This window comes from Salvelinus fontinalis, chromosome 32 (genome assembly GCF_029448725.1).
Source record: "Salvelinus fontinalis isolate EN_2023a chromosome 32, ASM2944872v1, whole genome shotgun sequence".
NCBI lineage: Eukaryota > Metazoa > Chordata > Actinopteri > Salmoniformes > Salmonidae > Salvelinus > Salvelinus fontinalis.
The window spans coordinates 2,563,036-2,635,124 of record NC_074696.1 but is presented as its reverse complement, the minus strand read 5'-3'; the positions used below and the strand labels follow the sequence as shown (position 1 = coordinate 2,635,124).

At 47.7% G+C, this 72,089-nt stretch overlaps 1 protein-coding gene across 1 annotated transcript; it reads left to right on the top strand.

Annotated features, from left to right (window-relative positions):
* The first annotated feature begins 31,255 nt into the window (after positions 1 to 31,255).
* On the top strand, positions 31,256 to 65,388 carry trib1 (tribbles pseudokinase 1). The gene is made up of 3 exons (XM_055893216.1): positions 31,256 to 31,980; positions 33,155 to 33,447; positions 62,770 to 65,388. Exons 1-3 carry the CDS (start codon positions 31,672 to 31,674, stop codon positions 63,236 to 63,238), a joined length of 1,071 nt encoding a protein of 356 aa, XP_055749191.1. The 5' UTR covers positions 31,256 to 31,671; the 3' UTR covers positions 63,239 to 65,388.
* The last annotated feature ends 6,701 nt before the right edge of the window (positions 65,389 to 72,089 follow it).

Below are 72,089 nucleotides of genomic sequence, written 5' to 3'. Positions count from 1 at the left end.
AGACCTGGTTTATAGTCAGGTATAGACTGTAGTAAACTAGACCTGGTTTATAGTCAGGTATAGACTGTAGTAAACTAGACCTGGTTTATAGTAAGGTATAGACTGTAGTAAACTAGACCTGGTTTATAGTCAGGTATAGACTGTAGTAAACTAGACCTGGTTTATAGTCAGGTATAGACTGTAGTAAACTAGACCTGGTTTATAATCAGGTATAGACTGTAGTAAACTAGACCTGGTTTATAGTCAGGTATAGACTGTATTAAACTAGACCTGTTTTAAAGTCAGGTATAGACTGTAGTAAACTAGACCTGGTTTATAGTCAGGTATAGACTGTAGTAAACTAGACCTGGTTTATAGTCAGGTATAGACTGTAGTAAACTAGACCTGGTTTCTAGTCAGGTATAGACTGTAGTAAACTAGACCTGGTTTATAGTCAGGTATAGACTATAGGTGCAGTACGGTACGTATATAAATCTCCACACGTCCATGCTATATCGTCCGAGCCCTTTCTCTCAACGCAGTGGCAAGAGAAATGAAAGAGGTTGACTGCCATCAAGTGGACAACTGAAGCAATTACAGCTACACACTGTTCCAATGAATGACCCATAGACGTTGTCTGCCGTATCCAGCCTGACCTGGCTTGTATTTGTCATGGTGCTAAATGGAAGCAAATCTAACGTCATCTACATCAGACCCCTTACCGTTAAATCTCAACAGAAACATACACTGATACTATTCACCCCAATCTGTGTGGACTCATAGACCGTGTTAGTCAGGGGAAGGGTTGCATGCAGAGGCTTTTAAATATTCCACCAGACAATAACAAATCAAATGTATTTTATATAGCCCTTCGTACATCAGTTGATATCTCAAAGTGCTGTACAGAAACCCAGCCTAAAACCCCAAACAGCAATGCAGGTGTAGAACACAACAAACTCTCATCATCCACACAGGTAGACTATTGATTATGTCAATAATTATTACAATATTAATTTTTCTATGACATAGTAAATCCATCAGATCCAGTCAAATGTACATCAACAAACTGTAGGTTTACCACAATATAATTTCAGCTTGAGGTGCAATGCTCACATGTCCAAATAAATGAAAAGTAGAGAATCACCTCATACAGATTCCACCCATGCCATTAACAACACATTCCCTGGCTCAATATATCTTCCCATTATAATGGAACACTCAACAATAGATTGAAGATCAATCCAAGGTTATCAGGTGATGCCTTCAATACACTACAATGGATCTGTTTGTACTGGCTGTCAGAGGGACGACAGGAAATCTAAATGGGATTGTACACCCCCCCCCCCCTGACCCCCCCCCCCCCCCCCCTGACCACCCCCCCCTTAAATACAATGACCGTCTTTTACACAGACAATCTGTTACAGTGGAAATTCCCATGGGATTGATTAAGCACGGTAATGGAGGTTTTTGGACATTCTCCACACAGTCACAGACACACACACAGTCACACACCAACAGTCGTACACACACACACAGTCACACACACACACACATACACACACACACACACACACACACACACACACACACACACACACACACACACACACACACACACACACACACACACACACACACAGTCACACACCAACAGTCGTACACACACACACAGTCACACACACACACACACACACACACACACACACACACACACACACACACACACACACACACACACACACACACACACACACACACACACAGACACACACACACCGTCACAGACACACACACACCGAGTCACAGACACACAGTCACAGACACACACACACACACACACACACACACACACACACACACACACACACACAGCACAGTCACACACACACACACACAGTCACACACACACACAGTCACACACACACACACACACACACACACACACACACACACACACACACACACACACACACACACACACACACACACACAGTCACACACACACACAGTCACACACACACACACACACACACACACACAGTCACACACACACACAGTCACACACACACACACACACACACACACACACACACACACACACACACACACACACACACACACACACACACACACACACACACACACACACACACACACAGTCACACACACACACACACACACACACACACACACACACACACACACACACACACAGTCACACACACACACAGTCACACACACACACACACACACACACACACAGTCACACACACACACAGTCACACACACACACACACACACACACACACACACACACACACACACACACAGTCACACACACACACAGTCACACACACACACACACACACACACAGTCACACACACACACAGTCACACACACACACAACAGCTGTTGACATTCACGCATTCGAAGCAGAGGTGCGAACTTACAATGAATCCCCGTTAACTTCAATGATCACAAAGTCAGCTTTTGTCAATGTTTCAAATGTTTCACCCTCATGTTTATTGGTGTAATTCTCTGTTGCGATGTGTGGCAGATGAAGCTGTCTTCTACCCAGGTAACCATAGAAACCAGGTGCTGTCATCTCTCCTTTGTCTCAGCAACCTTCAACACGTATCATATTACAACTGTTTTTACATATACAGTACATGTCTGTTAGCGTTAGTTTGGCTTTGATCATAGGTGTGATCTGAATGATTTACACTATCATAGTGGCGTCTCAGGATACGCAGCCCACAAGACACTGTATTAGCATGGTCACATACACACACACACACACACACACACACACACACACACACACACACACACACACACATACATACATACATACATACATACATACATACATACATACATACACACATACACACATACACACGTACACACATACATACATACATACATACATACATACATACATACATACATACATACATACATACATAGGCCTTCAGAAAGTTTTCACACCCCAGATTATGTTGTGTTTTACAGCCTGAATTTAAAATAGATTACAATTTGATTTTAACAAGAATTTAAGCTTTCTGCCCATATCAGATATGTCTCTGTCCTGGGAAATGTTCTTGTTACTTACAACCTCATGCTACCTCCAAGCCATAAGACTGCTGAACAGTTAAAACTTCTTCTGGCTGCAAGCCCGAGGCCGCCCACAATATGACAACAGCCACTTCAAGTGCAGGGCGCGAAATTCTAAATATATTTTTTAGAAATATTTAACCTGTTTGGGATGCAAGCCCGACCTCGGACCGAAAATGACACCCCTGCAGGGCGCGAAATTCAAAATCTATTTTTTAAAAATATTTAACTTTTACACATTAACAAGTCCAATACAGCATTTGAAAGATAAACATCTTGTGAATCCAGCCAACATGTCCGATTTTTAAAATGTTTTACAGCGAAAACAGCACGTATATTTATGTTAGCTCACCACCAAATACAAAAAAGGACAGACATTTTTCACAGCACAGGTAGCATGCACAAAGCCAACCTAACTAACCAAGAACCAACCAAACTAACCAAGAAACAACTTCATCAGATGACAGTCTTATAACATGTTATTCAATAAATCTATGTTTTGTTCAAAAAATGTGCATATTTCAGGTATAAATCATAGTTTACATTGCAGCTACAATCAGAAATTGCACCGAAAGCAGACAGAATAATTACAGACACCAACGCCAAATACCTAATTACTCATCATAAAACATTTCTGAAAAATACATAGTGTACAGCAAATGAAAGACAGGCATCTTGTGATTCCAGCCAATATTTCCGATTTATCAAGTGTTTTACAGCGAAAACACAATATAGCGTTATATTAGCTTACCACAATAGCCAAAAACACAAGCCATTTCCCAGCAGTAAAAGTTAGCGATCGTAACAAACCAGTAAAAGATATATAATTTTTGACTAACCTTGATTTTCTTCATCAGATGACAGTCCTATAACATCAGGTTATACATACACTTATGTTTTGTTCGAAAATGTGCATATTTAGAGCTGAAATCAGTGGTTATACATTGTGCTAACTTAGCTACTTTTTCCCACAACGTCCGGAATTTTTTCTGACACATTTTCTGACACACATATTCTGACCAAATAGCTATTCATAAACATAACTAAAAAATACATGTTGTATAGGAAATGATAGATCCATTAGTTCTTAATGCAATCGCCGTGTTAGAATTCTAAAAATAACTTCATTTCGACATACAGCTTCGGTATAGCTAGAGAGTACCCAAAAGCTGGGCGCCAACGACTAGTTCACATGCACGACAGATATATGAAATAGCATCATAAAATGTTTCCTACTTTTGCTGATCTTTCATCAGAATGTTGTACAAGGGGTCCTTTGTCAAGAACAATCGTTGTTTGGATTTAGAACGGCCTCTTTCCCTCTCGATTTAGCAAGCGCACTTGCCAAGTGGCACGAATCTCTCCATGTCAACAAACGGAAGAGAACGGAACACGGCAAAACTCCCCCAAAAATTTCAATAATCTGATTAAACTATATTGAAAAAACATACTTTACGATGATATGGTCACATGTATCAAATAAAATCAAAGCCGGAGATATTAGTCGTCCGTAACGACAGCTTATCAGAAGGCAAATCCAGGTCCCATGACGCGCTCTCCAGAAAACAGGAAACTAGTGACACGTCATAGAAAGAGCAATTATACGAGCCCAGATCAAGTTACACAGTTCATTTCTTCTCTCACTCCTTGTCGACATCTAGTGGAAGACGTATGAAGTGCATCTAAACGAATAAATCTCAAGGACTTTAATAGGCAGCCCCTAGAAGAGAGCATCGATTTCAGATTTTCCACTTCCTGTGACGAAGTTTGCTGCAAAAGGAGTTCTGTTTTACTCACAGATATAATTCAAATGGTTTTAGAAACTAGAGAGTGTTTTCTATCCAATAGTAATAATAATATGAATATTGTACGAGCAAGAATTGAGTACGAGGCCGTTTGAAATGGGCACCTTTTATCCGGCTACTCAATACTGCCCCTGCAGCCCAAACAGGTTAAATTAATTAAATGAAGAATATCTTTCGGGTGTTTTGGACAGTACACCACAGTTTACCAGAACTTACACAAGGTAGATGAAGAGGGCAGTAACACATTCATATCAAATAAAACTGGCAACTGGCTGGACAACCTGTTTTCAGTGACTCACCATGTGTTTGAGCTATGGGAGATTGATTCACTCTAAAAGAACAAATGATAACAAGCATCTGGTTCAACCTGATCAAGGTGTTTGTCCCAAATGGCACACTATTCCCTAGAGAGTGCACTATATTTACTGTATATAGGCCTCTGGTAAAAAGTAGTGCACTAAATAGGGAATAGGGTTCCATAGGCCTCTGGTAAAAAGTAGTGCACTATATAGGGAATAGGGTGGTATTCGGGACACCAGAAAGGACTTAGTGGAGGTGAATGCATTCTCCTCACTTTCCCTTGATGAGTCCTTGATTGAAACTCTTGGTGGTTTCTGGGGGACTTTTAACCGTTTAGTTGGTTTAATACGGAGATATACTTTGATTGTCAGTTTGATTACTGTACTGGGCTGCTTGCTAAATATTTCTCATCCGGGGCTTTGCTTTTCTAACGTTAGTAAGCTAGCTAACGTTAGCCACCTAGCTAGAATTTGTAACATATCATACGTTTTGCAATTTGTATCATATTGTATGTTTTTGCAAATTCTGAAAATGTTTATGTTTTGCAAATTCTTAACATATAATACAAATTGTAATTCGTAAAATGTATCATACGAAATGGGGTGATGGACATCCACAAATTAAAACATACCACACGAAACGTAACATATCATGCTAAAGGGAGTGTCTCGGAATGCTCTGAGACCAGGATGTTACCCAACACACCACTAATAAGCTGGGCTTTGTGAGAGCAACATTACAAGATTATGTTATAATACTGTAATTGCATCAAATGGTTGTTTTATAACTCTATGGTGTCTGTGTGAACTGAAAGTAGGCCTCTGGGAGATAACACTGACAGGAGATTTACCATGTCTTTTGGTGATACCGCATTCCAGAGCTCCAGGGTTAATGTTTCTGTAGGGCAGCAGTATATTTAGGTTATACAGTATCAGGGCAGCAGTATATTTAGGTTATACAGTATCAGGGCAGCAGCAGTATATTTAGGTTATACAGTATCAGGGCAGCAGCAGCAGTATATCTAGGTTATACAGTATCAGGGCAGCAGTATATTTAGGGTTATACAGTATCAGGGCAGCAGTATATTTAGGTTATACAGTATCAGGGCAGTAGCATTATATTTAGGTTATACAGTATCAGGGCAGTAGCAGTATATTTAGGTTATACAGTATCAGGGCAGTAGCATTATATTTAGGTTATACAGTATCAGGGCAGTAGCAGTATATTTAGGTTATACAGTATCAGGGCAGCAGCAGCAGTATATCTAGGTTATACAGTATCAGGGCAGCAGTATATTTAGGTTATACAGTATCAGGGCAGCAGTATATTTAGGTTATACAGTATCAGGGCAGCAGTATATTTAGGTTATACAGTATCAGGGCAGCAGTATATCTAGGTTATACAGTATCAGGGCAGCAGTATATTTAGGTTATACAGTATCAGGGCAGCAGTATATTTAGGTTATACAGTATCAGGGCAGCAGCAGTATATTTAGGGTTATACAGTATCAGGGCAGCAGTATATTTAGGTTATACAGTATCAGGGCAGCAGTATATTTAGGTTATACAGTATCAGGGCAGCAGTGTATTTAGGTTTATACAGTACCAGGGCAGTAGCAGTATATTTAGGGTTATACAGTATCAGGACAGTAGCAGTTTATTTAGGTTATACAGTATTAGGGCAGCAGTATATTTAGGTTATACAGTATCAGGGCAGCAGCAGCAGTATATCTAGGTTATACAGTATCAGGGCAGCAGTATATTTAGGTTATACAGTATCAGGGCAGCAGTATATTTAGGTTATACAGTATCAGGGCAGCAGCAGTATATTTAGGGTTATACAGTATCAGGACAGTAGCAGTTTATTTAGGTTATACAGTATTAGGGCAGCAGTATATTTAGGTTATACAGTATCAGGGCAGTAGCAGTATATTTAGGCTTTACAGTATCAGGGCAGTAGCAGGATATTTAGGTTATACAGTATCAGGGCAGCAGCAGCAGTATATCTAGGTTATACAGTATCAGGGCAGCAGTATATTTAAGTTATACAGTATCAGGGCAGCAGTATATTTAGGTTATACAGTATCAGGGCAGCAGCAGTATAGTTAGGTTATACAGTATCAGGGCAGCAGGATATTTAGGTTATACAGTATCAGAGCAGCAGTATATTTAGGTTATACAGTATCAGGGCAGCAGTATATTTAGGTTATACAGTATCAGGGCAGCAGTATATTTAGGGTATACAGTATCAGGGCAGCAGCAGTATATTTAGGGTAAACAGTATCAGCAGAGAGTGAGTAACAATCACTCTGAGTCATTAACAGTGTATGAGTCATAGGGAGAGAGGGGTGTTTTCTGTTACCACTCACAAACATATGCACACACTCTCTGCTACACCGCTCACACACACACACTCTCTCTTACACCGCTCACACACACACACTCTCTGCTACACCGCTCACACACACACACTCTCTGCTACACCGCTCACACACACACTCTCTGCTACACCGCTCACACACACACTCTCTCTGCTACACCGCTCACACACACACTCTCTGCTACACCGCTCACACACACACTCTCTGCTACACCGCTCACACACACACTCTCTCTGCTACACCGCTCACACACACACTCTCTGCTACACCGCTCACACACACACTCTCTGCTACACCGCTCACACACACACTCTCTGCTACACCGCTCACACACACACTCTCTGTTACACCGCTCACACACACACTCTCCTGCTACACCGCACACACACACACTCTCCTGCGGGCCTCCATACACACACACTCTCCTATATGCCTCCACACACACACACTCTCCTGCATGCCTCCACACACACACACTCTCCTGCAGGCCTCCACACACACACACTCTCCTGCAGGCCTCCACACACACACACTCTCCTGCAGGCCTCCACACACACACACTCTCCTGCATGCCTCCACACACACACACTCTCCTGCATGCCTCCACACACACACACTCTCCTACATGCCTCCACACACACACTCTCCTGCATTCCTCCACACACACACACTCCTGCGGGCCTCCACCCAGTGTTATTTGTGTTCTGGGAACTCTGAACTCTCTGGATTCCTGTCTGACAAAACAGAAGAATGGGTGTGTCCAAATACCCATGTTTGTTTTGAGGGTGAAGGGTGTGGGTGTGTATGTCTATGTGTATGTGTGTGTGTGTGTGTGTGTGTGTGTGTGTGTGTGTGTGTGTGTGTGTGTGTGTGTGTGTGTGTGTGTGTGTGTGTGTGTGTGTGTTTGTGTGTGTCTGTGCACGCGTCTGTGCATGATAGAGTCTGTGTGTGCGTGGTGTTTTACAGACAGAAATCCAGAGAATCGAAAAGTGTGTGTGTTGCCAATCTGAAAGGGTTGTTCTGTATTCCTGTCACAGTTACAGTAGATTGTTCTGTATTAAATTCCTCCTTGCCCAGTGTAGTTAGCTTTCCGTCATTATTTGCTAAAATAGCAGAGAAAATATCATTTTTAATTGCATCAACATCACCTTTCTCAGATATTCAAATGGAACGAAGTGGTCATAATTAATCTTTCTATGTGATTCGAGTGTCACTGAAGAACAGCTCAAGGACAGAACTACATAAACGTGAAAAAACGGTACGCATAGCCTACAAATCAATACATACACACTACACTATCTAGGTCAAATAGTGTCAGGACAGACGCTGGGAAACGAGAAGCAGGTACGGGGAGTGAATATTTAATAAATAATAGACATGAAACAAAACACGGACAGCGTCTGGACAAGAGAAACATAACGATATTAATGCTGACGCAGAGATCAAACTGAGGAACAGACAGATATAGGGGAGGCAAGCAACAAAGAAAGTGAAGGAGTTCAGGTGAGTCTAATGACACGTGATGATGGCTCCAGAGAGGGGGGAGTGTGACAGCACCCCCCCCGCCCCTTCTCTAGGGGTGCCACCTGGCGTCCCAGCTGGGCGAGCATGACGGGCCGGCCAAGGAATGGGAGCCTGACGAAGCCGGCTGAGGCGTGGGAGCCTGAGAAGCCGGCTGAGACGTGGACGCCTGCCGAGCCAACTGAGGCAAGAAAACCTCTCGAGTCAGCCAAGGCATCCCCGGTTCTTTCGGCAGCAGCACCCAGACCCGACGTTACCAACCAAAACAAAAAACTCTGTGATGCTTCCAACACTGGTGTCAGCATTCTGTAAGGACGTTGGGAGGCGAGAAGCAAGTAAAGGGAGTGAATAATTAATATATAATAGACATGTTGTCCAGGTCCTGAGGCAGCAAAGCATCCTTAAACCATCCCACTACCACCACCATGCTGACCCCAAACCATCACACTGCCACCACCATGCTGACCCAAAACCATCCCACTACCACCACCATGCTGACCCCAAACCATCACACTGCCACCACCATGCTGACCCCAAACCATCACACTACCACCACCATGCTGACCCCAAACCATCACACTACCACCACCATGCTGACCCCAAACCATCACACTACCACCACCACCATGCTGGACCCCAAACCATCACACTACCACCACCATGCTGGACCCCAAACCATCCCACTACCACCACCATGCTGACCCCAAACAATCACACTACCACCACCACCATGCTGACCCCAAACCATCACACTACCACCACCATGCTGACCCCAAACCATCACACTACCACCAACATGCTGACCCCAAACCATCACACTACCACCACCACCATGCTGACCCCAAACCATCACACTACCACCACCATGCTGACCCCAAACCATCACACTACCACCACCATGCTGACCCCAAACCATCACACTACCACCACCATGCTGACCCCTAAACCATCACACTACCACCACCATGCTGACCCCAAACCATCACACTACCACCACCACCATGCTGACCCCAAACCATCACACTACCACCACCATGCTGACCCCAAACCATCACACTACCACCACCATGCTGACCCCAAACCATCACACTACCACCACCATGCTGACCCCAAACCATCACACTACCACCACCATGCTGACCCCAAACCATCACACTACCACCACCATGCTGACCCCAAACCATCACACTACCACCACCATGCTGACCCCCAAACCATCACACTACCACCACCACCACCATGCTGACCCCAAACCATCACACTACCACCACCATGCTGACCCCAAACCATCACACTACCACCACCATGCTGACCCCAAACCATCACACTACCACCACCATGCTGACACCAAACCATCACACTACCACCACCATGCTGACCCCAAACCATCACACTACCACCGCCATGCTGACCCCAAAACATTACACTACCACCACCACCATGCTGACCCCTAAACCATCACACTACCACCACCATGCTGACCCCAAACCATCACACTACCACCACCACCATGCTGACCCCAAACCATCACACTACCACCACCATGCTGACCCCAAACCATCACACTACCACCACCATGCTGACCCCAAACCATCACACTACCACCACCACGCTGACCCCAAACCATCACACTACCACCACCATGCTGACCCCAAACCATCACACTACCACCACCATTCTGACCCCAAACCATCACACTACCACCACCATGCTGACCCCAAACCATCACACTACCACCACCATGCTGACCCCAAACCATCACACTACCACCACCATGCTGACCCCAAACCATCACACTACCACCACCATGCTGACCCCAAACCATCACACTACCACCACCATGTTGACCGCAAACCATCACACCACCACCACCATGCTGACCCCAAACCATCACACTACCACCACCACCATGCTGACCTCAAACCATCACACTACCACCACCATGCTGACCCCAAACCATCACACTACCACCACCATGCTGACCCCAAACCATCACACTACCACCACCATGCTGACCCCAAACCATCACACTACACACCACCATGCTGACCCCAAACCATCACACTACCACCACCATGCTGACCCCAAACCATCACACTACCACCACCATGCTGACCCCAAACCATCACACTACCACCACCATGCTGACCCCTAACCATCACACTACTACCACCATGCTGACCCCAAACCATCACACTACCACCACCACCATGCTGACCTCAAACCATCACACTACCACCACCATGATGACCCCAAACCATCACACTACCACCACCATGCTGACCCCAAACCATCACACTACCACCACCATGCTGACCCCAAACCATCACACCACCATCACCATGCTGACCCCAAACCACCACATTACCACCACCATGCTGACCCCAAACCATCACACTACCACCACCATGCTGACCCCAAACCATCACACTACCACCATGCTGACCCCAAACCATCACACTACCACCACCATGCTGACCTCAAACCCTCACACCACCACCACGCTGACCCCAAACCATCACACTACCACCACCACCATGCTGACCCCAAACCATCACACCACCACCACCATGCTGACCCCTAACCATCACACTACCACCACCATGCTGACCCCAAACCATCACACTACCACCACCATGCTGACCCCTAACCATCACACTACCACCACCATGCTGACCCCAAACCATCACACTACCACCACCATGCTGACCCCAAACCATCACACTACCACCACCATGCTGACCCGAAACCATCACATTACCACCACCACCATGCTGACCCAAAACCATCACACTACCACCACCATGCTGACCCCAAACCATCACACTACCACCACCATGCTGACCCCAAACCATCACACTACCACCACCATGCTGACCCCAAACCATCACACTACCACCACCATGCTGACCCCAAACCATCACACTACCATCACCATGCTGACCCCAAACCATCACACTACCACCACCATGCTGACCCCAAACCATCACACTACCACCACCATGCTGACCCCAAACCCTCACACCACCACCACCATACTGTCCCCAAACCATCACACTACCACCACCATGCTGACCCCAAACCATCACACTACCACCACCATGCTGTCCCCAAACCATCACACTACCACCACCATGCTGACCTCAAACCATCACACTACCACCACCACCATGCTGACCCCAAACCATCACACTACCACCACCATGCTGACCCCAAACCATCCCACTACCACCACCATGCTGACCCCAAACCATCAAACTACCACCACCACGCTGACCCCAAACCATCACACTACCACCACCATGCTGACCCCAAACCATCACACCACCACCACCACCATGCTGACCCCAAACCATCACACTACCACCACCATGCTGACCCCAAACCATCACACTACCACCACCATGCTGACCCCAAACCATCACACTACCACCACCATGCTGACCCCAAACCATCACACTACCACCATGCTGACCCCAAACCATCACACTACCACCACCATGCTGACCCCAAACCCTCACACCACCACCATGCTGACCCCTAACCATCACACTACCACCACCATGCTGACCCCAAACCCTCACACCACCACCATGCTGAACCCAAACCATCACACTACCACCACCATGCTGACCCCAAACCATCACACTACCACCACCATGCTGACCCCAAACCATCACACTACCACCACCATGCTGACCCCAAACCATCACACTACCATCACCATGCTGACCCCAAACCATCACACTACCACCACCATGCTGACCCCAAACCATCACACTACCACCACCATGCTGACCCCAAACCCTCACACCACCACCACCATACTGTCCCCAAACCATCACACTACCACCACCATGCTGACCCCAAACCATCACACTACCACCACCATGCTGTCCCCAAACCATCACACTACCACCACCATGCTGACCTCAAACCATCACACTACCACCACCACCATGCTGACCCCAAACCATCACACTACCACCACCATGCTGACCCCAAACCATCCCACTACCACCACCATGCTGACCCCAAACCATCAAACTACCACCACCACGCTGACCCCAAACCATCACACTACCACCACCATGCTGACCCCAAACCATCACACTACCACCACCACCATGCTGACCCCAAACCATCACACTACCACCACCATGCTGACCCCAAACCATCACACTACCACCACCATGCTGACCCCAAACCCTCACACCACCACCATGCTGAACCCAAACCATCACACTACCACCACCACGCTGACCCCAAACCATCTCACTACCACCACCATGCTGACCCCAAACCATCACACTACCACCACCATGCTGACCCCAAACCATCACACTACCACCACCATGCTGACCCCAAACCCTCACACCACCACCATGCTGAACCCAAACCATCACACTACCACCACCACGCTGACCCCAAACCATCTCACTACCACCACCATGCTGACCCCAAACCATCACACTACCACCACCACGCTGACCCCAAACCATCACACTACCACCACCATGCTGACCCCAAACCATCACACTACCACCACCATGCTGACCCCAAACCATCACACTACCACCACCATGCTGACCCCAAACCATCACATTACCACCACCACCATGCTGACCCCAAACCATCACACTACCACCACCATGCTGACCCCAAACCATCACACTACCACCACCATGCTGACCCCAAACCATCACACTACCACCACCATGCTGACCCCAAACCATCACACTACCATCACCATGCTGACCCCAAACCATCACACTACCACCACCATGCTGACCCCAAACCATCACACTACCACCACCATGCTGACCCCAAACCATCACACTACCACCACCATGCTGACCCCAAACCCTCACACCACCACCATGCTGACCCCTAACCATCACACTACCACCACCATGCTGACCCCAAACCATCACACTACCACCACCATGCTGACCCCAAACCATCACACTACCACCACCATGCTGACTCCAACCATCACACTACCACCACCATGCTGACCCCAAACCATCACACTACCACCACCATGCTGACCCCAAACCATCACACTACCACCACCATGCTGACCCCAAACCATCACACTACCACCACCATGCTGACCCCAAACCATCACACTACCACCACCACCACCATGCTGACCTCAAACCATCACACTACCACCACCATGCTGACCCCAAACCAGCACACTACCACCACCATGCTGACCCCAAACCATCACACTACCACACCAATGCTGACCCCAAACCATCACACTACCACCACCATGCTGACCCCAAACCATCACACTACCATCACCATGCTGACCCCAAACCATCACACTACCACCACCATGCTGACCCCAAACCATCACACTACCACCACCATGCTGGACCCCAAACCATCACACTACCACCACCATGCTGACCCCAAACCATCACACTACCATCACCATGCTGACCCCAAACCATCACATTACCACCACCACCATGCTGACCCAAACCATCACAATTCCACCACCATGCTGACCCCAAACCATCACACTACCACCACCATGCTGACCCCAAACCATCACACCACCACCACCATGCTGACCCCAAACCATCACACTACCACCACCATGCTGACCCCAAACCATCACACTACCACCACCATGCTGACCCCAAACCATCACACCACCACCACCATCCTGACCCCAAACCATCACACTACCACCACCACCATGCTGACCCCAAACCATCACACTACCACCACCATGCTGACCCCATACCATCACACTACCACCACCATGCTGACCCCAAACCATCACACCACCACCACCATCCTGACCCCAAACCATCACACTACCACCACCACCATGCTGACCCCAAACCATCACACTACCACCACCACGCTGACCCCAAACCATCACACTACCACCACCATGCTGACCCCAAACCATCACACTACCACCACCATGCTGACCCCAAACCATCACGCACCACCACCACCATGCTGACCCCAAACCATCACACTACCACCACCATGATGACCCCAAACCATCACACTACCACCACCATGCTGACCCCAAACCATCACACTACCACCACCATGCTGACCCCAAACCATCACACTACCACCACCATGCTGACCCCAAACCATCACACTACCACCACCATGCTGACCCCCAAACCATCACACTACCACCACCACCATGCTGACCCCAAACCATCACACTACCACCACCATGCTGACCCCAAACCATCACACTACCACCACCATGCTGACCCCAAACCATCACACTACCACCACCATGCTGACCCCAAACCATCACACTACCACCACCACGCTGACCCCAAACCATCACATTACCACCACCACCATGCTGACCCCAAACCATCACAATTCCACCACCATGCTGACCCCAAACCATCACACTACCACCACCACGCTGACCCCAAACCATCACACTACCACCATGCTGACCCCCAACCATCACACCACCACCACCATGCTGGACCCCAAACCATCACACTGCCACCACCATGCTGACCTCAAACCATCACACTACCACCACCATGCTGACTCCAACCATCACACTACCACCACCATGCTAAACCCAACCCATCACACTACCACCACCATGCTGACCCCAAACCATCACACTACCACCACCATGCTGACCCCAAACCATCACACTACCACCACCATGCTGTCCCCAAACCATCACACTACCACCACCATGCTGACCCCAAACCATCACACTACCGCCACCATACTGTCCCCAAACCATCACACTACCGCCACCATGCTGACCCCAAACCATCACACTACCACCACCACGCTGACCCCAAACCATCACACTACCACCACCACGCTGACCCCAAACCATCACACTACCACCACCACGCTGACCCCAAACCATCACACTACCACCACCATGCTGACCCCAAACCATCACACTACCACCACCACCATGCTGACCCCAAACCATCACACTACCACCACCATGCTGACCCCAAACCATCACACTACCACCACCATGCTGACCCCAAACCATCACATTACCACCACCACCATGCTGACCCAAACCATCACAATTCCACCACCATGCTGACCCCAAACCATCACACTACCACCACCATGCTGACCCCAAACCATCACACCACCACCACCATGCTGACCCCAAACCATCACACTACCACCACCATGCTGACCCCAAACCATCACACTACCACCACCATGCTGACCCCAAACCATCACACCACCACCACCATCCTGACCCCAAACCATCACACTACCACCACCACCATGCTGACCCCAAACCATTACACTACCACCACCATGCTGACCCCAAACCATCACACTACCACCACCATGCTGACCCCAAACCATCACACCACCACCACCATCCTGACCCCAAACCATCACACTACCACCACCACCATGCTGACCCCAAACCATCACACTACCACCACCACCATGCTGACCCCAAACCATCACACTACCACCACCATGCTGACCCCTAACCATCACACTACCACCACCATGCTGACCCCTAACCATCACAATACCACCACCATGCTGACCCCAAACTATCACACTACCACCACCATGCTGACCCCAAACCATCACACTACCACCACCATGCTGACCCCCAAACCATCACACTACCACCACCACCATGCTGACCCCAAACCATCACACTACCACCACCATGCTGACCCCAAACCATCACACTACCACCACCATGCTGACCCCAAACCATCACACTACCACCACCATGCTGACCCCAAACCATCACACTACCACCACCATGCTGACCCCAAACCATCACACTACCACCACCACGCTGACCCCAAACCATCACATTACCACCACCACCATGCTGACCCCAAACCATCACAATTCCACCACCATGCTGACCCCAAACCATCACACTACCACCACCACGCTGACCCCAAACCATCACACTACCACCATGCTGACCCCCAACCATCACACCACCACCACCATGCTGGACCCCAAACCATCACACTGCCACCACCATGCTGACCTTAAACCATCACACTACCACCACCATGCTGACCCCAAACCATCACATTACCACCACCACCATGCTGACCCCAAACCATCACACTACCACCACCATGCTGACCCCAAACCATCACACTACCACCACCATGCTGACCCCAAACCATCACATTACCACCACCACCATGCTGACCCCAAACCATCACACTACCACCACCATGCTGACCCCAAACCATCACACTACCACCACCATGCTGACCTTAAACCATCACACTACCACCACCATGCTGACCCCAAACCATCACACTACCACCACCATGCTGACCCCAAACCATCACACCACCACCACCATGCTGACCCCAAACCATCACACCACCACCATGCTGACCCCAAACCATCACACTACCACCACCATGCTGACCTTAAACCATCACTCTACCACCACCATGCTGACCCCAAACCATCACACTACCACCACCATGCTGACCCCAAACCATCACACCACCACCACCATGCTGACCCCAAACCATCACACTACCACCACCATGCTGACCCCAAACCATCACACTACCACCACCATGCTGACCCCAAACCATCACACCACCACCACCATCCTGACCCCAAACCATCACACTACCACCACCACCATGCTGACCCCAAACCATCACACTACCTCCACCATGCTGACCCCAAACCATCACACTACCACCACCATGCTGACCCCAAACCATCACATTACCACCACCACCATGCTGACCCCAAACCATCACAATTCCACCACCATGCTGACCCCAAACCATCACATTACCACCACCACCATGCTGACCCCAAACCATCACAATTCCACCACCATGCTGACCCCAAACCATCACACTACTACCACCATGCCTTTATTTAACTAGGCAAGTCAGTTCAGAACAAATTCTTATTTACGAAGACGGCCTACCACAGCCCTCCCCTAACCCGGACAACGCTGGGCCAATTGTACGCCGCCCTATAGGACTCCCAGTCAAGGCCGGTTGTGATACAGCCTGGACTCGAACCAGGGTCTCGGGAACCCGAGTGGCGCAGTTCCAGACCACTGTGTGATCATGGTCTCCGTAGCCCAGAGCTGTAGGACAGTACATGCTGTGTGTATGTTCCCCCAGACTATGAGGGTTAAATTGGAGTTTCAACTCTAAGGGGAATATTATAGACAGTTAATGAAGGAAACACTGATAACCTGGAGCACATACAGTACACACAGACACACACACACACACACACACACACACACACACACACACACACACACACACACACACACACACACACACACACACACACACACACACACACACACACACACACACACACACACACACGAACCACAAACACACGCACACACACACACACGTACCACAAACACTCGTACCACAAACACACACACGTACCACACACACACACACACACACACACACACACACACACACAAATACACACACACACACATACACGTACCACACAAATACACGTACCTCACACACATACCACACACACACGTAACAGACAGACACACGGGCCACACACACACACAAACACATACCACACACACACACACACACACACACACACACACACTCACACACAAACACACGTACCACATACACACACAAACACACGTACCACACAAACACACGTACCACACAAACACACGTACCACACACACATACCACACACACACGTACCACACAAACACATGTACCACACACACATACCACACACACACGTACCACACAGACACACGTACCACACACACACACACACACACACACAAAACACACACACAAACAAACCACACACACGATATGGAACCTACCGGACGAGGATCTGAAACCTACCAGACGAGGAGCTGAAACCTACCAGACGAGGATCTGAAACCTACCAGACGAGGATCTGGAACCTACCGGACGAGGAGCTGAAACCCTACCAGACGAGGAGCTGAAACCTACCGGACGAGGATCTGAAACCTACCAGACGAGGAGCTGGAACCTACCGGACGAGGAGCTGGAACCTACCAGACGAGGAGCTGAAACCTACCGGACGAGGAGCAGAAACCTACCGGACGAGGAGCTGGAACCTACCGGACGAGGTGCTGAAACCTACCAGACGAGGAGCTGAAACCTACCGGACGAGGGGCTGGAACCTACCAGACTAGGAGCTGAAACCTACCAGACGAGGAGCTGAAACCTACCAGACGAGGAGCTGAAACCTACCAGACGAGGAGTTGAAACCTACCAGACGAGGAGTTGAAACCTGCCAGACGAGGAGCTGAAACCTACCGGACGAGGACCTGAAACCTACCAGACGAGGAGCTGAAACCTACCGGACGAGGAGCTGAAACCTACCAGACGAGGAGCTGAAACCTACCAGACGAGGACCTGAAACCTACCGGACGAGGAGCAGAAACCTACCGGACGAGGAGCTGAAACCTACCGGACGAGGATCTGAAACCTACCAGACGAGGAGCTGAAACCTACCGGACGAGGAGCAGAAACCTACCGGACGAGGACCTGAAACCTACCGGACGAGGAGCTGAAACCTACCGGACGAGGAGCAGAAACCTACCGGACGAGGAGCTGAAACCTACCGGACGAGGAGCAGAAACCTACCGGACGAGGAGCAGAAACCTACCGGACGAGGATCTGAAACCTACCGGACGAGGAGCAGAAACCTACCGGACGAGGAGCTGAAATCTACCAGACGAGGAGCAGAAACCTACCGGACGAGGAGCTGAAACCTACCGGACGAGGACCTGAAACCTACCAGACGAGGAGCTGAAACCTACCAGACGAGGACCTGAAACCTACCAGACGAGGACCTGAAACCTACCAGACGAGGAGCTGAAACCTACCGGACGAGGAGCTGAAACCTACCGGACGAGGAGCTGAAACCTACCAGACGAGGAGCTGAAACCTACCGGACGAGGACCTGAAACCTACCAGACGAGGAGCTGTAACCTACCAGACGAGGATCTGAAACCTACCAGACGAGGAGCAGAAACCTAACAGACGAGGAGCTGAAACCTACCAGACGAGGAGCTGAAACCTACCAGACGAGGAGCTGAAACCTACCGGACGAGGAGCAGAAACCTACCAAATATTGCATAGAAACACTGCTGTTTACTGTTAATGTCACCACTATCCAGTCATTGAGTGTTTTGTGTGTCTGTGTTCATTCCTGCCTCCCTGCGTGTGTGTCTGGATATCTGTCAAGCTCCCACAGAGCAACATCAACATGCCCCGCAGTCAGTTGGTATCAGTGAATGACAGATCACGTCCTCTATTATGATGAATGATGCATGTTTCCTGGTGCTTTAATTACAACAGCCTACATGACGACACAACATCTTCACACAGCCTCCAACTTTCAGGTACTTGAGGTACAAACAAACACACTATTGATTGGCTGGATGGCTGGCTGGCTGGCTGGCTGGCTGGCTGACTGGCTGGCTGGCTGGCTGCTCACTCAATCACCATCAACTTCAACATCACGTCGTCGTGGAAATTAGTTTAAGCTCTGAATAATAATAATAATAATAATAGAGGATGAAGACAGATGACTGGCTGCCTGACTAGAAGAAGATAGATGACTGGCTGCCTGACTAGAAGAAGACAGATGACTGGCTGCCTGACTAGAAGAAGACAGATGACTGGCTGCCTGACTAGAAGAAGACAGATGACTGGCTGCCTGACTAGAAGAAGACAGATGACTGGCTGCCTGACTAGAAGAAGACAGATGACTGGCTGCCTGACTAGAAGAAGACAGATGACTGGCTGCCTGACTAGAAGAAGACAGATGACTGGCTGCCTGACTAGATGAAGACAGATGACTGGCTGCCTGACTAGAAGAAGACAGATGACTGGCTACCTGACTAGAAGAAGACAGATGACTGGCTGCCTGACTAGAAGAAGACAGATGACTGGCTGCCTGACTAGAAGAAGACAGATGACTGGCTGCCTGACTAGAAGAAGACAGATGACTGGCTGCCTGACTAGAAGAAGACAGATGACTGGCTGCCTGACTAGAAGAAGACAGATGACTGGCTGCCTGACTAGAAGAAGACAGATGACTGGCTGCCTGACTAGAAGAAGACAGATGACTGGCTGCCTGACTAGAAGAAGACAGATGACTGGCTGCCTGACTAGAAGAAGACAGATGACTGGCTGCCTGACTAGAAGAAGACAGATGACTGGCTGCCTGACTAGATGAAGACAGATGACTGGCTGCCTGACTGGAAGAAGACAGCTGCTGAACACAAACTGAGTGGTCTATAGTCAGACTATTTGGACACTAAGTGCCTAAATTGGAATGTAGTTGCTTTACAATAATAGTATGCTATACATGACATCAGTGCTCAAGGTCTCCGCTTCATTGGTTTTGACTGACAGTGGTTCTGAACTAAAACACAGTGCGAGACAACAAGTTGCCCCCATCCCTCCCGCTAATTGGCAACTTGTGCACATTTTTGTTGTTGTCTGAGTGAGGGAAATTGTCACCTCTACTCACCCTCTCCGGCGCTACTAACCACCGGTCCTGGTACCCATTATTATGCACACTTGGCAACCCTCATTACGCACACCTGGCAACCCATCGTGAGGCACACCTGACAACCCTCATTACGCACACCTGCGCCCCATCGTGAAGCACACCTGACAACCCTCATTACGCACATCTGCGCCCCATCATGAGGCACACCTGAACTCCATCACTACCCTGATTACTCCCCCTTTTTCTGGTACTCCCTAGCATCACTCTTCAGGCAGTATTGGTTCTGTGTTCATGTCCAGACGTTTGTCTTGTTTTGTAACTCTCCATGTTCGTTATTATTAAACTCACCTGCTTCTTGACTTCCTGTGTCTACGTGACAGAAATGTTGTAAAGTAAGAGGATTCAATGTATTTTCAAAGATGAGACATTGAGGATTTTAATAAATACCGCTTTGTCATATAAGCAAGCCAAACACCCATTAGTCCAGATTTGCCATATCATAAAGCTCATGTAGTATAATAATAGTGTCAATGTTCACTATTGTGGTGAATTGGCCATCAGGCAATTATAGCAAATTCGGTCTTCTGTCAGATTAAGTATTTTGTCTTCACCTTTAATCTAATCATTTTCCCGTAATCTCCAAACTGTTCCTTTTGAGGGATAATGTTTGCTTTATAAATGTTTTATGTTCTAAATCTCGAAGAAGATGACAGAATGCTAAGGAAATTATACACGGACAATTTAATAGTTGTATAAAACAACAACAAAAATACATTTGGAGATTTGTATTGCATATTTTAATAAACTAATGTTAGAATTAAAAACCAAGGCCTTTAAACACTCATTGGACAAATAAAATGCCTTTTATGGTGTCTGGCAGAGTTGACATGAATCAGGTTAGTTGCATTTTCAAAACAATATATAAAATAATTAGAAGTTTGTTCCTTAACATGTGTGATAGCTGATTCTTTGGTCTATCAAAATATATAATTAAACTTTTCTTAATATTAACACAAATATTTGCGGGAAAAAAGTTGATCCCTGAGCTCTAAAACAGCAACGTTTTCTCTCAGCCTCACGGCAAAATGTCCACAAAAGGGATTAGCTATAATACTGCACATTTTTAATTAAAAAAATTATAAATGTTTTTTTCCGGGGGAGTGCAAACTGCGCTACGCCACTGGGGTGTGTGTGTGTATGCGTGTTTGTGTTGTGAAAGCTGGCTATGCCAGTGCAATTTCATTACATTAGTCAGGAGCCAGTCAGCCACACACACACAGCACTCTGAACTAAACTGCCAAGCGATGGGAACGTGTGTGTGATCAACAACGCAAGTAGAAAATCATTTACTCTGCTTCTGGAACTCTGCCAGATCAGATTAGACGATTCTATGGTTGTGGAAACAAATCCCCAATGTCTACTCGGCTAAGTTCCAAATGGCACCCTATTCCCTATATAGTGCACTACTTTAGACCAGAGTCTACACTATGGGAAGGACCTCAGAATACTACAACACACACGGGCATTCACAGACACACACACACACACACACACACACACAAAGAGACACACACACCCACACACACACACAGACACACAAAGAGACACACACACCCACACACACACACAGACACACACAGACACACACACCCTGTTGCACACTATACTGTCTACTCCACAGCAGCTGTCCAATAACAGGTCAGTCCTGTTACACTGCATGACAAACACACGCGTCAGTCAGCCAGCTGCACGGTGACTCACCAACAGGGAGACCACTGCACAGAGACTAACTCACCAACAGGGAGACCACTGCACAGAGACTAACTCACCAAAAGGGACACCACTACACAGAGACTAACTCACCAACAGGGAGACCATTGCACAGAGACTAACTCACCAACAGGGAGACCACTGGACAGAGACTAACTCACCAACAGGGAGACCACTGCACAGAGACTAACTCACCAACAGGAAGACCACTGCACAGAGATTAACTCACCAACAGGGAGACCACTGCACAGAGACTAACTCACCAACAGGGAGACCACTGCACAGAGACTAACTCACCAACAGGGAGACCACTGCACAGAGACTAACTCACCAACAGGGAGACCAATGCAGAGACTAACTCACCAACAGGGAGACCACTGCACAGAGACTAACTGACCAACAGGGAGACCACTACACAGAGACTAACTCACCAACAGGGAGACCACTGCAGAGAGACTAACTCACCAACAGGAAGACCACTGCAGAGACTAACTCACCAACAGGGAGACCACTGCACAGAGACTAACTGACCAACAGGGAGACCACTACACAGAGACTAACTCACCAACAGGGAGACCACTGCACAGAGACTAACTCACCAACAGGGAGACCACTACACAGAGACTAACTCACCAACAGGGAGACCACTGCACAGAGACTAACTCACCAACAGGGAGACCACTACACAGAGACTAACTCACCAACAGGGAGACCACTGCACAGAGACTAACTCACCAACAGGGAGACCACTGCACAGAGACTAACTCACCAACAGGGATACCACTAAACAGAGATTAACTCACCAACAGGGAGACCACTGGACAGAGATTAACTCACCAACAGGGAGACCACTGCACAGAGACTAACTCACCAACAGGGAGACCACTACACAGAGACTAACTCACCAACAGGGAGACCACTGCACAGAGATTAACTCACCAACAGGGAGACCACTGGACAGAGACTAACTCACCAACAGGGAGACCACTGCACAGAGACTAACTCACCAACAGGGAGACCACTGGACAGAGACTAACTCACCAACAGGGAGACCACTGCACAGAGACTAACTCACCAACAGGAAGACCACTGCACAGAGATTAACTCACCAACAGGGAGACCACTGCACAGAGACTAACTCACCAACAGGGAGACCACTGCACAGAGACTAACTCACCAACAGGGAGACCAATGCAGAGACTAACTCACCAACAGAGAGACCGCTGCACAGAGACTAACTGACCAACAGGGAGACCGCTACACAGAGACTAACTCACCAACAGGGAGACCACTGCAGAGAGACTTACTCACCAACAGGGAGACCACTGCAGAGACTAACTCACCAACAGGGAGACCACTGCACAGAGACTAACTGACCAACAGGGAGACCACTACACAGAGACTAACTCACCAACAGGGAGACCACTGCACAGAGACTAACTGACCAACAGGGAGACCACTACACAGAGACTAACTCACCAACAGGGAGACCACTGCACAGAGACTAACTGACCAACAGGGAGACCACTACACAGAGACTAACTCACCAACAGGGAGACCAATGCAGAGACTAACTCACCAACAGGGAGACCACTGCACAGAGACTAACTGACCAACAGGGAGACCGCTACACAGAGACTAACTCACCAACAGGGAGACCACTGCACAGAGACTAACTCACCAACAGGGAGACCACTACACAGAGACTAACTCACCAACAGGGAGACCACTGCACAGAGACTAACTCACCAACAGGGAGACCACTACACAGAGACTAACTCACCAACAGGGAGACCACTACACAGAGACTAACTCACCAACAGGGAGACCACTGCACAGAGACTAACTCACCAACAGGGAGACCACTGCACAGAGACTAACTCACCAACAGGGAGACCACTGCACAGAGACTAACTCACCAACAGGGATACCACTAAACAGAGATTAACTCACCAACAGGGAGACCACTAAACAGAGACTAACTCACCAACAGGGAGACCACTGCACAGAGACTAACTCACCAACAGGGAGACCACTGCACAGAGACTAACTCACCAACAGGGAGACCACTGCACAGAGACTAACTCACCAACAGGGAGACCACTGCACAGAGACTAACTCACCAACAGGGAGACCACTGCACAGAGACTAACTCACCAACAGGGAGACCACTAAACAGAGACTAACTCACCAACAGGGAGACCACTGCAGAGTGACTAACTCACCAACAGGGAGACCACTGCACAGAGACTAACTGACCAACAGGGAGACCACTGCACAGAGACTAACTCACCAACAGGGAGACCACTACACAGAGACTAACTCACCAACAGGGAGACCACTAAACAGAGACTAACTGACCAACAGGGAGACCACTGCACAGAGACTAACTCACCAACAGGGAGACCACTGCACAGAGACTAACTCACCAACAGGGAGACCACTAAACAGAGACTAATTGACCAACAGGGAGACCACTGCACAGAGACTAACTCACCAACAGGGAGACCACTAAACAGAGACTAATTGACCAACAGGGAGACCACTGCACAGAGACTAACTCACCAACAGGGAGACCACTGGACAGAGACTAACTCACCAACAGGGAGACCACTGCACAGAGACTAACTCACCAACAGGAAGACCACTGCACAGAGACTAACTCACCAACAGGGAGACCACTACACAGAGACTAACTCACCAACAGGGAGACCACTACACAGAGACTAACTCACCAACAGGGAGACCACTGCACAGAGACTAACTCACCAACAGGGAGACCACTGCACAGAGACTAACTCACCAATAGGGAGACCACTGCACAGTGACTAACTCACCAATAGGGAGACCACTGCACAGAGACTAACTCACCAACAGGGATACCACTAAACAGAGATTAACTCACCAACAGGGAGACCACTAAACAGAGACTAACTCACCAACAGGGAGACCACTGCACAGAGACTAACTCACCAACAGGGAGACCACTGGACAGAGACTAACTCACCAACAGGGAGACCACTGCACAGAGACTAACTCACCAACAGGAAGACCACTGCACAGAGACTAACTCACCAACAGGGAGACCACTGCACAGAGACTAACTCACCAACAGGAAGACCACTGCACAGAGACTAACTCACCAACAGGGAGACCACTGCAGAGACTAACTCACCAACAGGGAGACCACTGCACAGAGACTAACTGACCAACAGGGAGACCACTACACAGAGACTAACTCACCAACAGGGAGACCACTGGACAGAGACTAACTCACCAACAGGGAGACCACTGCACAGAGACTAACTCACCAACAGGGAGACCACTGCACAGAGACTAACTCACCAACAGGGAGACCACTGCACAGAGACTAACTCACCAACAGGGAGACCACTGCACAGAGACTAACTCACCAACAGGGAGACCACTGCAGAGACTAACTCACCAACAGGGAGACCACTACACAGAGACTAACTCACCAACAGGGAGACCACTGGACAGAGACTAACTCACCAACAGAAGTAGTGCCCTATGTTTGACCTAAAGTAGTCCCCTCTGTTTGATCTAAAGTAGTACCCTATGTTTGATCTAAAGTAGTACCCTATGTTTGATCTAAAGTAGTGCCCTATGTTTGACCTAAAGTAGTGCCCTATGTTTGATCTAAAGTAGTGTCCTATGTTTGATCTAAAGTAGTGCCCTATGTTTGACCTAAAGTAGTGCCCTATGTTTGACCTAAAGTAGTGCCCTATGTTTGACCTAAAGTAGTGCCCTATGTTTGACCTAAAGTAGTGCCCTATGTTTGACCTAAAGTAGTGCCCTATGTTTGACCTAAAGTAGTGCCCTATGTTTGACCTAAAGTAGTGCCCTATGTTTGACCTAAGCTAGTCTACTGTTTGACCTAAGCTAGTCTACTGTTTGACCTAAAGTAGTGCCCTATGTTTGACCTAAAGTAGTGCCCTATGTTTGACCTAAGCTAGTCTACTGTTTGACCTAAGCTAGTCTATGTATGACCTAAAGTAGTGCCCTATGTTTGACCAAAGCTAGTCTACTGTTTGACCTAAAGTAGTGCCCTATGTTTGACCTAAAGTAGTACCCTATGTTTGACCTAAGCTAGTCTACTGTTTGACCTAAGCTAGTCTATGTATGACCTAAAGTAGTGCCCTATGTTTGACCTAAGCTAGTCTACTGTTTGACCTAAAGTAGTGTCCTATGTTTGACCTAAAGTAGTGTCCTATGTTTGACCTAAAGTAGTGCCCTATGTTTGACCTAAAGTAGTGCCCTATGTTTGACCTAAAGTAGTGCCCTATGTTTGACCTAAGCTAGTCTACTGTTTGACCTAAGCTAGTCTACTGTTTGACCTAAAGTAGTGCCCTATGTTTGACCTAAAGTAGTGCCCTATGTTTGACCTAAGCTAGTCCACTGTTTGACCTAAAGTAGTGCCCTATGTTTGACCTAAAGTAGTGCCCTATGTTTGACCTAAGCTAGTCCACTGTTTGACTGAAAGTAGTGCACTTTATAGGAAACAGAGTGTCATTTCGGAGACTTTAACTCTCACTTTAACTTTGTAGTCAACAGAAAGAGGGTGCTGACTGTTCCCTTTGCAATCTGACTGGTATGAAAATATTTGACTGTACGTGTATTGCTATAGAATGATTATATTCCTGGTTATTTTGGTTGAGATACATTAAGCTTTGACTTCATGGCAATACCCTGTTAATCTTTCTGTGATCCTGCTATAGTCTAATTCACAAGAAGCACTGGTGGAAAACGTACCCACTTGTTCAACTTGAATAAAAGTAAAGATACTTTCATAGAAAATGACTCAAGTAGAAGTCACCCTGTAAAATACTACTTTAGTAAAAGTCATAAAGTATTTGGTTTTAAATATGACAAGTATCAAAAGTAGCAGAAGGAACCATTTTCTTGTATATTTCAGTTACGGATAGCCAGGGGCACACTACAGCATTCAGACAATATTTATAAACGAATAATGTGAGTTTAGTGAGTCCGCCAGCTCAGAAATCAAATCAGATTGTATTTGTCACATACACATGGTTAGCAGATGTTAATGCGAGTGTAGTGAAATGCGTGTGCTTCTAGTTCCGACAATGCAGTAATAACCAACGAGTAATCTAACCTAACAATTGTAAAGTGTGTAACAAGTGTAACTAGGAGGTAGAGATGACCAGGGATGTTCTCTGTTTAGTAGGGATAACCAGGGATGTTCTCTGTTTAGTGAGTCCTCCAGATTAGAGGCAGTAGGGATGACCAGGGATGTTCTCTGTTTAGTGAGTCTGCCAGCTCAGAGGCAGTAGGGATGACCAGGGATGTTCTCTGTTTAGTGAGTCCTCCAGATCAGAGGCAGTAGGGATGACCAGGGATGTTCTCTGTTTATTGAGTCCTCCAGATCAGAGGCAGTAGGGATGACCAGGGATGTTCTCTGTTTAGTGAGTCCTCCAGATCAGAGGCAGTAGGGATGACCAGGGATGTTCTCTGTTTAGTGAGTCCGCCAGATCAGAGGCAGTAGAGATGACCAGGGATGTTCTCTGTTTAGTGAGTCCTCCAGATCAGAGGCAGTAGGGATGACCAGGGATGTTCTCTGTTTAGTGAGTCCGCCAGCTCAGAGGCAGTAGGGATGACCAGGGATGTTCTCTGTTTAGTGAGTCCGCCAGCTCAGAGGAGGTAGCGGTGACCAGGGATGTTCTCTGTTTAGTGAGTCCTCCAGATCAGAGGCAGTAGGGATGACCAGGGATGTTCTCTGTTTAGTGAGTCCGCCAGCTCAGAGGAGGTAGCGGTGACCAGGGATGTTCTCTGTTTAGTGAGTCCTCCAGATCAGAGGCAGTAGGGATGACCAGGGATGTTCTCTGTTTAGTGAGTCCTCCAGATCAGAGGCAGTAGGGATGACCAGGGATGTTCTCTGTTTAGTGAGTCCTCCAGATCAGAGGCAGTAGGGATGACCAGGGATGTTCTCTGTTTAGTGAGTCCTCCAGCTCAGAGGAGGTAGAGATGACCAGGGATGTTCTCCTCTTCCACCACTCAACCTTTATGGAGGTAGATTCATGAACACAACTAACATGCCCGAAAAGGAAACTAACATGCCCGAAAAGGAAACTAACATGTCCGAAAAGGAAACTAACATGCCCGAAAAGGAAACTAACATGTCCGAAAAGGAAAGTAACATGCCCGAAAAGGAAACTAACATGTCCGAAAAAGAAACTAACATGCCCGAAAAGGAAACTAACATGCCCGAAAAGGAAACTAACATGTCCGAAAAGGAAAGTAACATGCCCGAAAAGGAAACTAACATGCCCGAAAAGGAAACTAACATGCCCAAAAAGGAAACTAACATGCCCGAAAAGGAAACTAACATGCCCGAAAAGGAAACTAACATGCCCGAAAAGGAAACTAACATGCCCGAAAAGGAAACTAACATGTCCGAAAAGGAAAGTAACATGCTCGAAAAGGAAACTAACATGTCCGAAAAGGAAACTAACATGCCCGAAAAGGAAACTAACATGCCCGAAAAGGAAACTAACATGCCCGAAAAGGAAACTAACATGCCCGAAAAGGAAACTAACATGCCCGAAAAGGAAACTAACATGCTCGAAAAGGAAACTAACATGCCCGAAAAGGAAACTAACATGCCCGAAAAGGAATGAACATACCCGAAAAGGAAACTAACATGCTCGAAAAGGAAACTAACATGCCCGAAAAGGAAACTAACATGCCCGAAAAGGAAACTAACATGCCCGAAAAGGAAACTAACATGCCCGAAAAGGAAACCAACATGCCTGAAAAGGAAACTAACATGTCCGAAAAGGAAAGTAACATGCCTGAAAAGGAAACTAACATGTCCGAAAAGGAAAGTAACATGTCCGAAAAGGAAACTAACATGCCCGAAAAGGAAACTAACATGCAGGAAAAGGAAACTAACATGCCCGAAAAGGAAACTAACATGCCCGAAAAGGAAACTAAAATACCCGAAAAGGAAACTAACATGCCCGAAAAGGAAACTAACATGCCCGAAAAGGAAACTAACATGCCCGAAAAGGAAACTAACATGCCCGAAAAGGAAACTAACATGCAGGAAAAGGAAACTAAAATACCCGAAAAGGAAACTAACATGCCCGAAAAGGAAACTAACATGCCCGAAAAGGAAACTAACATGCCCGAAAAGGAAACTAACATGCCCGAAAAGGAAACTAACATGCCCGAAAAGGAAACTAACATGCCCGAAAAGGAAACTAACATGCCCGAAAAGGAAACTAACATGCCCGAAAAGGAAACTAACATGCCCGAAAAGGAAACTAACATTCCCGAAAAGGAAAACACGTTCTGGTGCTACATACTAGCGCTTTAGATCATGCTAGTTCTTCTACTATGGAAAACTCCTACTTCAGTATTAACCCTGTTCATAGTAGGACCATTTGGTTCATATGCACTGTTTATTTGCGGCCTTGTCACATGATATGACTGACATTAAATTATGATTAGGGGTTATATCATCACTGAAATGTAGCCGAGGTTAGTGTGCCGAGTTTATCAGAAGAGCAAGAACTGTCGAAATAAAAAGTTAATCATTGTCCCGGGGTCACTTTTTTTGATGAATCAAACAGTATTGCATTTGCGTCATATGGTTTGTTATTGGCATGTCATAACAATACGTAACCATTCACCTGTTGGTCTGATGCTTTTACCACGGATGGCGGAACCAAACATGGTTATTTTACTTCAAGTGGCTTGTGTGCGTGCATGTGTTGATTGCTACATCGCTGGGGCGGTGCGGTGCTTTTCAAGAGGCTGAACCGGGCGGAGGGCGGCGCAATGATTGACTGAGCAAAGGGCTTTGCAATCAACAGAGCTGTGTAAGATCTCTCTCTCTCTGCTTGAGCTAGACAGTCTCTCACTACTCGATACGGCGCTGAGAATTTCACAGCAAAAAGTATAGCGCTCTCTCGCCGGACTTCTGTCTCCAGTCCAAACGCACCGTTGGGAGACATTTTTTGGACTGACTGGGAATGTCGTCCAAAACCGAAGACAGTGCTTGACACGGAACCTGGATGAAGAAAGGAATTTGTAATATTTGAAGGATCCATCCCTCCAAAAAAAATCGGATCAGCATTCAAATATATATTTAGCCTGAGAAGTTAGATTTGCCAGCTGGATGAAAAGCATTAGGACTGCAGCTGCTCGTGCGCATCACCTAGCAACAATAGAACGCACCATTTACAATTCATCATAACAACTCGCGCTGTATTAGAATGATGAACGTCCAGTGGAGCAACCCGGTCCAATGCATCCGCAGTGGAAAAGTCGGACAGAAACGTGTGGACTCAGAAACAGCAGGTGACGAGCCGGTGTCCAAATGCGCTAGGCTGATCGAGTGTACGGGGGACGTGGGGCTCCTCGGTAGCTCGCCGGGGTCCCCTGTTTCCCCGGTCCTCTTGAGTGGCTCCCCGACCCATCATGGTCCGTCTCGGATAGGCCAGTTTCTGCTCCTACATATGGCTGACGGGGACAGGATACACAGCGCACTCAACATTGACACGGGAGACGCGATGGTGTGCAAGGTAAGCGCAAAGACTATACCCATTCATTGTGCTATACCTTTGAATGAATGACTGTTTCTGATACGTCCTGTGTTGCTCAACAGCACCAACCTCACGTGATGCATATCCTGATCTTCATTAACCCTTTGGTGTCATTATACAATGTTTTAACTGAGACTAATGTGACAGTTGCCTATTTAAATCATCGGAAATCATTAATTTATCCATTATGTTCAGCCAATGATTTGATGAGTGGCCAATGATCCAATACCTCGTGCACCTATTGTGCATTAAGTAATAATAAAGTAATAGCCTAATAATAAGGTAATAGCCTAATAATAAGGTAATATATTAATATTAAGGTAATAGATTAATAAAAAGGTAATATATTAATAATAAGGTAATAACCTAATAATAAGGTAATAACCTAATAATAAGGTAATAGCCTAATAATAAGGTAATAGATTAATAATAAGGTAATAGCCTAATAATAAGGTAATAGCCTAATAATAAGGTAATATATTAATAATAAGGTAATAACCTAATAATAAGGTAATAGCCTAATAATAAGGTAATATATTAATAATAAGGTAATATATTAATAATAAGGTAATAGCCTAATAATAAGGTAATATATTAATAATAAGGTAATATATTAATAATAAGGTAATAGCCTAATAATAGAACGCTATGTAATGTAATGTTATGTAACGGATACCGTCACACATCCCACCCTCTGCCCTGTCTATCAACTCCTCTCATTTGTGTTCAAGTCAGTAGACCAGGCCGTGGATGAAATATGATCAACATCGGAGTGGAAATGTAGAGCTGTCGTTCTCCTGTTCCAGGTGATTAAATAAAGACTTGATCTCAGATGAGATTATAGCCAGGTGTAGTTTAGGAGACCTGCGTCCCCTAATTTTAACACATTAAATAACAGTCTCATTTTATCATTGGTGTAAATCCACTTTCTCCACCCCTTGGGGGCATAACTCTAGTAAATAACCAGAGCCCACACTGATAGCCAACATCTGTCTCTCTTCAGGTGTAAATACTAAACATTTGAAATCAGTTATTTTCAATGGATTGGATTTGTTAGACGATTATAATACGTATTGACTCACACCAACGGGGCCAAACTCTAAGCTGATACATCTGAATCCACCCTGATAGATCCCTGTCTCTGTTCTCACAGGTGTTTGACATGGGTCTGTACCAGGAGAAGCTCCGGGCCTACCGCATCCTGCCAGTCCACAGGAACATCAGCCGTATCCGAGACATTGTCCTGGGGGAGCGCTGGGCATACGTCTTCCTAGAGAAGGACCACGGGGACATGCACACCTTCGTTAAGAGCTGCAAGCGTTTGGACGAGGAGCGGGCGGCACAGCTCTTTCACCAGGTGGCGTCGGCTGTGGCCCATTGTCACCAGCATGGCATCGTATTAGGAGACCTGAAGCTACGCAAGTTTGTCTTCTCCGACAGGAAAAGGTAGAGAGAGCCTTGAGATGACGCGTGTACCGTTTTCACACACTATCCTGTCAACCCAACCCGTACCAAGCTGGGGTCAGATATTGCCTTTCTTTTGACTGCACTGTTTCAGCACTTATGGTGGATATGTATCCAGAACAGCACAACACAGCTCGGGTCAGCTCAGCTCGACTCAGCTCAGCTCAGCTCGGGTCAACACAGCTCGACTCAGCTCAGCTCAGCTCGGGTCAGCTCAGCTCGACTCAGCTCAGCTCAGCTCGGGTCAGCTCAGCTCGACTCAGCTCGGGTCGGCTCAGCTCGACTCAGCTCAGCTCAGCTCGACTCAGCTCTGGTCAGCTCGACTCAGCTCAACTCAGCTCTAGTCAGCTCGACTCAGCTCAGCTCGACTCAGCTCAGCTCAGCTCAGCTCGACTCAGCTCTGGTCAGCTCGGCTCAGCTCGACTCAGCTCAGCTCGGGTCAACACAGCTCGACTCAGCTCAGCTCAGCTCGGGTCAGCTCAGCTCGACTCAGCTCAGCTCAGCTCGGGTCAGCTCAGCTCGACTCAGCTAAGCTCGACTCGACTCAGCTCAGCTCAGCTCGACTCAGCTCAGCTCGGGTCAGCTCAGCTCGACTCAGCTCGACTCAGCTCGGGTCGGCTCAGCTCGACTCAGCTCAGCTCAGCTCGACTCAGCTCTGGTCAACTCGACTCAGCTCTGGTCAGCTCGACTCAGCTCAACTCAGCTCTGGTCAGCTCGACTCAGCTCAGCTCGACTCAGCTCAGCTATGTAACGTGAAAGGACCCTTGATTGATGCCATTGACATTTTCGTAGAGACATGCAGGATACGCAGCAAGACAAGGTGGGTGGAGGAGGAGGAGGGGATAATGATGCAATATAAGGGGTTGTACATGCTTTTGAAAGTCTTATAAATATATTAATCTCTTGTGGACAGATTCCCATGTAAACGGTGAGAATCTGTCAAGACTCATGTAGAATTATGTGACTGTGATCAGCAGTAGTTTCTGGTTTGGCTTTTCTTCATTGATTATTTAGACGAATCAGGATGAGGCGAAAGTGGTGCTTAAACTGGCGCAGTGATATCAAGCCCTGTGCGCAGTAGTTATTGTACTCCTAGGCGAACACTGACGACAGACCGTTCATTAAAATGCCATGTTTCACATTAGTGCATGTACTGTAGACTATACGGACAGTATTTAGGGTTTTATGCTTCGGGACAAGCCCCTTAGCTCCAGTGAAGGGAAAACGTAACGCTACTGCATACAATGACATTCCAGACGATTCTGTGCTTCCAACTTTGTGGCAACAGTTTGGGGAGGGTCCCTTCCTGTTTCAGCATGACAATGCCCCCGTGCACAAAGAGAGCTCCATACAGAAATGGTTTGTTAAGATCGGTGTGGAAGAACTTGGCTGGCCTGCACAGTGCCCAACCCCATCGAAAACATTTTGGATGAATTGGAACGCCGACTGCGAGCCAGACCTAATCGCCCAACCTCAATAATGCTCGTGGCTGAATGGAAGCAAGTCCCCGCAGCAATGTTCCAGAAGACTGGAGGCTGTTATAGCAGCAATGGTCCAACATCTAGTGGAAAGCCTTCCCAGAAGAGTGGAGGCTGTTATAGCAGCAATGTTCCAACATCTAGTGGAAAGCCTTCCCAGAAGAGTGGAGGCTGTTATGGCAGCAATGTTCCAACATCTAGTGGAAAGCCTTCCCAGAAGAGTGGAGGCTGTTATAGCAGCAATGTTCCAACATCTAGTGGAAAACCTTCCCAGAAGAGTGGAGGCTGTTATAGCAGCAATGGTCCAACATCTAGTGGAAAGCCTTCCCAGAAGACTGGAGGCTGTTATAGCAGCAATGGTCCAACATCTAGTGGAAAGCCTTCCCAGAAGAGTGGAGGCTGTAATAGCAGCAATGTTCCAACATCTAGTGGAAAGCCTTCCCAGAAGACTGGAGGCTGTTATAGCAGCAATGTTCCAACATCTAGTGGAAAGCCTTCCCAGAAGTGTGGAGGCTGTTACAGCAGCAATGTTCCAACATCTAGTGGAAAGCCTTCCCAGAAGACTGGAGGCTGTTATAGCAGCAATGTTCCAACATCTAGTGGAAAGCCTTCCCAGAAGTGTGGAGGCTGTTACAGCAGCAATGTTCCAACATCTAGTGGAAAGCCTTCCCAGAAGAGTGGATGCTGAACCGTCACTCCAAAACTAGCGGACCAATGGAGACTTATTGTCTACGCTTCCCTCTAAACCCCGCCCTTCATGGAAAAATAATGACAAAACTCGCAATCGAAAAGACTTGCAGTGAAAGCAAAGAAACAGACATCGAAAGCAAAGATACGAGTAGCGTAACCAAAAAATACGAGTAGCGTAACCAAAAGATACGAGTAGCGTAACCAAAAGATACGAGTAGCGTAACCAAAAGGTACGAGTAGCGTAACCAAAAGGTACGAGTAGCGTAACCAAAAGATACGAGTAGCGTAACCAAAAGGTACGAGTAGCGTAACCAAAAGATACGAGTAGCGTAACCAAAAGATACGAGTAGCGTAACCAAAAGGTACGAGTAGCGTAACCAAAAGATACGAGTAGCGTAACCAAAAGGTACGAGTAGCGTAACCAAAAGATACGAGTAGCGTAACCAAAAGGTAGTACATGCAGGCAAGAGACTAGGCAAAATGTATTCGATAGGATTGGTTGCTGGGAAAGTTTAAGTGGAAACTAGTTTTGGATTCGTTTTCAAACATTTAAAAAAAATCATTTTTCATAGAGTTTTGCTCTCGCTTTAAAATTATTTGCTTACAAGTTTTGGGGTTTTGCTTTTGATGTCTTATTTTTGTTTACAATTCTAGACATTTTGCTTTGAATTGTTTGGTTTTTGATTTCAACATCCATTATATCACCCGTCCTCGAAAATATGTTTACATTCTCAACTTTATAGTTCATGTTCCCATTTAATTTTATATTGAATTCAATACATATGGCGTGAAATTGAGCCCATACAGGTGTCTACATACACTACATGACTAAAAGTTTCTTTCCCCCAGTAGTTTCAATCGAGCAAACTAGTTCATGGCATCCTCAATCAATCAAATGAATAGCTAGCAAATACGTTTGTTTTCCCTCACATCTAAAGATGCCTGATGCAGCTGTCCAGTTGACAGTAAAGTAGATTTATTGATAGAGCTGGCAGTTGATAGTAAAGTAGAATGAATGATGCAGCTGGCCAGCCAGCTGTATACAACGTTCCCTTTGCCATAGCCGGTTGGCAAACATGCAAAACAATTCCCTTTGCCAGTCACATTTTATAAGCGTAACTGTTGCAGTGGCTTAAATGACAGGATGGACACTGCTACGATTTGAAATAACTGTGTTGAAAACATCCTCACTCACATCTTCCATGTTTCCTGCTTCGTGCACGTTCAACCGGATCATGAAGACTGGGAGGCAGGTAGTCCAGCTGGTTTAAGAGCGGTCGGCCAGTAACCGAAAGGACGCTGGTTTGAATCCCAGATCCGACTAGGTGAAAAATCTGCCGATGTGCCCTTGAGCAAAAGGCACTTAACCCCTAATTGCTTCTGTAAGTCACTCTGGATAAGAGTGTCTGCTAAATGACTAGAATGTAAAATGTAAATTAGCGGAAGGGAGGGGTTCTTCTTCTATGGTATATTGTTGATCACACAATTTAATATGCATCCCGCCGCCTACTATGCGGGATGGGAGGGAGGGGTTCTTCTTCTATGGTATATTGTCGATTACACAATGTAATACGCATCCCGCCACCTACTATGCGGGATGGGAGGGGTTCTTCTTCTATGGTATATTGTCGATCACAAAATGTAATATGCATCCCGCCAACCACTATGCGGGATGGGAGGGGTTTGGCCAAGAGTTTCCTCACAGAGTTTCTAAACCCAGAGGTGCAACATGGTGAGACTTCAGGGAACGCTTACGAAACGGACCAAGCAGACCAGGCAGACCCGGCAGACCCGGCAGACCCGGCAGACCCGGCAGACCCGGCAGACCCGGCAGACAAAGCAGACCCGGCAGACCCGGCAGACCAGGCAGACCCGGCAGACCCGGCAGACAAGGCAGACCCGGCAGACCAGGCAGACCAGGCCGGGGTTTGGGGTTTGACAAGTCAATGACACAACCTAGATTTGAGCTAAAGTCTACAGTAGTTGAACATGTTACTACTCCAACCTCGTGAAAGTGACAAACGGACAAGTAATTTTTTTTAAAATATTCGTCGTAAACAACTTTATATCGAAGAAGTGCCTTTGATTTGACGGCCTGCACATGCACAGTTCGGAGCGGGATGATCTTTAGACCCGATGACGTGTTTCTACGTATGAGCTGAGCTAGCCAAAGTCGCCATGACATCACCTACAAGAGTGATCGGGGATTTCTATTGCATAAACAGTTTCAGTCTATCTTTAAACTGTACCGTCTATGATTTCCTTCTGCAAGTGAGGAGACTTCGATTCCTTCCGACACGATTTCACAACACATTCCCCCCCTAGAAGATAAACGGGAAGAGACATCTTTGTGATAATTTATTAACTGCAAGCATTTATTAAGTAAAGTGTTACCCAACTCTGAACCTTAGTCCGATGAGGAAGAAGACTTTGGTTTCACGGTGTAATTCGGGTTATTGGCCAAATAAAATGTTTATTGTTTTTCACGGTCACCTATTCACAGTACTGTTTTCTACTACACTCACAATTCCTTCATGTCAGTCAGAGTTTACTGGTAATATGCTATTACCCCCTCCTCCCCCCTATAGACAGCCTCAATGTCTTACTGAAGAACACCTCCTCCCCTACAGACATCCTCAATGTCTTACTGTAGAACACCTCCTCCCCCTCCTCCCCCCTATAGACAGCCTCAATGTCTTACTGAAGAACACCTCCTCCCCCTCCTCCCCCCTATAGACAGCCTCAATGTCTTACTGAAGAACACCTCCTCCCCCTCCTCCCCTACAGACAGCCTCAATGTCTTACTGTAGAACACCTCCTCCCCCTCCTCCCCCTCCTCCCCCTACAGACAGCCTCAATGTCTTACTGTAGAACACCTCCTCCCCCTCCTCCCCCTACAGACAGCCTCAATGTCTTACTGTAGAACACCTCCTCCCCCTCCTCCCCCTACAGACAGCCTCAATGTCTTACTGTAGAACACCTCCTCCCCCTCCTCCCCCTACAGACAGCCTCAATGTCTTACTGTAGAACACCTCCTCCCCCTCCTCCCCCTCCTCCCCCTACAGACAGCCTCAATGTCTTACTGTAGAACACCTCCTCCCCCTCCTCCCCCTACAGACAGCCTCAATGTCTTACTGTAGAACACCTCCTCCCCCTCCTCCCCCTACAGACAGCCTCAATGTCTTACTGTAGAACACCTCCTCCCCCTCCTCCCCTACAGACAGCCTCAATGTCTTACTGTAGAACACCTCCTCCCCCTCCTCCCCCCCCCCTCCAGCCAGCCTCAATGTCTTACTGTAGAACACCTCCTCCCCCTCCTCCCCTACAATCAATCAATCAATCAATCAATTTTATTTTATATAGCCCTTCGTACATCAGATAATATCTCGAAGTGCTGTACAGAAACCCAGCCTAAAACCCCAAACAGCTAGAATGCAGGTGTAGAAGCACGGTGGCTAGGAAAAACTCCCTAGAAAGGCCAAAACCTAGGAAGAAACCTAGAGAGGAACCAGGCTATGAGGGGTGGCCAGTCCTCTTCTGGCTGTGCCGGGTGGAGATTATAACAGAACTATGCCAAGATGTTCAAAAATGTTCATAAGTGACAAGCATGGTCAAATAATAATCATGAATAATTTTCAGTTGGCTTTTCATAGCTGATCATTAAGAGTTGAAAAACAACAGGTCTGGGACAGGTGGCGGTTCCATAACCGCAGGCAGAACAGCTGAAACTGGAATAGCAGCAAGGCCAGGCGGACTGGGGACAGCAAGGAGTCACCACGGGCGGCAGTCCCGACGCATGGTCCTAGGGCCCAGGTCCTCCGAGAGAAAGAAAGAGAGAAGGAGAAAATTAGAGAGAGCCAAGATTTTCAAAATGTTCATAAATGACAAGCATGGTCAAATAATAATCAGGAATAAATCTCAGTTGGCTTTTCATAGCCGATCATTAAGAGTTGAAAACAGCAGGTCTGGGACAGGTAGGGGTTCCATAACCGCAGGCAGAAGAGTTGAAACTGGAATAGCAGCAAGGCCAGGCGGACTGGGGGCAGCAAGGAGTCACCACGGCCGGTAGTCCCGACGTATGGTCCTAGGGCTCAGGTCCTCCGAGAGAAAGAGAGAAGGAGAAAATTAGAGAGAGCCAAGATTTTCAAAATGTTCATAAGCTTTAATGTCTTACTGTAGAACACCTCCTCCCCCTCCTCCCCTACAGACAGCCTCAATGTCTTACTGTAGAACCCCTCCTCCCCTACAGACAGCCTCAATGTCTTACTGCAGAACACCTCCTTCCCCTCCTCCCCCTCCAGACAGCCTCAATGTCTTACTGTAGAACACCTCCTCCCCCTCCTCCCCCTACGAACAGCCTCAATGTCTTACTGTAGAACACCTCCTCCCCCTCCTTCCCCTACAGACAGCCTCAATGTCTTACTGTAGAACACCTCCTCCCCCTCCTCCCCCTACAGACAGCCTCAATGTCTTACTGTAGAACACCTCCTCCCCCTCCTCCCCCTACAGACAGCCTCAATGTCTTACTGTAGAACACCTCCTCCCCCTCCTCCCCCTACAGACAGCCTCAATGTCTTACTGTAGAACACCTCCTCCCCCTCCTCCCCCTACAGACAGCCTCAATGTCTTACTGTAGAACACCTCCTCCCCCTCCTCCCCCTACAGACAGCCTCAATGTCTTACTGTAGAACACCTCCTCCCCCTCCTCCCCCTACAGACAGCCTCAATGTCTTACTGTAGAACACCTCCTCCCCCTCCTCCCCCTACAGACAGCCTCAATGTCTTACTGTAGAACACCTCCTCCCCCTCCTCCCCCTACAGACAGCCTCAATGTCTTACTGTAGAACACCTCCTCCCCCTACAGACAGCCTCAATGTCTTACTGTAGAACACCTCCTCCCCCTCCTCCCCCTACAGACAGCCTCAATGTCTTACTGTAAAACACCTCCTCCCCCTACAGACAGCCTCAATGTCTTACTGTAGAACACCTCCTCCCCCTCCTCCCCCTCCTCCCCCTACAGACAGCCTCAATGTCTTACTGTAAAACACCTCCTCCCCCTCCTCCCCCTCCTCCCCCTACAGACAGCCTCAATGTCTTACTGTAGAACACCTCCTCCCCCTACAGACAGCCTCAATGTCTTACTGTAGAACACCTCCTCCCCCTCCTCCCCCTACAGACAGCCTCAATGTCTTACTGTAGAAAACCTCCTCCCCCTCCTCCCCTACAGACAGCCTCAATGTCTTACTGTAGAACACCTCCTCCCCCTACAGACAGCCTCAATGTCTTACTGTAGAACACCTCCTCCCCCTACAGACAGCCTCAATGTCTTACTGTAGAACACCTCCTTCCCCTACAGACAGCATCAATGTCTTACTGTAGAACACCTCCTCCCCCTCCTCCCCCTACAGACAGTCTCAATGTCTTACTGTAGAACACCTCTTCCCCCTCCTCCCCCTACAGACAGCCTCGATGTCTTACTGTAGAACACCTCCTCCCCCTCCTCCCCCTACAGACAGCCTCAATGTCTTACTGTAGAACACCTCCTCCCCTACAGTCAGCCTCAATGTCTTACTGTAGAACACCTCCTCCCCCTCCTCCCCTACAGACAGCCTCAATGTCTTACTGTAGAACATCTCCTCCCCCTCCTCCCCCTACAGACAGCCTCAATGTCTTACTGTAGAACACCTCCTCCCCCTCCTCCCCCTACAGACAGCCTCAATGTCTTACTGTAGAACACCTCCTCCCCCTCCTCCCCCTACAGACAGCCTCAATGTCTTACTGTAGAACACCTCCTCCCCCTCCTCCCCCTACAGACAGCCTCAATGTCTTACTGTAGAACACCTCCTCCCCCTCCTCCCCCTACAGACAGCCTCAATGTCTTACTGTAAAACACCTGCTCCCCCTACAGACAGCCTCAATGTCTTACTGTAAAACACCTGCTCCCCCTACAGACAGCCTCAATGTCTTACTGTAGAACACCTCCTCCCCCTCCTCCCCCTCCTCCCCCTACAGACAGCCTCAATGTCTTACTGTAGAACACCTCCTCCCCTCCTCCCCCTATAGACAGCCTCAATGTCTTACTGTAGAACACCTCCCCCCCCTCCTCCCCCTCCTCCCCTACAGACAGCCTCAATGTCTTACTGTAGAACCCCTCCTCCCCTACAGACAGCCTCAATGTCTTACTGTAGAACACCTCCTCCCCTACAGACAGCCTCAATGTCGTACTGCAGAACACCTCCTCCCCCTCCTCCCCCTACGAACAGCCTCAATGTCTTACTGTAGAACACCTCCTCCCCCTCCTCCCCCTACAGACAGCCTCAATGTCTTACTGTAGAACACCTCCTCCCCCTCCTCCCCCTACAGACAGCCTCAATGTCTTACTGTAGAACACCTCCTCCCCCTCCTCCCCCTACAGACAGCCTCAATGTCTTACTGTAGAACACCTCCTCCCCCTCCTCCCCTTACAGACAGCCTCAATGTCTTACTGTAGAACACCTCCTCCCCCTCCACCCCTACAGACAGCCTCAATGTCTTACTGTAGAACACCTCCTCCCCCTCCTCCCCTACAGACAGCCTCAATGTCTTACTGTAGAACACCTCCTCCCCCTCCTCCCCCTACAGACAGCATCAATGTCTTACTGTAGAACACCTCCTCCCCCTCCCCCCCCTCCTCCCCTACAGACAGCCTCAATGTCTTACTGTAGTACACCTCCTCCCCCTCCTCCCCCTACAGACAGCCTCAATGTCTTACTATAGAACACCTCCTCCCACTCCTCCCCCTACAGACAGCCTCAATGTCTTACTGTAGAACACCTCCTCCCCCTCCTCCCCTACAGACAGCCTCAATGTCTTACTGTAGAACACCTCCTCCCCCTCCTCCCTCTACAGACAGCCTCAATGTCTTATCGTAGAACACCTCCTCCCCCTCCTCCCCCTACAGACAGCCTCAATGTCTTACTGTAGAACACCTCCTCCCCCTCCTCCCCTACAGACAGCCTCAATGTCTTACTGTAGAACACCTCCTCCCCCTCTTCCCCCTACAGACAGCCTCAATATCTTACTGTAGAACACCTCCTCCCCCTCCTCCCACTCCTCCCCCTACAGACAGCCTCAATGTCTTACTGTAGAACACCTCCTCCCCCTCCTCCCCCTACAGACAGCCTCAATGTCTTACTGTAGAACACCTCCTCCCCCTCCTCCCCCTACAGACAGTCTCAATGTCTTACTGTAGAACACCTCCTCCCCCTCCTCCCCCTACAGACAACCTCGATGTCTTACTGTAGAACACCTCCTCCCCCTCCTCCCCCTACAGACAGCCTCAATGTCTTACTGTAGAACACCTCCTCCCCCTACAGACAGCCTCAATGTCTTACTGTAGAACACCTCCTCCCCCTCCTCCCCCTACAGACAGCCTCAATGTCTTACTGTAGAACACCTCCTCCCCCTACAGACAGCCTCAATGTCTGACTGTAGAACACCTCCTTCCCCTACAGACAGCATCAATGTCTTACTGTAGAACACCTCCTTCCCCTACAGACAGCCTCAATGTCTTACTGTAGAACACCTCCTCCCCCTCCTCCCCCTACAGACAACCTCAATGTCTTACTGTAGAACACCTCCTCCCCCTCCTCCCCCTCCTCCCCTACAGACAGCCTCAATGTCTTACTGTAGAACACCTCCTCCCCCTCCTCCCCCTACAGACAGCCTCGATGTCTTACTGTAGAACACCTCCTCCCCCCCTCCCCCTACAGACAGCCTCAATGTCTTACTGTAGAACACCTCCTCCCCTACAGACAGCCTCAATGTCTTACTGTAGAACACCTCCTCCCCCTCCTCCCCTACAGACAGCCTCAATGTCTTACTGTAGAACACCTCCTCCCCCTCCTCCCCCTACAGACAGCATCAATGTCTTACTGTAGAACACCTCCTCCCCCTCCCCCCCCTCCTCCCCTACAGACAGCCTCAATGTCTTACTGTAGTACACCTCCTCCCCCTCCTCCCCCTACAGACAGCCTCAATGTCTTACTATAGAACACCTCCTCCCACTCCTCCCCCTACAGACAGCCTCAATGTCTTACTGTAGAACACCTCCTCCCCCTCCTCCCCTACAGACAGCCTCAATGTCTTACTGTAGAACACCTCCTCCCCCTCCTCCCTCTACAGACAGCCTCAATGTCTTATCGTAGAACACCTCCTCCCCCTCCTCCCCCTACAGACAGCCTCAATGTCTTACTGTAGAACACCTCCTCCCCCTCCTCCCCTACAGACAGCCTCAATGTCTTACTGTAGAACACCTCCTCCCCCTCTTCCCCCTACAGACAGCCTCAATATCTTACTGTAGAACACCTCCTCCCCCTCCTCCCACTCCTCCCCCTACAGACAGCCTCAATGTCTTACTGTAGAACACCTCCTCCCCCTCCTCCCCCTACAGACAGCCTCAATGTCTTACTGTAGAACACCTCCTCCCCCTCCTCCCCCTACAGACAGTCTCAATGTCTTACTGTAGAACACCTCCTCCCCCTCCTCCCCCTACAGACAACCTCGATGTCTTACTGTAGAACACCTCCTCCCCCTCCTCCCCCTACAGACAGCCTCAATGTCTTACTGTAGAACACCTCCTCCCCCTACAGACAGCCTCAATGTCTTACTGTAGAACACCTCCTCCCCCTCCTCCCCCTACAGACAGCCTCAATGTCTTACTGTAGAACACCTCCTCCCCCTACAGACAGCCTCAATGTCTGACTGTAGAACACCTCCTTCCCCTACAGACAGCATCAATGTCTTACTGTAGAACACCTCCTTCCCCTACAGACAGCCTCAATGTCTTACTGTAGAACACCTCCTCCCCCTCCTCCCCCTACAGACAACCTCAATGTCTTACTGTAGAACACCTCCTCCCCCTCCTCCCCCTCCTCCCCTACAGACAGCCTCAATGTCTTACTGTAGAACACCTCCTCCCCCTCCTCCCCCTACAGACAGCCTCGATGTCTTACTGTAGAACACCTCCTCCCCCCCTCCCCCTACAGACAGCCTCAATGTCTTACTGTAGAACACCTCCTCCCCTACAGACAGCCTCAATGTCTTACTGTAGAACACCTCCTCCCCCTCCTCCCCCTACAGACAGCCTCAATGTCTTACTGTAGAACACCTCCTCCCCCTCCTCCCCCTACAGACAGCCTCAATGTCTTACTGTAGAACACCTCCTCCCCCTCCTCCCCCTACAGACAGCCTCAATGTCTTACTGTAGAACACCTCCTCCCCCTCCTCCCCCTACAGACAGCCTCAATGTCTTACTGTAGAACACCTCCTCCCCCTCCTCCCCCTACAGACAGCCTCAATGTCTTACTGTAGAACACCTCCTCCCCCTCCTCCCCCTACAGACAGCCTCAATGTCTTACTGTAGAACACCTCCTCCCCCTCCTCCCCCTACAGACAGCCTCAATGTCTTACTGTAGAACACCTCCTCCCCCTCCTCCCCCTACAGACAGCCTCAATGTCTTACTGTAGAACACCTCCTCCCCCTCCTCCCTCTACAGACAGCCTCAATGTCTTATCGTAGAACACCTCCTCCCCCTCCTCCCCCTACAGACAGCCTCAATGTCTTACTGTAGAACACCTCCTCCCCCTCCTCCCCTACAGACAGCCTCAATGTCTTACTGTAGAACACCTCCTCCCCCTCTTCCCCCTACAGACAGCCTCAATATCTTACTGTAGAACACCTCCTCCCCCTCCTCCCACTCCTCCCCCTACAGACAGCCTCAATGTCTTACTGTAGAACACCTCCTCCCCCTCCTCCCTCTACAGACAGCCTCAATGTCTTATCGTAGAACACCTCCTCCCCCTCCTCCCCCTACAGACAGCCTCAATGTCTTACTGTAGAACACCTCCTCCCCCTCCTCCCCCACCTCCCCCTACAGACAGCCTCAATGTCTTACTGTAGAACACCTCCTCCCCTACAGACAGCCTCAATGTCTTACTGTAGAACACCTCCTCCCCCTCCTCCCCCTACAGACAGCCTCAATGTCTTACTGTAGAACACCTCCTCCCCCTCCTCCCCCTACAGACAGCCTCAATGTCTTACTGTAGAACACCTCCTCCCCCTCCTCCCCCTACAGACAGCCTCAATGTCTTACTGTAGAACACCTCCTCCCCCTCCTCCCCCTACAGACAGCCTCAATGTCTTACTGTAGAACACCTCCTCCCCCTCCTCCCCCTACAGACAGCCTCAATGTCTTACTGTAGAACACCTCCTCCCCCTCCTCCCTCTACAGACAGCCTCAATGTCTTACTGTAGAACACCTCCTCCCCCTCCTCCCCCTACAGACAGCCTCAATGTCTTACTGTAGAACACCTCCTCCCCCTCCTCCCCTACAGACAGCCTCAATGTCTTACTGTAGAACACCTCCTCCCCCTCCTCCCCCTACAGACAGCCTCAATGTCTTACTGTAGAACACCTCCTCCCCCTCCTCCCCCTCCTCCCCTACAGACAGCCTCAATGTCTTACTGTAGAACACCTCCTCCCCCTCCTCCCTCTACAGACAGCCTCAATGTCTTATCGTAGAACACCTCCTCCCCCTCCTCCCCCTACAGACAGCCTCAATGTCTTACTGTAGAACACCTCCTCCCCCTCCTCCCCCACCTCCCCCTACAGACAGCCTCAATGTCTTACTGTAGAACACCTCCTCCCCCTCCTCCCCCTACAGACAGCCTCAATGTCTTACTGTAGAACACCTCCTCCCCCTCCTCCCCCTACAGACAGCCTCAATGTCTTACTGTAGAAAACCTCCTCCCCCTCCTCCCCTACAGACAGCCTCAATGTCTTACTGTAGAACACCTCCTCCCCCTACAGACAGCCTCAATGTCTTACTGTAGAACACCTCCTCCCCCTACAGACAGCCTCAATGTCTGACTGTAGAACACCTCCTTCCCCTACAGACAGCATCAATGTCTTACTGTAGAACACCTCCTTCCCCTACAGACAGCCTCAATGTCTTACTGTAGAACACCTCCTCCCCCTCCTCCCCCTACGCACAAACCTCAATGTCTTACTGTAGAACACCTCCTCCCCCTCCTCCCCCTACAGACAGCCTCAATGTCTTACTGTAGAACACCTCCTCCCCCTCCTCCCTCTACAGACATTCTCAATGTCTTATCGTAGAACACCTCCTCCCCCTCCTCCCCCTACAGACAGCCTCAATGTCTTACTGTAGAACACCTCCTCCCCCTCCTCCCCTACAGACAGCCTCAATGTCTTACTGTAGAACACCTCCTCCCCCTCCTCCCCCTACAGACAGCCTCAATGTCTTACTGTAGAACACCTCCTCCCCCTCCTCCCTCTACAGACAGCCTCAATGTCTTATCGTAGAACACCTCCTCCCCCTCCTCCCCCTACAGACAGCCTCAATGTCTTACTGTAGAACACCTCCTCCCCCTCCTCCCCTACAGACAGCCTCAATGTCTTACTGTAGAACACCTCCTCCCCCTCTTCCCCCTACAGACAGCCTCAATATCTTACTGTAGAACACCTCCTCCCCCTCCTCCCCCTCCTCCCCCTACAGACAGCCTCAATGTCTTACTGTAGAACACCTCCTCCCCCTCCTCCCTCTACAGACAGCCTCAATGTCTTATCGTAGAACACCTCCTCCCCCTCCTCCCCCTACAGACAGCCTCAATGTCTTACTGTAGAACACCTCCTCCCCCTCCTCCCCCACCTCCCCCTACAGACAGCCTCAATGTCTTACTGTAGAACACCTCCTCCCCCTCCTCCCCCTACAGACAGCCTCAATGTCTTACTGTAGAACACCTCCTCCCCCTCCACCCCCTACAGACAGCCTCAATGTCTTACTGTAGAACACCTCCTCCCCCTCCTCCCCTACAGACAGCCTCAATGTCTTACTGTAGAACACCTCCTCCCCCTCCTCCCCCTACAGACAGCCTCAATGTCTTACTGTAGAACACCTCCTCCCCCTCCTCCCTCTACAGACAGCCTCAATGTCTTATCGTAGAACACCTCCTCCCCCTCCTCCCCCTACAGACAGCCTCAATGTCTTACTGTAGAACACCTCCTCCCCCTCCTCCCCTACAGACAGCCTCAATGTCTTACTGTAGAACACCTCCTCCCCCTCTTCCCCCTACAGACAGCCTCAATATCTTACTGTAGAACACCTCCTCCCCCTCCTCCCCCTCCTCCCCCTACAGACAGCCTCAATGTCTTACTGTAGAACACCTCCTCCCCCTCCTCCCTCTACAGACAGCCTCAATGTCTTATCGTAGAACACCTCCTCCCCCTCCTCCCCCTACAGACAGCCTCAATGTCTTACTGTAGAACACCTCCTCCCCCTCCTCCCCCTCCTCCCTCTACAGACAGCCTCAATGTCTTATCGTAGAAAACCTCCTCCCCCTCCTCCCCTACAGTCAGCCTCAATGTCTTACTGTAGAACACCTCCTCCCCCTACAGACAGCCTCAATGTCTTACTGTAGAACACCTCCTCCCCCTACAGACAGCCTCAATGTCTGACTGTAGAACACCTCCTTCCCCTACAGACAGCATCAATGTCTTACTGTAGAACACCTCCTTCCCCTACAGACAGCCTCAATGTCTTACTGTAGAACACCTCCTCCCCCTCCTCCCCCTACGCACAAACCTCAATGTCTTATTGTAGAACACCTCCTCCCCCTCCTCCCCTACAGACAGCCTCAATGTCTTACTGTAGAACACCTCCTCCCCCTACAGACAGCCTCGATGTCTTACTGTAGAACACCTCCTCCCCCCCTCCCCCTACAGACAGCCTCAATGTCTTACTGTAGAACACCTCCTCCCCTACAGACAGCCTCAATGTCTTACTGTAGAACACCTCCTCCCCCTCCTCCCCTACAGACAGCCTCAATGTCTTACTGTAGAACACCTCCTCCCCCTCCTCCCCCTACAGACAGCCTCAATGTCTTACTGTAGAACACCTCCTCCCCCTCCTCCCCCTACAGACAGCCTCAATGTCTTACTGTAGAACACCTCCTCCCCCTCCTCCCCCTACAGACAGCCTCAATGTCTTACTGTAGAACACCTCCTCCCCCTCCTCCCCCTACAGACAGCCTCAATGTCTTACTGTAGAACACCTCCTCCCCCTCCTCCCCCTACAGACAGCCTCAATGTCTTACTGTAAAACACCTGCTCCCCCTACAGACAGCCTCAATGTCTTACTGTAGAACACCTCCTCCCCCTCCTCCCCCTACAGACAGCGTCAATGTCTTACTGTAGAACACCTCCTCCCCCTCCTCCCCCTACAGACAGCCTCAATGTCTTACTGTAGAACACCCCCCCCCTCCTCCCCCTCCTCCCCTACAGACAGCCTCAATGTCTTACTGTAGAACCCCTCCTCCCCTACAGACAGCCTCAATGTCTTACTGCAGAACACCTCCTCCCCCTCCTCCCCCTCCAGACAGCCTCAATGTCTTACTGTAGAACACCTCCTCCCCCTCCTCCCCCTACGAACAGCCTCAATGTCTTACTGTAGAACACCTCCTCCCCCTCCTTCCCCTACAGACAGCCTCAATGTCTTACTGTAGAACACCTCCTCCCCCTCCTCCCCCTACAGACAGCCTCAATGTCTTACTGTAGAACACCTCCTCCCCCTCCTCCCCCTACAGACAGCCTCAATGTCTTACTGTAGAACACCTCCTCCCCTGCAGACAGCCTCAATGTCTTACTGTAGGACACCTCCTCCCCCTCCTCCCCCTACAGACAGCCTCAATGTCTTACTGTAGAACACCTCCTCCCCCTCCTCCCCCTACGCACAAACCTCAATGTCTTACTGTAGAACACCTCCTCCCCCTCCTCCCCTACAGACAGCCTCAATGTCTTACTGTAGAACACCTCCTCCCCCTACAGACAGCCTCGATGTCTTACTGTAGAACACCTCCTCCCCCCCTCCCCCTACAGACAGCCTCAATGTCTTACTGTAGAACACCTCCTCCCCTACAGACAGCCTCAATGTCTTACTGTAGAACACCTCCTCCCCCTCCTCCCCTACAGACAGCCTCAATGTCTTACTGTAGAACACCTCCTCCCCCTCCTCCCCCTACAGACAGCCTCAATGTCTTACTGTAGAACACCTCCTCCCCCTCCTCCCCCTACAGACAGCCTCAATGTCTTACTGTAGAACACCTCCTCCCCCTCCTCCCCCTACAGACAGCCTCAATTTCTTACTGTAGAACACCTCCTCCCCCTCCTCCCCCTACAGACAGCCTCAATGTCTTACTGTAGAACACCCCCCCCTCCTCCCCCTCCTCCCCTACAGACAGCCTCAATGTCTTACTGTAGAACCCCTCCTCCCCTACAGACAGCCTCAATGTCTTACTGCAGAACACCTCCTCCCCCTCCTCCCCCTCCAGACAGCCTCAATGTCTTACTGTAGAACACCTCCTCCCCCTCCTCCCCCTACGAACAGCCTCAATGTCTTACTGTAGAACACCTCCTCCCCCTCCTTCCCCTACAGACAGCCTCAATGTCTTACTGTAGAACACCTCCTCCCCCTCCTCCCCCTACAGACAGCCTCAATGTCTTACTGTAGAACACCTCCTCCCCCTCCTCCCCCTACAGACAGCCTCAATGTCTTACTGTAGAACACCTCCTCCCCTGCAGACAGCCTCAATGTCTTACTGTAGGACACCTCCTCCCCCTCCTCCCCCTACAGACAGCCTCAATGTCTTACTGTAGAACACCTCCTCCCCCTCCTCCCCCTACAGATAGCCTCAATGTCTTACTGTAGAACACCTCCTCCCCCTCCTCCCCTACAGACAGCCTCAATGTCTTACTGTAGAACACCTCCTCCCCCTCCTCCCCCTACAGACAGCCTCAATGTCTTACTGTAGAACACCTCCTCCCCCTCCTCCCCTACAGACAGCCTGAATGTCTTACTGTAGAACACCTCCTCCCCCTCCTCCCCTACAGACAGCCTCAATGTCTTACTGTAGAACACCTCCTCCCCCTCCTCCCCCTACAGACAGCCTCAATGTCTTACTGTAGAACACCTCCTCCCCCCACCTCCCCCTACAGACAGCCTCAATGTCTTACTGTAGAACACCTCCTCCCCCTCCTCCCCCTACAGACAGCCTCAATGTCTTACTGTAGAACACCTCCTCCCCCTCCTCCCCCTACAGACAGTCTCAATGTCTTACTGTAGAACACCTCCTCCCCCTCCTCCCCCTACAGACAGCCTCAATGTCTTACTGTAAAACACCTGCTCCCCCTACAGACATCCTCAATGTCTTACTGTAGAACACCTCCTCCCCCTCCTCCCCCTACAGACAGCCTCAATGTCTTACTGTAGAACACCTCCTCCCCCTCCTCCCCCTACAGACAGCCTCAATGTCTTACTGTAGAACACCTCCCCCCCCTCCTCCCCCTCCTCCCCTACAGACAGCCTCAATGTCTTACTGTAGAACCCCTCCTCCCCTACAGACAGCCTCAATGTCTTACTGCAGAACACCTCCTCCCCCTCCTCCCCCTCCAGACAGCCTCAATGTCTTACTGTAGAACACCTCCTCCCCCTCCTCCCCCTACGAACAGCCTCAATGTCTTACTGTAGAACACCTCCTCCCCCTCCTCCCCCTACAGACAGCCTCAATGTCTTACTGTAGAACACCTCCTCCCCCTCCTCCCCCTACAGACAGCCTCAATGTCTTACTGTAGAACACCTCCTCCCCCTCCTCCCCCTACAGACAGCCTCAATGTCTTACTGTAGAACACCTCCTCCCCTGCAGACAGCCTCAATGTCTTACTGTAGAACACCTCCTCCCCCTCCTCCCCCTACAGACAGCCTCAATGTCTTACTGTAGAACACCTCCTCCCCCTCCTCCCCCTACAGACAGCCTCAATGTCTTACTGTAGAACACCTCCTCCCCCTCCTCCCCCTCCTCCCCCTACAGACAGCCTCAATGTCTTACTGTAGAACACCTCCTCCCCCTCCTCCCCCTACAGACAGCCTCAATTTCTTACTGTAGAACACCTCCTCCCCCTCCTCCCCCTACAGACAGCCTCAATGTCTTACTGTAGAACACCTCCTCCCCCTACAGACAGCCTCAATGTCTTACTGTAGAACACCTCCTCCCCCTACAGACAGCCTCAATGTCTGACTGTAGAACACCTCCTTCCCCTACAGACAGCATCAATGTCTTACTGTAGAACACCTCCTTCCCCTACAGACAGCCTCAATGTCTTACTGTAGAACACCTCCTCCCCCTCCTCCCCCTACAGACAACCTCAATGTCTTACTGTAGAACACCTCCTCCCCCTCCTCCCCCTCCTCCCCTACAGACAGCCTCAATGTCTTACTGTAGAACACCTCCTCCCCCTCCTCCCCCTACAGACAGCCTCAATGTCTTACTGTAGAACACCTCCTCCCCCCCTCCCCCTACAGACAGCCTCAATGTCTTACTGTAGAACACCTCCTCCCCTACAGACAGCCTCAATGTCTTACTGTAGAACACCTCCTCCCCCTCCTCCCCTACAGACAGCCTCAATGTCTTACTGTAGAACACCTCCTCCCCCTCCTCCCCCTACAGACAGCCTCAATGTCTTACTGTAGAACACCTCCTCCCCCTCCTCCCCCTACAGACAGCCTCAATGTCTTACTGTAGAACACCTCCTCCCCCTCCTCCCCCCTACAGACAGCCTCAATGTCTTACTGTAGAACACCTCCTCCCCCTCCTCCCCCTCCTCCCCCTACAGACAGCCTCAATGTCTTACTGTAGAACACCTCCTCCCCCTCCTCCCCCTACAGACAGCCTCAATGTCTTACTGTAGAACACCTCCTCCCCCTCCTCCCCCTACAGACAGTCTCAATGTCTTACTGTAGAACACCTCCTCCCCCTCCTCCCCCTACAGACAGTCTCAATGTCTTACTGTAGAACACCTCCTCCCCCTCCTCCCCCTACAGACAGCCTCGATGTCTGTAGATTACTGTAGAACAACTCCGTTTCCCATAGTCCTCTCCTCTCTTAACATAACTGTGCCATGCAGAGTTTCAACAGCAACGCTTCCTTCCCAGCAACCTGTGACTTTTAAAAGCAAAGTGAATAAATGAAAGCAGGCAGACAGACTAAGGAGCCTGAGTCTCTCGGATAGCAATATGACTGCAAAGGGTCACTCCACTGCACTGAGGAGGGAGGGAGGGGGGGAGGGAGGGGAGGGAGGGTTGGGAGGGAGGGTTGGGAGGGAGGGAGGGAGGGAGGGAGGGAGGGGAGGGGAGGGAGGGAGGGAGGGAGGGAGGGAGGGAGGGAGGGAGGGAGGGAGGGTAGGGAGGGAGGGAGGGTAGGGAGGGAGGGAGGGAGGGAGGCGCTCAGAGAAAGTTAGAGATTATGAACCGAGACTTTGTGAATACAGCCAGCCTTGCACAGAGATAATTTTAGCCAGCTAGACGTTGACGTGGGTGGTTGACATTGCAACACTCTGCTGCCAGGTCAGATACATAGACACACACCAGGCAGACAGACCCACCAGACATTTGACCTAGATGACAGCTTGACCTGCCAGAGGAGAGGAGAGAGGGGAGGAGAAGAGAGAAGGGGAGGGGGGAGGAAAGGAAGGGGGAGAGGAGAGAAGGGGAGGGTGGAGAGGGAGTAGAGAGGAGAGAAGAGGAGGGGGAGGAGAAGAGAGAAGAGGACTACTCCACATTGAGATGTCTCTCTCTCTCTTCCGTTCTGTCGCTATGCACCAGGGCTGTTTGCAGCCCCTCTCTCTGACAGACCACAATGTTAGCCGCTGTTAAAACTCTCCACGTGGTCTTTCTTGGGTAACAAGTGGGCCAGAAATGGCACTGTATTCCCTATATATACACTGAGGGTACAAACCATTTCCATGACAGACTGACCAGGTGAATCCAAATGAAAGCTATGATGCCTTACTGATGTCACCTGTTAAACCCATTTCAAATCGGTGGAGATGTGTAACGATGGGGCGGTGAGTCTGGAAGCAGGTGAAAGGTTTTTAATAAAACAACAAAACCAGGAACACGACACTGACAGAACTCCGATGAAGAGGAGGAGACAGGTTAAAGGAGGATGATTACTGCTCTGGCGTTCCGCCAGCGGAACTCCTCCCACATTCCACTGAAAAGGCAGAGCGCGAAATTCAAAATATATTTTTTTTAAATATTAACTTTCACACATTAACAAGTCCAATACAGCAAATGAAAGGTACACATCTTGTGAATCCAGCCAACATGTCCGATTTTTTTATTTATTATTTTACAGCGAAAACAGCACGTATATTTATGTTAGCTCACCACCAAATACAAAAAAGGACAGACATTTTTCACAGCACAGGTAGCATGCACAAAGCCAAACTAACTAACCAAGAACCAACCAAACTAACCAAGAAACAACTTCATCAGATGACAGTCTGATAACAAGTTATACAATAAATCTATGTTTTGTTCGAAAAATGTGCATATTTCAGGTATAAATCATAGTTTACATTGCAGCTACAATCAGAAATTGCACCGAAAGCAGCCATAATAATTACAGACACCAACGTCAAATACCTAATTACTCATCATAAAACATTTCTGAAAAATACATAATGTACAGCAAATGAAAGACAGGCATCTTGTGATTCCAGCCAATATTTCCGTTTTTTTTTAATTTTTTTTTTTTCACCTTTATTTAACCAGGTAGGCAAATTGAGAACACGTTCTCATTTACAATTGCGACCTGGCCAAGATAAAGCAAAGCAGTTCGACACATACAACAACACATAGTTACACATGGAGTAAAACAAACATACAGTCAATAATACAGTGAAAAATAAGTCTATATACAATGTGAGCAAGTGAGGTGAGATAAGGGAGGTGAAGGCAAATAAAATATATTAATAAATAAAAAATATTAAAAAGGCCATGGTGGCGAAGTAAATACAATATAGCAAGTAAAAAAAAACACTGGAATGGTTGGTTTGCAGTGGAAGAAGGTGCAAAGTAGAGATAGAAATAATGGGGTGCAAAGGAGCAAAATAAATAAATACAGTAGGTAAAGAGGTAGTTGTTTGGGCTAAATTATAGATGGGCTATGTACAGGTGCAGTAATCTATGAGCTGCTCTGACAGCTGGTGCTTAAAGCTAGTGAGGGAGATAAGTGTTTCCAGTTTCAGAGATTTTTGTAGTTCGTTCCAGTCATTGGCAGCAGAGAACTGGAAGGAGAGGCGGCCAAAGGAAGAATTGGTTTTGGGGGTGATCAGAGAGATATACCTGCTGGAGCGCGTGCTACGGGTGGGCGTTGCTATGGTGACCAGCGAGCTGAGATAAGGGGGGACTTTACCTAGCAGGGTCTTGTAGAGGACCTGGAGCCAGTGGGTTTGGCGACGAGTGTGAAGCGAGGGCCAGCCAACGAGAGCGTACAGGTCGCAGTGGTGGGTAGTATATGGGGCTTTGGTGACAAAACGGATGGCACTGTGATAGACTGCATCCAATTTATTGAGTAGGGTTTTGGAGGCTATTTTGTAAATGACATCACCGAAGTCGAGGATTGGTAGGATGGTCAGTTTTACAAGGGTATGTTTGGCAGCATGAGTGAAAGATGCTTTGTTGCGGAATAGGAAGCCGATTCTAGATTTAACTTTGGATTGGAGATGCTTGATGTGAGTCTGGAAGGAGAGTTTACAGTCTAACCAGACACCTAGGTATTTGTAGTTGTCCACATATTCTAAGTCAGAACCGTCCAGAGTAGTGATGCTGGATGGGCGGGCAGGTGCGGGCAGCGATCGGTTGAAGAGCATGCATTTAGTTTTACTTGTATTTAAGAGCAGTTGGAGGCCACGGAAGGAGAGTTGTATGGCATTGAAGCTCGCCTGGAGGGTTGTTAACACAGTGTCAAAAGAAGGGCCAGAAGTATACAGAATAGTGTCGTCTGCGTAGAGGTGGATCAGAGACTCACCAGCAGCAAGAGCGACATCATTGATGTATACAGAGAAGAGAGTCGGTTCAAGAATTGAACCCTGTGGCACCCCCATAGAGACTGCCAGAGGTCCGGACAACAGACCCTCCGATTTGACACACTGAACTCGATCAGAGAAGTAGTTGGTGAACCAGGCGAGGCAATCATTAGAGAAACCAAGGCTGTCGAGTCTGCCGATGAGGATGTGGTGATTGACAGAGTCAAAAGCCTTGGCCAGGTCAATGAATATGGCTGCACAGTACTGTTTCCTATCGATAGCGGTTAAGATATCGTTTATGACCTTGAGCGTGGCTGAGGTGCACCCATGACCAGCTCTGAAACCAGATTGCATAGCGGAGAAGGTATGGTGGGATTCGAGATGGTCGGTAATCTGTTTGTTGACTTGGCTTTCGAAGACCTTAGAAAGGCAGGGTAGGATAGATATAGGTCTGTAGCTGTTTGGGTCAAGAGTGTCCCCCCCTTTGAAGAGGGGGATAACCGCAGCTGCTTTCCAATCTTTGGGAATCTCAGACGACACGAAAGAGAGGTTGAAAAGGCTGGTAATAGGGGTGGCAACAATTTCAGCAGATAGTTTTAGAAAGAAAGGGTCCAGATTATCTAGCCCGGCTGATTTGTAAGGGTCCAGATTTTGCAGCTCTTTCAGAACATCAGCTGACTGTATTTGGGAGAAAGAGAAATGGGGAAGGCGTGGGCGAGTAGCAGAGGGGAGGCCAGTGCTGTTGACCGGGGTAGGGGTAGCCAGGTGGAAAGCATGGCCAGCCGTAGAAAAATGCTTGTTGAAATTCTCAATTATAGTGGATTTGTCGGTGGTGACAGTTTTCCTATCTTCAGTGCAGTTGGAAGCTGGGTGGAGGTGTTCTTATTCTCCATGGACTTTACAGTGTCCCAGAACTTTTTGGAGTTTGTGTTGCAGGAAGCAAATTTCTGCTTGAAAAAGCTAGCCTTGGCTTTTCTAACTGCCTGTGTATACTGGTTTCTAGCTTCCCTGAAAAGTTGCATATCACGGGGGCTGTTCGATGCTAATGCAGAACGCCATAGGATGTTTTTCTGTTGGTTAAGGGCAGTCAGGTCAGGAGAGAACCAAGGGCTATATCTGTTCCTGGTTCTAAATTTATTGAATGGGGCATGCTTATTCAAGATGGTGAGGAAGGCATTTAAAAAAAATATCCAGGCATCCTCTACTGACGGGATGAGATCAATATCCTTCCAGGATACCTCGGCCAGGTCGATTAGAAAGGCCTGCCGGCTGAAGTGTTTCAGGGAGCGTTTAACAGTGATGAGTGGAGGTCGTTTGATCGCTGACCCATTACGGATACAGGCAATGAGGCAGTGATCGCTGAGATCTTGGTTGAAAACAGCAGAGGTGTATTTGGAGGGCAAGTTGGTTAGGATGATGTCTATGAGGGTACCCGTGTTTACGGAATTGGGGTGATACCTGGTAGGTTCATTGATAATTTGTGTGAGATTGAGGGCATCAAGCTTAGATTGTAGGATGGCTGGGGTGTTAAGCATGTTCCAATTTAGGTCGCCTAGCAGCACAAGCTCTGAAGATAGATGGGGGGCAATCAGTTCACATATGGTGTCCAGAGCACAGCTGGGGGCAGAGGGTGGTCTATAGCAGGCGGCAACAGTGAGAGACTTGTTTTTAGAGAGGTGGATTTTTAAAAGTAGAAGTTCAAATTGTTTGGGAACAGACCTGGATAGTAAAACAGAACTCTGCAGGCAATCCTTGCAGTAGATTGCAACACCGCCCCCTTTGGCCGTTCTATCTTGTCTGAAAATCTTGTAGTTAGGGATGAAAATGTCAGAATTTTTGGTGGTCTTCCTAAGCCAGGATTCAGACACGGCTAAAACATCTGGGTTGGCAGAGTGTGCTAAAGCTGTGAACAAAACAAACTTAGGGAGGAGGCTTCTAATGTTAACATACATGAAACCAAGGCTATTACGGTTACAGAAGTCATCAAAAGAGAGCGCCTGGGGAATAGGAGTGGAGCTAGGTACTGCAGGGCCTGGATTCACCTCTACATCACCAGAGGAACAGAGGAGGAGTAGGATAAGGGTACGGCTAAAAGCTATGAGAATTGGTCGTCTAGAACGTCTAGAACAGAGAGTAAAAGGACGTTTCTGGGGGCGATAAAATAGCTTCAAGGAATAATGTACAGACAAAGGTATGGTAGGATGTGAATACAGTGGAGGTAAACCTAGGTATTGAGTGATGATGAGAGAGATATTGTCTCTAGAAACATCATTGAAACCAGGTGATGTCATCGCATATGTGGGTGGTGGAACTGAGAGGTAGCCTAGTGGTTAGAGCATTGGACTAGTAACCGAAAGGTTGCAAGTTCAAATCCCCGAGCTGACAAGGTACAAATCTGTCGTTCTGCCCCTGAACAGGCAGTTAACCCACTGTTCCTAGGTCGTCATTGAAAATAAGAATTTGTTCTTAACTGACTTGCCTAGTTAAATAAAGATAAAATAAAAGAGGTTGGATATATAGTGAGCAGGGCTAGAGGCTCTACAGTGAAATAAGCCAATAAACACTAACCAGAACAGCAATGGACAAGGCATATTTACATTAAGGAGAGGCATGCTTAATCGAGTGATCATAAGGGTCCAGTGAGTAGAGGTTGGTTGGGGTCACGGCGATCCAGACAGCTGGCCGGGTAGCTGGCTATCGGTAGCAAGATAACATAGGATGGAGGTCTGTTTTTTATTTATTTTTTATTATTATTATTTTTTTTTGTCACCTCGTTCGTTTCCGTCGGTATATTAGTGGGGTTCCGTGTGGTAGAGGGGATCGATCCAATTGGCAAAATAGATATAGTGACCCAAGAAAAAAAAAAAAAAATTGTCCGGTATATTTATTTAGATAGCAGCCGATAAGACAGCTAATAATTAGCAGATGGGTATTCAGAAACGTCGCAATTGAAAAGCCTGTTGAAACCACCTCGGACAATTACGTCGGCAGACCAGTCGTGATGGATCGGCGGGGCTCCGTGTCGGCAATAAAGGGTCCAGTCCAATTGGCAAAAGAGGTATTATAGCCCAAGAATTCGCTGGTAGACCTCTTCGGCTAGCCGGCAGATGGGCCTAGCTCAAGGCTAGCTCAAGGCTAACTGGTGCTTGTATCGGGACAGAGGTATTAGCCAGTAGTAGCCACTCGGTTGCAGCTATCTAGCGACGATGATCCGGTGTAATTGTCCAGAGCTTGCGTCAGGAATCCGGTGATGTGGTAGAGAAAAAGCAGTCCTATATGCTCTGGGTTGATATCGCGCCTGCAGACTGGCAGGTAATGGCCCGAGCTGAAGCTGGCTGGTGTCCGAGTTAAGGGTGAAGACCGCAGCAGTGGCTAACTGACTACTAGCTAGTAGCTAGTTATCTGGCTAGCTTCTGATTGGGGTTACGGTTCTAAAGTATAAAAAATAGCAGATCCGTACCACATTGGGTGAGGCGGGTTGCGGGAATGTATATTCAGTTCCTAGATGGAAAGTGAAATTAAAATATATACGAAATGTATACAAAAAATACGAGGACTATTTACGCGGGACAAGGCGGGACAAGACAAACACACGTCCGACTGCTACGCCATCTTGGATTTATTAAGTGTTTTACAGCGAAAACACAATATAGCGTTATATTAGCTTACCACAATAGCCAGAAACACAAGCCGTTTCCCAGTAGCAAAAGTTAGCGATAGTAACAAGCAAGCAAAAGATATATAATTTTTGACTAACCTTGATATTCTTCATCAGATGACAGTCCTATAACATCAGGTTATACATACACTTATGTTTTGTTCAAAAATGTGCATATTTAGAGCTGAAATCAGTGGTTATACATTGTGCTAACGTAGCTACTTTTTCCCACAACGTCCAGATATTTTTCTGACACTTTTTCTGACACACATATTCTGACCAAATAGCTATTCATAAACATAACTAAAAAATACATGTTGTATAGGAAATGATAAATCCATTAGTTCTTAATGAAATCGCTGTGTTAGAATTCTAAAAATAACTTCATTACAACATCCAGCTTCGGTATAGCTAGAGTACCCAAAAGCTGGGCGCCAACGACTAGTTCGCATGTAAAACAGATATATGAAATAGCATCATAAAATGTTTCCTACTTTTGCTGATCTTTCATCAGAATGTTGTACAAGGGGTCCTTTGTCGGGAACAATCGTTGTTTGGATTTAGAACGGCCTCTTTCCCTCTCGATTTAGCAAGCGCACTAGCCAAGTGGCACGAATCTCTCCATGTCACCAAACAGAAGAGAACGGAACACAGCAAAACTCCCGAGAAAATTTCAATAATCTGATTAAACTATATTGAAAAAACACTTTACGATGATATGGTCATATGTATCAAATAAAATCAAAGCCGGAGATAGTAGTCGCCTATAACGAAAGCTTTTCATAAGGCAATCCCCGGTTCCTTCTCGCGCCTTCCTGAAAACAGGAAATGAATGACACGTCATTCCAAGAAGAATTATTCTACTTCAGACCAAGATAAACACTCCATTTCTTCTCTCACCGCCTCTTGACATCCAGGGGAAGGTGTATGACGTGCATGTATACTAATACGTATCATGCCCATTTATAGGCAGGACCTAGAAGAGAGCATCGATTTCAGATTTTCCACTTCCTGGTCAGGAAGTTTGTGCCAAATGAGTTCTGTTTTACTCACAGATATAATTCTAACGGTTTTAGAAACTAGAGAGTGTTTTCTATCCAATAGTAATAATAATATGCATATTGTACGAGCAAGAATTGAGTACGAGGCCGTTTAAATTGGGCACGTTTTTCCCCCAAAGTGAAAACAGCGCCCCCTATTAAGAAGAAGCCCTCTGTCCTCAACAGGTTTTAAGCCTTTTGAGACGTGTATGTGTGTCATTCAGAGGGTGAATGGGAAAGACCAACAGATTAAAGTGCCCTTTGAACAGGGTATGATAGTAGGTGCCAGGCGCACACGGTTTGTATCAGGGTTCTCCACAGTTGTGTGTGTTTATCAAGAACAGTCCACCAACCAAAGGACATCCAGCCAACTTGACACAACTGTGTGGAAGCATTAGAGTCACCACGGGGTCAGCTGTAGAGTGTTTTCAATGCCTTGTAGGGTCTTAGTCTATGCCGCTCTGTCATTGCTCGTCCATATATTTATATATTCTTCATTCCATTCCTTTACTTAGATTTGTGTGTATTGGGTATATGTTGTGAAATTGTTAGATATTACTTGTTAGATATTACTGCACTGTCGGAGCTAGAAACGCAAGCATTTCGCTACACCCGCAATAACATCTGCTAACCATGTGTATGTGACCAGTAACATCTGCTAACCATGTGTATGTGACCAATAACATATGCTAACCATGTGACCAATAACATCTGCTAACCATGTGTATGTGACCAATAACATCTGCTAACCATGTGACCAATAACATCTGCTAACCATGTGTATGTGACCAATAACATATGCTAACCATGTGACCAATAACATCTGCTAACCATGTGTATGTGACCAATAACATATGCTAACCATGTGACCAATAACATCTGCTAACCATGTGTATGTGACCAATAACATCTGCTAACCATGTGTATGTGAGCAATAACATCTGCTAACCATGTGTATGTGACCAATAACATCTGCTAACCATGTGTATGTGACCAATAACATCTGCTAACCATGTGTATGTGACCAATAACATCTGCTAACCATGTGTATGTGACCAATAACATCTGCTAACCATGTGACCAATAACATCTGCTAACCATGTGACCAACAACATCTGCTAACCATGTGACCAATAACATCTGCTAACCATGTGACCAGTAACATCTGCTAACCATGTATATGTGACCAATAACATCTGCTAACCATGTGTATGTGACCAATAGCATCTGCTAACCATGTGACCAATAACATCTGCTAACCATGTGTATGTGACCAATAACATATGCTAACCATGTGACCAATAACATCTGCTAACCATGTGTATGTGACCAATAACATATGCTAACCATGTGTATGTGACCAATAACATCTGCTAACCATGTGTATGTGACCAATAGCATCTGCTAACCATGTGACCAATAACATCTGCTAACCATGTGTATGTGACCAATAACATATGCTAACCATGTGTATGTGACCAATAACATATGCTAACCATGTGACCAATAACATCTGCTAACCATGTGACCAATAACATCTGCTAACCATGTGTATGTGACCAATAACATCTGCTAACCATGTGTATGTGACCATTAACATCTGCTAACCATGTGTATGTGACCAGTAACATCTGCTAACCATGTGTATGTGACCAATAACATATGCTAACCATGTGACCAATAACATCTGCTAACCATGTGTATGTGACCATTAACATCTGCTAACCATGTGTATGTGACCAATAACATCTGCTAACCATGTGTATGTGACCAATAACATCTGATAACCATGTGTATGTGACCAGTAACATCTGCTAACCATGTGTATGTGACCAATAACATCTGCTAACCATGTGACCAATAACATCTGCTAACCATGTGACCAATACCATCTGCTAACCATGTGTATGTGACCATTAACATCTGCTAACCATGTGTATGTGACCATTAACATCTGCTAACCATGTGACCAATACCATCTGCTAACCATGTGTATGTGACCAATAACATCTGCTTTGATGCCCTGAAGGTTGTCCTCATGTTTAGTGCACTCAGTGTTTATAGTGCACTACTTTTGACCAGAGCCCTATAGGCCCTGTGTAGGGAATAGGGCTCTCTTTGGGACACATCCCATCCAGTCTCAGATCACTAACTTGTCCTCTCCAGACTCTGTTAAGCATGATGGTATGCCTCAGTAATTTGCCCTTCGTAGAATTTGAAATATATACTAATTAAACAATAAGAAAAATAAACAACCAACCCATTTTCTTCATTGTCCTGTAGGACAGCATTGTGAATTCTACTAATAACGTAACAACCTGAAGATTACGGAACTTCTATTGCAATTATCAATCACATTTTATATGCAACTCTCTCATAAACCGCAATACAAAAAATCCCCACTTCGTCTGCTTATTTTTTGTATTCTCGCGTGAACAGATTTTTAAGGGAGTGGAGCCTCTTGCTTTGCCTCTTGCTCTCTGCTAATAACCCATGCTCTTTGTTGTCCTGTAGGACCCATGTGAGGCTGGAAGGCCTGGAGGACTGCAAGGTTCTAGAAGGAGATGACGACTCCATGTCAGACACCCACGGCTGCCCGGCCTACGTCAGCCCAGAGATCCTGAACGGCTCCAGCTCCTACTCCGGGAAGCAGGCGGACGTCTGGTCCCTAGGGGTGATGCTCTACACTATGCTGGTGGGACGCTACCCTTTCCACGACCCAGACCCAGCTACCCTCTTCTCCAAGATCCGCCGGGGCCAGTGCTGCCTACCCGAGGGCCTCTCTCCCCGGGCCAAGTGCCTGTTGCGATCCCTGCTGAGGAAAGAACCGTGGGACAGACTGACCGCCGCCGAGGTGCTTTTCCATCCGTGGTTCCACACCACCAACGTACAGGAAACAGGTGTCAGTGAACAGGAAGTGGATTCGTCGGAACAGACAGTGCCTTCCTGTGACACTGAAGAGGAGGATGATCTGTTCTGTTGATCGATTGGATGAATCCCTAGGACTCACTTAACCCCTCGAGTGGAATCGGAGCAAAAATACGTTCAAGAGGGTTTTTTTTTTCCATTTTTCTTTTGTGGCAGATTTGAGAAGGTTATGGTTGTATACTTTGCTGGATGCAGGTCAGACACAAGATGTTAACTCAAACTATTGTTTGTCTATATGTTAGAATAAGGGCGTTGTTTAAAGTACACCACCATCATTGTCCGTTGTGCGTGTTCACAAAAAAGTAGTCATTTGGTGCTAAAAACCAGCTCACCATCACATGGTTTACTAGATTAGATTAACACCAGCTCACCATCACATGGTTTACTAGATTAGATTAACACCAGCTCACCATCACATGGTTTACTAGAGTAGATTAAAACCACCATCACCTTGTGTACTAGAGTAGATTAACACCAGCTCACCATCACATGGTTTACTAGAGTAGATTAAAACCAGCTCACCATCACATGGTTTACTAGAGTAGATTAACACCACCATCACCTTGTGTACTAGAGTAGATTAACACCAGCTCACCATCACATGGTTTACTAGAGTAGATTAAAACCACCATCACATGGTTTACTAGAGTAGATTAACACCAGCTCACCATCACATGGTTTACTAGAGTAGATTAAAACCACCATCACATGGTTTACTAGAGTAGATTAACACCAGCTCACCATCACATGGTTTACTAGAGTAGATTAAAACCACCATCACATGGTTTACTAGAGTAGATTAAAACCAGCTCACCATCACATGGTTTACTAGAGTAGATTAAAACCACCATCACATTGTTTACTAGAGTAGATTAACACCAGCTCACCATCACATGGTTTACTAGAGTAGATTAAAACCAGCTCACCATCACATGGTTTACTAGAGTAGATTAAAACCAGCTCACCATCACATGGTTTACTAGAGTGGATTAAAACCAGCTCACCATCACATGGTTTACTAGAGTAGATTAAAACGTTCTAGGGATAGACCCCTTTTTTTTTTAAATTTTCGCCTAAAATGAGTTTGCTTTTCTCCCAAAATGTCATTGAAGGTTCCCCAAAGCCTTTTACTATCATTCTTTATATAATGTATCTTTGTTTCATAGTGGAGTTTCTTCTTCTTTTATTTAGTTTAGTCACATCATTTCTCATTTTGCAGCACGTTTGCCAATCAGTTGTGCAGCCAGACTTATTTGCTAATTCCTTTTGCCTCATCCCTCTCAACCACACAAGTTTTCAAATCCTCATCAATCCAAGGAGATTTAACAGTTTTTACAGTCATGTTCTTAATGGATGAATGTTTATTAGTAACCGGAATAAGCAATTACATAAATGTGTCAAGTTGTAATGTCTGTTTGCTCCTCATTACACACCACGGACCAACACATATTATTTACATCAACAACATAGGAACCACTACAGCTTGTATGTCCTCTTATACACTATATTAGGCCCAGCCTGTCCTCTTATACACTATATTAGGCCCAGCCTGACCTCTTATACACTATATTAGGCCCAGCCTGTCCTCTTATACACTATATTAGGCCCAGCCTGACCTCTTATACACTATATTAGGCCCAGCCTGTCCTCTTATACACTATATTAGGCCCAGCCTGACCTCTTATACACTATATTAGGCCCAGCCTGACCTCTTATACACTATATTAGGCCCAGCCTGACCTCTTATACACTATATTAGGCCCAGCCTGACCTCTTATACACTATATTAGGCCCAGCCTGACCTCTTATACACTATATTAGGCCCAGCCTGTCCTCTTATACACTATATTAGGCCCAGCCTGACCTCTTATACACTATATTAGGCCCAGCCTGACCTCTTATACACTATATTAGGCCCAGCCTGACATCTTATACACTATATTAGGCCCAGCCTGACATCTTATACACTATATTAGGCCCAGCCTGTCCTCTTATACACTATATTAGGCCCAGCCTGTCCTCTTATACACTATATTAGGCCCAGCCTGACCTCTTATACACTATATTAGGCCCAGCCTGTCCTCTTATACACTATATTAGGCCCAGCCTGACCTCTTATACACTATATTAGGCCCAGCCTGACCTCTTATACACTATATTAGGCCCAGCCTGACCTCTTATACACTATATTAGGCCCAGCCTGTCCTCTTATACACTATATTAGGCCCAGCCTGACCTCTTATACACTATATTAGGCCCAGCCTGTCCTCTTATACACTATATTAGGCCCAGCCTGACCTCTTATACACTATATTAGGCCCAGCCTGTCCTCTTATACACTATATTAGGCCCAGCCTGACCTCTTATACACTATATTAGGCCCAGCCTGTCCTCTTATACACTATATTAGGCCCAGCCTGACCTCTTATACACTATATTAGGCCCAGCCTGACCTCTTATACACTATATTAGGCCCAGCCTGACCTCTTATACACTATATTAGGCCCAGCCTGACCTCTTATACACTATATTAGGCCCAGCCTGACCTCTTATACACTATATTAGGCCCAGCCTGACCTCTTATACACTATATTAGGCCCAGCCTGACCTCTTATACACTATATTAGGCCCAGCCTGACCTCTTATACACTATATTAGGCCCAGCCTGACCTCTTATACACTATATTAGGCCCAGCCTGACCTCTTATACACTATATTAGGCCCAGCCTGACCTCTTATACACTATATTAGGCCCAGCCTGACCTCTTATACACTATATTAGACCCAGCCTGACCTCTTATACACTATATTAGACCCAGCCTGACCTCTTATACACTATATTAGGCCCAGCCTGACCTCTTATACACTATATTAGGCCCAGCCTGACCTCTTATACACTATATTAGGCCCAGCCTGTCCTCTTATACACTATATTAGGCCCAGCCTGACCTCTTATACACTATATTAGGCCCAGCCTGACCTCTTATACACTATATTAGGCCCAGCCTGACCTCTTATACACTATATTAGGCCCAGCCTGACCTCTTATACACTATATTAGGCCCAGCCTGACCTCTTATACACTATATTAGACCCAGCCTGACCTCTTATACACTATATTAGGCCCAGCCTGACCTCTTATACACTATATTAGACCCAGCCTGACCTCTTATACACTATATTAGGCCCAGCCTTTGGAACTGTGGTTTTCCTAGATATGGCTGCTATATTGTGATCACTACATCTGATGGATCTGGATACTGCTTTAAAGCACATTTCTGCAGCATTAGTAAAGATGTGATCAGTACATGTTGATGATTTAATTCCTGTACTGTTTGTAACGACCCTGGTAGGTTGACCGATAACCTGAACCAGGTTGCAGGCACTGGTTACAGTTTGAAGATTTTTCTTGAGTGGGCAGCTTGATGAAAGCCAGTCAATATTTAAATCCCCCAGAAAATATACTTCTCTGTTGATATCACATACATTATCAAGCATTTCACACATATTATCCAGATACTGACTGTTAGCACTTGGTGGTCTATAGCAGCTTCCCACCAGACTGGGCTTCAGGTGAGGCAGATGAACCTGTTATCACTTGGTGGTCTATAGCAGCTTCCCACCAGACTGGGCTTCAGGTGAGGCAGATGAACCTGTTATCACTTGGTGGTCTATAGCAGCTTCCCACCAGACTGGGCTTCAGGTGAGGCAGATGAACCTGTAGCCATATTAGGAGGTTAGTGTTCAGTTTGGCATTCATTCTCCTATGACAGTGATGTTCCCTCTCCTTAGTGTTCAGTCTGGCATTCATTCTCCTATGACAGTGATCTTCCCTCTCCTTAGTGTTCAGTCTGGCATTCATTCTCCTATGACAGTGATGTTCCCTCTCCTTAGTGTTCAGTTTGGCATTCATTCTCCTATGACAGTGATGTTCCCTCTCCTTAGTGTTCAGTTTGGCATTCATTCTCCTATGACAGTGATGTTCCCTCTCCTTAGTGTTCAGTTTGGCATTCATTCTCCTATGACAGTGATGTTCCCTCTCCTTAGTGTTCAGTTTGGCATTCATTCTCCTATGACAGCGATGTTCCCTCTCCTTAGTGTTCAGTCTGGCATTCATTCTCCTATGACAGTGATCTTCCCTCTCCTTAGTGTTCAGTTTGGCATTCATTCTCCTATGACAGTGATGTTCCCTCTCCTTAGTGTTCAGTTTGGCATTCATTCTCCTATGACAGTGATGTTCCCTCTCCTTAGTGTTCAGTTTGGCATTCATTCTCCTATGACAGTGATGTTCCCTCTCCTTAGTGTTCAGTCTGGCATTCATTCTCCTATGACAGTGATGTTCCCTCTCCTTAGTGTTCAGTTTGGCATTCATTCTCCTATGACAGTGATGTTCCCTCTCCTTAGTGTTCAGTCTGGCATTCATTCTCCTATGACAGTGATGTTCCCTCTCCTTAGTGTTCAGTTTGGCATTCATTCTCCTATGACAGTGATGTTCCCTCTCCTTAGTGTTCAGTTTGGCATTCATTCTCCTATGAAAGTGATGTTCCCTCTCCTTAATGTTCAGTCTGGCATTCATTCTCCTATGACAGTGATGTTCCCTCTCCTTAGTGTTCAGTTTGGCATTCATTCTCCTATGACAGTGATGTTCCCTCTCCTTAGTGTTCAGTTTGGCATTCATTCTCCTATGACAGTGATGTTCCCTCTCCTTAGTGTTCAGTTTGGCATTCATTCTCCTATGACAGTGATGTTCCCTCTCCTTAGTGTTCAGTTTGGCATTCATTCTCCTATGACAGTGATGTTCCCTCTCCTTAGTGTTCAGTTTGGCATTCATTCTCCTATGACAGTGATGTTCCCTCTCCTTAGTGTTCAGTTTGGCATTCATTCTCCTATGACAGCGATCTTTCCTCTCCTTAGTGTTCAGTCTGGCATTCATTCTCCTATGACAGCGATCTTTCCTCTCCTTAGTGTTCAGTTTGGCATTCATTCTCCTATGACAGTGATGTTCCCTCTCCTTAGTGTTCAGTCTGGCATTCATTCTCCTATGACAGTGATGTTCCCTCTCCTTAGTGTTCAGTCTGGCATTCATTCTCCTATGACAGTGATGTTCCCTCTCCTTAGTGTTCAGTTTGGCATTCATTCTCCTATGACAGTGATGTTCCCTCTCCTTAGTGTTCAGTCTGGCATTCATTCTCCTATGACAGTGATCTTTCCTCTCTTTAGTGTTCAGTCTGGCATTCATTCTCCTATGAAAGTGATGTTCCCTCTCCTTAGTGTTCAGTCTGGCATTCATTCTCCTATGAAAGTGATGTTCCCTCTCTTTAGTGTTCAGTCTGGCATTCATTCTCCTATGAAAGTGATGTTCCCTCTCCTTAGTGTTCAGTCTGGCATTCATTCTCCTATGAAAGTGATGTTCCCTCTCCTTAATGTTCAGTCTGGCATTCATTCTCCTATGACAGTGATGTTCCCTCTCCTTAGTGTTCAGTTTGGCATTCATTCTCCTATGACAGTGATGTTCCCTCTCCTTAGTGTTCAGTCTGGCATTCATTCTCCTATGACAGTGATGTTCCCTCTCCTTAGTGTTCAGTTTGGCATTCATTCTCCTATGACAGTGATGTTCCCTCTCCTTAATGTTCAGTTTGGCATTCATTCTCCTACGACAGTGATGTTCCCTCTCCTTAATGTTCAGTTTGGCATTCATTCTCCTACGACAGTGATGTTCCCTCTCCTTAGTGTTCAGTCTGGCATTCGTTCTCCTATGACAGTGATCTTTCCTCTCCTTAATGTTCAGTCTGGCATTCATTCTCCTATGACAGTGATGTTCCCTCTCCTTAATGTTCAGTTTGGCATTCGTTCTCCTATGACAGTGATCTTCCCTCTCCTTAGTGTTCAGTCGGGCATTCGTTCTCCTATGACAGTGATGTTCCCTCTCCTTAGTGTTCAGTCTGGCATTCATTTTTTATTTTATTTTATTTTTTTATTTTACCGTTATTTTACCAGGTAAGTTGACTGAGAACACGTTCTCATTTGCAGCAACGACCTGGGGAATAGTTACAGGGGAGAGGAGGGGGATGAATGAGCCAATTGTAAACTTGATTCTCCTCCCGTCTGTTGTGGCCCAGCTAGAGTTTCCTCAAAACCGTTTAGACAAATGAATCTACAATCAACTATTAGTTTTATTAGGACTTGAATTATAAGATTTATGTTGTTTTTCTATTAGAAGTAGAAGGTCTCATGTTGTTTTTCTATATGAATTAGAAAATCTCTGATGTTCTCTATTTCCTTTGAAACGCAGTTCCCACAGGGTGAGCCACATGGTGAGCCACAGGGTGAGCCACAGGGTGAGCCACAGGGTGAGCCACAGGGTGAGCCTCATGGTGAGCCACAGGGTGAGCCACAGGGTGAGCCACAGGGTGAGCCACAGGGTGAGCCACAGGGTGAGCCACAGGGTGAGCCACATGGTGAGCTACATGGTGAGCTACAGGGTGAGCCACAGGGTGAGCCACATGGTGAGCCACAGGGTGAGCCACAGGGTGAGCCACAGGGTGAGCCACATGCACAAGCAAATCGACTTTATTAACTGGCACGAGTGAACAACATTTATATTGCACTCTGAATTCTGTATTTGTGACACGACCTGAAGGGTTAAAAGAGAAAATATTATTTAATATAAAAAAACATGTAAATATGTATATTGTAAATGTGTGGAGAAATTGAATAAATATCGAATTTGTTTCATATTCTGTTGTTTATTGTATATTTGTCTTAGACCTCTCCTACCTGACCCTGGCCCCGACGTTATACATCGAGTTACTGCTATGCAGGGTATCACTAAATTGATCAGTAACATTTTAAAGCTGGGCCATTTGCTCATGCTCTGCTGCTCAGTACAGTCATATCTGACTAAGATCATAACATGGTGTTAGAAGTGCGTCAAAATATAAAACAGGATTATTTCACAGAAAATAATTGTGTTCCTAGAGTTTAGAGTGACGGAAAAGTAGCGACCAGCTAACTGCTCTCTAACGTCTCGTCATCGAACAGAACATCTCAAGGGGATCCGTTGCTATGGATACTCACAGAGTCGCCATGAGAAGAGCCCATGCAGAGCGAGCTGTGTGCAGGAGTGACAGGCACAGAGGAGCAGCTAATAGATTTACTAACTGAGGAAGTTATTTTTGGTTTCGGGTTTCAGGCAGGGCCGGGACAAAAAATTTCTCAGAAGAAATCAGGCCTTCTCTTCCTCTCATATCATTCCTTATTGTGGTTTCTATCTCTATTATGTGGAGTTGTAACAATGTTTATTTGTAATATAGAGGTCAAAGGTACTGTGTATGATTGTAGGTCTTGGACGTGGTGACACTGTAACTGCCGTTCCATAAATGTCCAGTAGGTGGAGGCAGAGGTATTCCAGCAACAGTGTGTTTTGTGGTAGTCTGTGTGTGGGGAAATACCATCCATCCATTTTCCTCCACAAAGCCTGGAAGATTAATGCGATATTGAACCCAGATCAATGCAATACCTCAGATTCCTCTTGGGCTTGATATAAATCAGGCCATAGTGACATTTAAACACACGTTTAAATAGAAATCGCCCTATGGGCCCTGAACCCTATTCACTACACCCTTTAGCCCCTGAACCCTATTCACTACACCCTATTGGCCCTGAACCCTATTCACTACAACCTATGGGCCCTGAACCCTATTAACTACACCCTTTAGGCTCTGAACCCTATTCACTACACCTTATGGGCCCTGAACCCTATTCACTATACCCTATGGGCCCTGAACCCTATTCACTACACCCTATGGGCCCTATTCACTACACCCTATGGGCCCTGAACCCTATTCACTACACCCTATGGGCCCTGAACCCTATTCACTACACCCTATGGGCCCTGAACCCTATTCACTACACCCTATGGGCCCTATTCACTACACCCTATGGGCCCTATTCACTACACCTTATGGGCCCTGAACCCTATTCACTACACCCTATGGGCCCTATTCACTACACCCTATGGGCCCTGAACCCTATTCACTACACCCTATGGGCCCTGAACCCTATTCACTACACCCTATGGGATCTGAACCCTATTCACTACACCCTATGGGCCCTGAACCCTATTCACTACACCCTATGGGCCCTGAACCCTATTTGCTACACCCTATGGGCCCTATTCACTACAACCTATGGGCCCTGAACCCTATTCCCTACACCCTATGGGCCCTGAACCCTATTCACTACACCCTATGGGATCTGAACCCTATTCACTACACCCTATGGGCCCTGAACCCTATTCACTACACCCTATGGGCCCTGAACCCTATTCACTACACCCTATGGGACCTGAACCCTATTCACTACACCCTATGGGCCCTGAACCCTATTCACTACACCCTATGGGCCCTGAACCCTATTCACTACACCCTATGGGCCCTGAACCCAATTCACTACACCCTATGGGATCTGAACCCTATTCACTACACCCTATGGGCCCTGAACCCTATTCACTATACCCTATGGGCCCTGAACCCTATTCTCTACACCCTATGGGCCCTGAACCCTATTCACTACACCCTACGGGCCCTGAACCCTATTCACTACACCCTATGGGCCCTGAACCCTATTCTCTACACCCTATGGGCCCTGAACCCTATTCACTACACCCTACGGGCCCTGAACCCTATTCACTACACCCTATGGGCCCTGAACCCTATTCACTACACCCTACAGGCCCTGAACCCTACTCACTACACCCTACGGGCCCTGAACCCTATTCACTACACCCTATGGGCCCTGAACCCTATTCACTACACCCTATGGGCCCTGAACCCTATTCACTATACCCTATGGGATCTGAACCCTATTCACTACACCCTATGGGCCCTGAACCCTATTCACTACAC

What these genes read in the sequence shown, in the direction of transcription:
- trib1 (XM_055893216.1), top strand. Translation starts at nt 31,672, where the DNA reads ATGATGAACGTCCAGTGGAGCAACCCGGTCCAATGCATCCGCAGTGGA. An exon ending in GAGACGCGATGGTGTGCAAG is followed by an intron (nt 31,981 to 33,154) that starts GTAAGCGCAAAG and finishes CTGTTCTCACAG; the next exon opens with GTGTTTGACATGGGTCTGTA. An exon ending in GTCTTCTCCGACAGGAAAAG is followed by an intron (nt 33,448 to 62,769) that starts GTAGAGAGAGCC and finishes GTTGTCCTGTAG; the next exon opens with GACCCATGTGAGGCTGGAAG.